This window comes from Oncorhynchus nerka, linkage group LG8, assembly GCF_034236695.1.
Source record: "Oncorhynchus nerka isolate Pitt River linkage group LG8, Oner_Uvic_2.0, whole genome shotgun sequence".
NCBI lineage: Eukaryota > Metazoa > Chordata > Actinopteri > Salmoniformes > Salmonidae > Oncorhynchus > Oncorhynchus nerka.
In genome coordinates this window covers 49,436,199-49,506,951 of record NC_088403.1, presented here as the reverse complement: position 1 = coordinate 49,506,951, position 70,753 = coordinate 49,436,199, and the positions used below count along the sequence as shown (strand labels likewise).

General features: G+C 45.2%; 4 protein-coding genes across 4 annotated transcripts in view; 3 read left to right on the top strand and 1 right to left on the bottom strand.

Annotated features, from left to right (window-relative positions):
* The window catches only part of LOC115133517 (uncharacterized), a 5,403-nt gene extending 3,967 nt beyond the window's left edge, over positions 1–1,436 (top strand). Inside the window, exons 15-19 of the mRNA XM_065021882.1 lie at positions 73–242; positions 682–779; positions 892–1,007; positions 1,088–1,269; positions 1,344–1,436. Of these exons, the coding sequence (XP_064877954.1) occupies positions 73–242; positions 682–779; positions 892–1,007; positions 1,088–1,239 (536 nt within the window). The 3' untranslated portion in view covers positions 1,240–1,269; positions 1,344–1,436. The remainder of the gene's footprint in view (positions 1–72; positions 243–681; positions 780–891; positions 1,008–1,087; positions 1,270–1,343) is intronic.
* An 11,426-nt stretch (positions 1,437–12,862) lies between these two features.
* LOC115133515 (uncharacterized) lies at positions 12,863–16,316 on the top strand. Its single transcript, XM_029666789.2, has 5 exons — positions 12,863–13,075; positions 13,334–13,457; positions 13,728–13,816; positions 14,643–14,960; positions 15,138–16,316. The coding sequence occupies exons 1-5, from the start codon at positions 13,040–13,042 to the stop codon at positions 15,675–15,677; spliced, it is 1,107 nt and encodes a 368-aa protein (XP_029522649.1). The 5' UTR covers positions 12,863–13,039; the 3' UTR covers positions 15,678–16,316.
* On the bottom strand, positions 15,905–43,597 carry arhgef15b (Rho guanine nucleotide exchange factor 15b). The gene is given in 18 exon segments (XM_029666788.2): positions 15,905–17,215; positions 17,555–17,659; positions 17,833–17,918; positions 18,296–18,463; positions 18,677–18,831; positions 18,977–19,069; positions 21,351–21,425; positions 21,577–21,706; positions 21,912–22,064; positions 23,782–23,942; positions 24,480–24,757; positions 25,030–25,091; positions 25,695–25,749; positions 25,870–25,935; positions 25,938–26,864; positions 38,575–38,913; positions 38,916–39,137; positions 43,151–43,597. Coding segments are annotated over 17 exon segments (3,138 nt in total). The 5' UTR covers positions 39,034–39,137; positions 43,151–43,597; the 3' UTR covers positions 15,905–17,048.
* Positions 43,598–45,097: 1,500 nt separating this feature from the next.
* Positions 45,098–70,547, top strand: hdlbpb (high density lipoprotein binding protein b). Its single transcript, XM_029666787.2, has 28 exons — positions 45,098–45,207; positions 46,431–46,510; positions 47,012–47,105; positions 47,470–47,624; positions 47,734–47,952; positions 48,161–48,367; positions 48,855–49,070; positions 49,811–50,017; positions 50,179–50,286; positions 50,721–50,825; positions 51,117–51,195; positions 51,279–51,418; positions 51,532–51,636; positions 51,738–51,851; positions 51,939–52,025; positions 52,162–52,293; positions 52,565–52,783; positions 52,968–53,189; positions 53,477–53,695; positions 60,739–60,883; positions 61,343–61,467; positions 61,689–61,793; positions 62,105–62,239; positions 62,316–62,459; positions 69,217–69,396; positions 69,643–69,759; positions 70,165–70,311; positions 70,442–70,547. Exons 3-28 carry the CDS (start codon positions 47,030–47,032, stop codon positions 70,532–70,534), a joined length of 3,801 nt encoding a protein of 1,266 aa, XP_029522647.2. The 5' UTR covers positions 45,098–45,207; positions 46,431–46,510; positions 47,012–47,029; the 3' UTR covers positions 70,535–70,547.
* The last annotated feature ends 206 nt before the right edge of the window (positions 70,548–70,753 follow it).

Sequence of the window (70,753 nt, the reverse complement as noted above, 5' to 3'; positions counted from 1 at the left end):
AATTTATTCCCTGACTGTTTAGTGTTGATCATTCACTTTGTTCTAGCCCAGCTCTAACACTACTTTCTCTAGTGTGTTCCACTGAAGGGGTGGTGACAGTGGTTACTGATGTGACTCTGGCCATCCCTGGAGCTGAACCCAACAGAACCTTTCTCCTGGACTCTACCTGCAGGCCTCAAGAGACAGATGGCACCAGGGTTCTCTTTAGCTTTGGACTCCACACATGTGGTACCAGGGTCCAGGTATAACTGTCCAACTCATACAATTTGAATCATTCAAGTGACTGGCCCTACCAGTGACTACTTCAAATAAGTTTGTCAGCATCTAACCTGGTAACCCAGAACTCATCTTGCTTAATTTGTTCAGCTGCATGACTTAGTTATGGTTACTTATGTCTTAGAATTTGCCCAATCCTGATGCGTCCAAATAAACGCAGGAACTACTGCTGTTATCAATGCATCCCGTCATTGGTTCAGGCGCAGAATCGGTCCACGAGATCAGCAAGCCTCCATCTCATACAGGCTGAATATTTAAATTAATATTCACTTTGACTGACGGGTGTCTATATTTCTCATGAGGCCTGACAAGGGAACAACCATTTCGTTTATAGACATGGCTTGCAGTAGTTTGATAATTTTCATTGAATTATGTTCAGGCTTGTGATGTCCTCTTGTCATCTAGGTTGACCATCAGCATGTTACCTATGAAAATGAGATCAATGTTGAGCACAAGAGCCAATCTGTGAATGCACCAGTCAAAACCAGGGATACTGCCTCTGTGTACGTGACTTCACTAATAATCTACTGCCTCATTGGTTAAAATAAATATTCACGTCAGTCATTAACTCTCACTGCAGGCACTTGTGGCTTTAATGTTCAGCTCTCTTTTTAGGATTATAGTTCGGTGTGTCTATCCACTGAGTGACTTATACAAGCTGTTTGCATATTGGCGGTTTGATGCAGACTCTCCAGGAGTTGGCACCATCTTGACTAGAGTTCCTGTAACAAGTAAGTGTTCAGTAGTTGTGCAGCTAAAGATGGTGGTAACTGCTACAGTGTTTTACACCTGACTCTCTGTCCAATCATAGCATTTCCACCCACCACCAGAAGACCGTTGACCTCCACAACTACTTCCAACACAGGCTTTAGTCCTGGGAGGGAAATGCCTGGCATCAACCCTAGGGCTAAATACATCAAAGTCTTCAGCTGGCAAATGAACCAACCTAAAGGAACCACGTAGGCCCAGACCCCAGTCACTCTCCATACAATGGTATGAGATGGAGAAATCTGTTCTACATGTCATATTCCTAGATGAGATCTAGCTTCATTTTATTCTCTCCACAGGAACAAATGAAACCACTGACTGAATCGGGAGTGATTGCGGTGTTTGTGAATATAATTAAGTCTGGTTCTTAATAAATATTTTCTTACACTCTGTACCTTGTCCTGATTGATATGGGATGTGGCTGCATCCAGTTTGGGGATTATATTACATTACATTTAAGTCATTTAGCAGACGCTCTTATCCAGAGCGACTTACAAATTGGTGCATTCACCTTATGACCTCCAGTGGAACAGTAGTGCATCTAAATCTTTTCAGGGGGAGGGGGGGTGAGAGGGATTACTTTATCCTATCCTAGGTATTCCTTAAAGAGGTGGGGTTTCAGGTGTCTCCGGAAGGTGGTGATTGACTCCGCTGTCCTGGCGTCGTGAGGGAGTTTGTTCCACCATTGGGGGGCCAGAGCAGCGAACAGTTTTGACTGGGCTGAGCGGGAACTGTACTTCCTCAATGGTAGGGAGGCGAGCAGGCCAGAGGTGGATGAACGCAGTGCCCTTGTTTGGGTGTAGGGCCTGATCAGAGCCTGGAGGTACTGAGGTGCCGTTCCCCTCACAGCTCCGTAGGCAAGCACCATGGTCTTGTAGCGGATGCGAGCTTCAACTGGAAGCCAGTGGAGAGAGCGGAGGAGCGGGGTGACGTGAGAGAACTTGGGAAGGTTGAACACCAGACGGGCTGCGGCGTTCTGGATGAGTTGTAGGGTTTAATGGCACAGGCAGGGAGCCCAGCCAACAGCGAGTTGCAGTAATCCAGACGGGAGATGACAAGTGCCTGGATTAGGACCTGCGCCGCTTCCTGTGTGAGGCAGGGTCGTACTCTGCGGATGTTGTAGAGCATGAACCTACAGGAACGGGCCACCGCCTTGATGTTAGTTGAGAACGACAGGGTGTTGTCCAGGATCACGCCAAGGTTCTTAGCGCTCTGGGAGGAGGACACAGTGGAGTTGTCAACCGTGATGGCGAGATCATGGAGCGGGCAGTCCTTCCCGGGAGGAAGAGCAGCTCCGTCTTGCCGAGGTTCAGCTTGAGGTGGTGATCCGTCATCCACACTGATATGTCTGCCAGACATGCAGAGATGCGATTCGCCACCTGGTCATCAGAAGGGGGAAAGGAGAAGATTAATTGTGTGTCTGCATAGCAATGATAGGAGAGACCATGTTAGGTTATGACAGAGCCAAGTGACTTGGTGTATAGCGAGAATAGGAGAGGGCCTAGAACAGAGCACTGGGGGACACCAGTGGTGAGAGCACGTGGTGTGGAGACGGATTCTCGCCACGCCACCTGGTAGGAGCGACCTGTCAGGTAGGACGCAATCCAAGCGTGGGCCGCGCCGGAGATGCCCAACTCGGAGAGGGTGGAGAGGAGGATCTGATGGTTCACAGTATCGAAGGCAGCCGATAGGTCTAGAAGGATGAGAGCAGAGGAGAGAGAGTTAGCTTTAGCAGTGCGGAGCGCCTCCGTGATACAGAGAAGAGCAGTCTCAGTTGAATGACTAGTCTTGAAACCTGACTGATTTGGATCAAGAAGGTCATTCTGAGAGAGATAGCGGGAGAGCTGGCCAAGGACGGCACGTTCAAGAGTTTTGGAGAGAAAAGAAAGAAGGGATACTGGTCTGTAGTTGTTGACATCGGAGGGATCGAGTGTAGGTTTTTTCAGAAGGGGTGCAACTCTCGCTCTCTTGAAGACGGAAGGGACGTAGCCAGCGGTCAGGGATGAGTTGATGAGCGAGGTGAGGTAAGGGAGGAGGTCTCGGAAATGGTCTGGAGAAGAGAGGAGGGGATAGGGTCAAGCGGGCAGGTTGTAGGGCGGCCGGCCGTCACAAGACGCGAGATTTCATCTGGAGAGAGAGGGGAGAAAGAGGTCAGAGCACAGGGTAGGGCAGTGTGAGCAGAACCAGCGGTGTCGTTTGACTTAGCAAACGAGGATCGGATGTCGTCGACCTTCTTTTCAAAATGGTTGACGAAGTCATCTGCAGAGAGGGAGGAGGAGGGGGAGGGGGAGGAGGATTCAGGAGGGAGGAGAAGGTTGCAAAGAGCTTCCTAGGGTTAGAGGCAGATGCTTGGAATTTAGAGTGGTAGAAAGTGGCTTTAGCAGCAGAGAGAGAAGAGGAAAATGTAGAGAGGAGGGAGTGAAAGGATGTCAGGTCCGCAGGGAGGCGAGTTTTCCTCCATTTCCGCCGGCTGCCCGGAGCCCTGTTCTGTGAGCTCGCAATGAGTCGTCGAGCCACGGAGCGGGAGGGGAGGACCGAGCCGGCCTGGAGGATAGGGGACATAGAGAGTCAAAGGATGCAGAAAGGGAGGAGAGGAGGGTTGAGGAGGCAGAATCAGGAGATAGGTTGGAGAAGGTTTGAGCAGAGGGAAGAGATGATAGGATGGAAGAGGAGAGAGTAGCGGGGGAGAGAGCGAAGGTTGGGACGGCGCGATACCATCCAGTAGGGGCAGTGTGGGAAGTGTTGGATGAGAGCGAGAGGGAAAAGGATACAAGGTAGTGGTCGGAGACTTGGAGGAGTTGCAACGAGGTTAGTGGAAGAACAGCATCTAGTAAAGATGAGGTCGGCGTATTTCCTGCCTTGTGAGTAGGGGGAAGGTGAGAGGGTGAGGTCAAAGAGGAGAGGAGTGGAAAGAAGGAGGCAGAGAGGAATGAGTCAAAGGTAGGCGTGGGGAGGTTAAAGTCGCCCAGAACTGTGAGAGGTGAGCCGTCCTCAGGAAAGGAGCTTATCAAGGCATCAAGCTCATTGATGAACTCTCCGAGGGAACCTGGAGGCGATAAATGATAAGGATGTTAAGCTTGAAAGGGCTGGTAACTGTGACAGCATGGAATTCAAAGGAGGCGATAGACAGATGGGTAAGGGGAGAAAAGAGAATGACCACTTGGGAGAGATGAGGATCCGGTGCCACCACCCGCTGACCAGAAGCTCTCGGGTGTGCGAGAACACGTGGGCAGACGAAGAGAGAGCAGTAGGAGTAGCAGTGTTGTCTGTGGTGATCCATGTTTCCGTCAGTGCCAAGAAGTCGAGGGACTGGAGGGAGACATAGGCGGAGATGAACTCTGCCTTGTTGGCCGCAGATCGGCAGTTCCAGAGGCTACCGGAGACCTGGAACTCCACGTGGGTCGTGCGCGCTGGGACCACCAGATTAGGGTGGCCGCGGCCACGCGGTGTGGAGCGTTTGTATGGTCTGTGCAGAGAGGAGAGAACAGGGATAGACAGACACATAGTTGACAGGCTACACAAGAGGCTACGCTAATGCAAAGGAGATTGGAATGACAAGTGGACTACACGTCACGAGTGTTCAGAGAGTTAAGCTTACGTAGCAAGAATCTTATTGACTAAAATGATTAAAATGATACAGTACTGCTGAAGTAGGCTAGCTGGCAGAGGCTGCGTTGTTGACTAAGTAGGCTAGTTGGCATTGGCTGCGTTGTTGACACTACACTAATCAAGTCGTTCCGTTGAGTGTAATAGTTTCTACTGTGCTGCTATTCGGGGCTAGCTGGCTAGCTAGCAGTGTTGATTACGTTACGTTGCGTTAAAAGAACGACAATAGCTGGCTAGCTAACCTAGGAAATCGCTCTAGACTACACAATTATCTTTGATACAAAGACGGCTATGTAGCTAGCTATGTAGCTAGCTACGATCAAACAAATCAAGCCGTTGTACTGTAATGAAATGAAATGAAAAATGTGATACTACCTGTGGAGCGAGCGAAATGCGACGGATTGTTGAGTGCAGAAGTTCTGTTCGGTAGACGTTGGCTAGCTGTTGGCTAGCTAGCAGAGTCTCCTATGTTAAGGACGACATAAAACTACACACTCTAAACTACACAATTATCTTGGGTACGAAGACAGCAAAGACAACTATGTAGCTAGCTAACACTACACTAATCAAGTCGTTCAGTTGAGTGTAATAGTTGTGCTGCTAATCGGTAGACGGTGGACTAGCTAACGGTGGACGTTAGCTAGCTGGCTAGCTGCAGGGCAGTGTAGACTGCGTTAGGACGACGAAATACGATAATTACGCAATTATCTATGATACAAAGACGGCTGTGTAGCTAGCTAAGAAGAAATTGCTAAGATTAGACAAATCAAACCGTTGTACTATAATGAAATGTAATGAAATGTAATACTACCTGCGGACCGAGTGCAGATGCGACCGCTCGCTCCAACCCGGAAGTCACAAGTGAGGACTTTGTTTGGTAACTAAGTTGGCTAGGTAAATGCTTTGTGTGCGACGCTTTCATGTCACTTAAGACGCATGTTGGCCTTTAAGGGGTGATCAGCAGTTCTAACCGTGGCCACTTTCAGTTAACTGCTGCAGGATGTGGCTTGACTAATTTAAGCACTCTGCTTCATAGACTGCTTTTTGGTAGCAAGGCGTGACCATGAGATCAAAAATAATTAACCATGTTGAGGCTAGTGTTACTAGATATTGCGTCAAGCAATCTCGAGGCAAGTTGTATTCAAAAATTAATGGCTCAACTACAGATTCCCCCTTTATCGTTCCATAACTTATAAAGCCTCTGTAGACAAGCTTTCTGTAGTACTTCACTTGAAATGGCACACGGCCGGCATAGCTGAGCACATATGCTATAGAAATAGTCTTCTGTGACTGCAAAGGGTTTTGCAAGATTAAAGTGTAAAAGTCATGAGTATGACTACTTGGTTATGCCTAGAATTTAAAGCTCATACACTAGTTATACACATTTTACCTGGATGCTTAAAGGCTGTTAACAGGTACCCCAATTCTGACCTTACACAACACACTGCATCAGCCAGTGTCAAGTTGCATGTTATTGAAATGCTATATTCTAACTGGTCCCATCAGAATGTGGCATAGGTCTAGATTGCACTACAACAGTTGGCACAAGTCATATCCTGGTAGTGATTCAGCCAATTAAAATCTTTAAAGTTGGCAGTGGTCCAGCTTGATCATTGATGGAAGTGTCATTAACAGGTTTTAGTGTCAGCTTAGTTGATTTGATAATCAGTCACATTTGACTGGTCAAATTGCTCCAGACACTTAGCCTTCAGCTAGATGCCAATGATCATCCAACAATGGTAGGCCTATAGTTGGCTTTTGGTTAGAAGCATTTGATTATGCAATGGCATAGGCTTCATTATTTATTTTGTGTGCACAACTATTCTCAAAGCGAGACCAATGTGAACGTAGGCATTTAAGTGCATTTTCAGAGATCCAGGAATCGTAAGTTCAATTTTCTAATTCAATCAAACGCTTTATTACAAATGTAAGGAGTGTTCTGTCGCATGATTGAAGTCCAAGCATTCAACTTATGGACAGCTCATGAGCTAGGGTGTCGTATCATATTTCATGTAGGTGACCTGTTTTGCATGTGTTTGTGTGGAATTGCCTCTGCTGAGAGGGTAGGCAGTTTACCCACTTTTTCAGACATACATTGTGGGTATAGGAACTGAAACTGAATTAAAATATGTGTGTAATTTGCATGATTGCAGGAACATCCACCAGAGCTGTTGCAAGACAATTACATTTTCATGTCTCTACCATAAGCCGCGTTCAATGTCGTTTTACAGAATTTGGCAGTTCGTCCAACCGGCCTCACAACCGCAGACCACGTGTCACCACGCCAGCCCGTGACCTCCGGCTTCTTCATCTCCGGGATCATCTTAGACCAGCTACCCGGACAGCTGATGAAGCTGTGGGTTTAGACAATTGATGAATTTCTGCACGATCTCATGGAAGATCATCTGTATGCTTGTAGTCCTCACCAGGGTCTTGATCTGGCTGCAGTTTGGCATTGTAACCAACTTCAGTGGGCAAATGCTCACTTTCAATGGCCCCTGGCATGCTGGAGATGTGTGCTTTACAAGGATTATTCCAGGTTTCAAATGAACCGGGCAGATGGTAGACATCTTGTGGGTGAGCGGTTTGCTGATGTCAACAGAGTGGCCGTGGGGTTATGGTATGGGCAGGCATAAACTATGGACAATGAACACAATTGTATTATATCAATGGTAATTTGAATGTGCAGAGATACTGTGACGAGCTCCCGAGGCCCATTGTCGTGCCATTCATCAGCCGCCACCCCCCCGTGTTTCAGCATGGTCATGCACGGCCCAATGTCGCAAGGATCTGTAGACAACTCATGGAAGGTGAAAATGTCCTATTTCTTCCTTGGCCTGCATACTCACCAGACATGTCACCCATTGAGCATGTTTGGGATGCTCTGGATCGACGTGTACGACAGCGTGTTTCAGTTCCCTCCCATATCCAGCAACTTCGCACAGCCATTGTAGAGGAGTGGGACAACATTCCACAGGCCACAATCAACAGCCAGATCAACTCTATGAGATGTGTCGCACCGCATGAGGCATATGGTGGTCACAGCAGAAACTGATGGATATCTGATTCAAGCTCCTACTTTTTTTTTTAAAGGCATCTGTGAACAACAGATGCATATCTGCATTCCCATTCATGTGAAATCCATAGATTAGGGCCTAATGAATTTATTTCAATGGACTGATTTCCTTATATGAACTGTAACTCAGTAAATTCGTTGAAATTGTTGCATGTTGCGTTTATATTTTGGTTCAGTATAGAACCATAGATCGGTACCTCTGTGATGTGCTCACAGCTAACTTCTCTGGAGACTAGGGCAGAGGAGACCAGGTTTTAGATATGGTGTAGCTTTTCTCCACTGTCGTTAGTTTTATTTATTTATCCATTATTTTACCAGGTAAGTTGACTGAGAACAAGTTCTCATTTGCAGCAACGACCTGGGGAATAGTTACAGGGGAGAGGAGGGGGATTAATGAGCCAATTGTAAACTGGGGGTTGTTAGGTGACCGTGATGGTTTGAGGGCCAGATTGGGAATTTAGCCAGGACACCGAGGTTAACACCCCTACTCTTACGATAAGTGCCAAGGAATCTTTAATGACCTCAGAGAGTCAGGACACCCGTTTAATGTCCCATCCGAAAGATGGCACCCGATCACTGCCCTGGGGCATTGGGATATGTTTTTTAGACCAGAGGAAAGAGTGCCTCCTACTGGCCCTCCAACACCACTTCCAGCAGCATCTAGTCTCCCATCCAGGAACTGACCAGGACCAGTCATGAACAAGTTGAAGTTAAAGGTGAACACCGTGTCCTCCTAAGAGGGTAGAAAAGCAGTGAGTAAATTGCACCAAAGGAAATAAACAGCAATGAAGATTAAAATATATATATATATTTTTTTTTAAATGGTATGGTTGGAAGCCACACCACACCACAAAAAAACTATACACAATATATACACACTACCGTTCAAAAATGTAGGGTCACATAGAAATGTCCTTGTTTTTGAAATAAAAGCACTTTTTTGTGCATTAAATTAACATTGAATTGATCAGAAATACAGTGTAGACGTTGTAAATGACTACTGTGTCTGGAAATGGCTGATTTTTAAAGGAATATGTACATAGGTGTACAGAGGCCCATTATCAGCAACCATCACTCCTGTGTTCCAATGGCACGTTGTGTTAGCTAATCCAAGTTTATAATTTTAAAAGACTAATTGATCATTTGAAAACCATTTTGCAATTATGTTAGCACAGCTGAAAACTGTTGTGCTGATTAAAGAAGCAATAAAACTGCTCTTCTTTGGACTAGTTGAGTATCTGGAGCATCAGCATTTGTGGGTTCGATTACAGGCTCAAAATCGCCAGAAACAAAGAACTTTCTTCTGAAACTCATCAGTCTATTCTTGTTCTGCGAAATGAAGGCTATTCCATGTGAGAAATTGCCAAGAAACTGAAGATCTGGTGCAACGCTGTACACTACTCCCTTCACAAAACAGCGCAAACTGGCTATAACCAGATTAGAAACAGGAGTGGGAGGCCCCGGGGCACAACTGAGCAAGAGGACAAGTACATACAGTACATTAGAGTGTCTAGTTTGAGAAACAGACGCCTCACAAGTCCTCAACTGGCAGCTTCATTAAATAGTACCTGCAAAACACCAGTCTCAACGTCAACAGTCAAGAGGCGACTCCGGGATGCTGGCTTTCTAGGCAGAGTTCTTCTGTCCAGTGTCTGTGTTCTTTTGCCCATCTTAATCTTTTCTTTTTATTGGTCAGTCTGAGATATGGCTTTTTCTTTGAAACTCTGCCTAGAAGGCCAGCATCCCGGAGTCGCCTCTTCACTATTGACGTTGAGACTGGTGTTTTGCGTGTACTATTTAATGAAGCTGCCAGTTGAGGACTTGTGAGGCGTCTGATAATGGGCCTCTGTATGCCTGTGTAGATATTCCATAAAAAAATCTGCCGTTTCCAGCTACAATAGTCATTTACAACATTAACAATGTCTACACTGTATTTATGATCAATGTTACATTATTTTTATGGACAAAAAATGTGCTTTTCTCTCAAAAACAAGGACATTTCTAAGTGACCCCAAACTTTTGAACGGTAGTGTAAGTACAAAAATAAAATGAATGTTTGTTTAAACAGATAACAAAACCCACTAATCATAACTGTACAGATGAACCAATCACAACAAAAAAAACGGTTTATGTTTTATTTAAAATATGTGTGTGCAGGTGTGGATGTGCATGTGTGAATTAGGCTATATGGAGGAGATTACTGAGTAGTTTGGTTAATCAGGCTGACCCCCAGTCTTCAGTTGAAGTTATTGACAGACTGTGAGGTTTTGGAAAGATGAAGATTAGAATTTCAGAGTATGGTAGAGAATTGATTATGTGAGGTGCGGCAGTGGGAAGGGTGAAGGTTATTGCAGTGTCTTGTGTTATATAGATGGATTTCAGAACTAACCTGGAAGAATCCATTGAAGGGTTTAGGTAAACTGTCTGTAAGGTATGAGTACTTGTAGATGAAAATGCATCATTCGAGTACATTAATGTCGTAAATAGACAAGATATTGAGTTTCTTAAACAAAGGTGCAGATGAAGCCATGGAATTAAAGGAGGTGGTTAGCAAATGTATTTTGTATGATGAGTAATTTGTGTACGTAGGAGACAAATGTACTGGCCCAGACAATATTAGAGTAAATGAGATATGAGTAAATTAAGCTATGTTAAAGAGTTAGGAAGCAAGCCTGATGAACCAAACCACTAATCTTTATGATGATACCAACAGACTATTACTTTGCTGCAGACAAATTGAATGTGATCTTTCCAGGATAACTTTTCATCAATTATAATTCAGAGGAATCTAGTGTATGAGACTTGTTCAATTCCATTCCCACCAATTGAGATTCTGGCCTTTTTATTATTATTTTTTAAACACTATTGCTTATTCTTACTAGTGAGCACAATAAAGATAATTTGTTTATCTGGAAAATTTGGCCATGCCTGGGTTGGCTTCATTAATTAGTGAATCAAAATTCTTATGTGATAAAATCTAATTGTTATCGTCAGCAAAGAGAATGGAAAGTACGGTAGAAGACACAGCAGTAAGGTCTTTGATATAGATTAGGAATAACAATTATAAAATTGTTCTCCATCATAAATAGAACTATATAACCAATTATATGTATAAATCATGAAAACAATAATAATGCAATTTAGAAAGTCATATTTCATGATCAACCGTGTCAAACGCTTTGGATAAATGTAAAAAGATGCCAAGAGCATGTTCATTGTTGTCAAGGGTTGTAAATATTTTATCCACCAATTGCATAAGAGCCATATCTGTGGTGAAGTTTTTATGAAAACCATATTGGTGCTCATATAGAATAAAATGTTGATTTAAATGTGTCAACATTCTCTTATACACCAATTAACTAACTGGTCACTCGCGTGGGTTTATAGATGAGGTAATACAGATCGCTAGAGTATAAGTTATTCAAAAAGTCTGATGGCAGTGAGTGGTTATCACTTTTAAATAAATGTATGTTGTAATCACCCAATAGAAAACACATTTTACCTTCATTATTAATCAAATCCAAGGTTGATGCCAGGATATCAATGAAACTACCAATGTCAGAATCGGGTGGCCGATAGATGCATTCAATTAGCACTTCTTTACCACCAAAAAATGAACAGGTCATTTTTATGAAAAGAGATTCAACATCAATGTTATCGGATGTTGAGGTTCTACAGTGGTGAACAAACAGCATTATAATGAGACATATCATAAAGCGTGGTTGTCTCTTCAGTCAACCATCTTTCTGAAAGGGCAACAATGGAACATTCATGACTAAGAAAAGACAGGTAATGACCAAGGTGATCATGTTTTTTTAGGAAGCCTGCGAACGTTCAAACGCAAGGTCGAAAATAAACGTGTTTTGGGATTAGTTACACTGCTATACAGGTTGTTAAATTACTTAACATTGCAGTAATCACAAGTGACACTTATTTCTGGTAAATTTCAGGAAATTTGAATCTGGATCAACACAATCGTTATATTTATTGTTTGCTTCATTAATATCGAAATAGGTTAAAGATCATGTTATCAGGGTTGATATCCTGCCCAACAAGGAAGAGATACAGTCGGAATCATCCAGAGAGTGGAACGGAAACATAGAAGTGCTTGGGTCATACTCTGCAGTCAATGTAACTAGACGAGTAGTATAGCATGTCCCTTTTCCTTTATACTGCTTGCAGTGTTTGTGGGTTTACAGTGGTTAAGACTTCTTCTAGCCTATGATACGTTTTATAATAACGTTTTTAAAACAATGGAAGCCTGATTGGTATTACCTTTAATTCGTCTTTCGGGAACTGTTCAGGTTGAATGTCGGGATAGATGTCTTGTGGTGTCTGCGCTCTTGGCATTTTCTGATATTGAACCTCGATTCGAAGCTATTGGTAAGGTAATGATGCATTTATTGACATGGTTTTGTTTCAAAACATTTTAAGTGTAAACCTTTGACCTAAAATGGTTTAAAATCAGACTTGACCGTACGCATTGAATCCTTTCCCTCCTCTAGATGCGGATGGTGTTCATCCCATCACTAAGCAGTATGAGTCAATGTGGCTACATGTTCAGTATCCTCCCTCTGCCTGGCCATGTTGAGCTCAGAGCCTCCAACTTCTCCTGTCACACTGACAGAAGGAAACTCAAGAGGGGTGAGAATGAATCAATTGGTAACCAATCACTGCCCTGCAATAGAATTTAAGACAAATTGAATCACTATTATAGCAGTTAGCAATATTTTATAAAACTATTTAAATGAATGAGCTTTACCTGAAGTAAAATCCAGTTGCCATTTATTTAATAAAGCTGCATATCTTTGATCAACGTCTTCACAGTGTTCTTCCCATTATGGAAAGTCAGACAGCATCGGTGCCTTGTTTTTTTATTTTTTATACTCGCCTATCCTAAGAACATAATTGACCACGGATTTAAAACAGTTGCAATATGCAATTTCACTGATCAACAATGCATCTCGATAGTACGTATACGTCATTCAACGTAGGTTTAATGAATTCAGATGTAGCCAAGACATATATTATTCAGTCAGAGACAAATCATTACTCCCTGATATGGCCAGCAGGTAGCGCCATGCTCATTTACCAAATGTCAATGCGCATCAATTGTCTATGACGCCTGTGGTTTAATCAACAACAAAACTTGTGCGAACATGTTTTCGTACCTTAAGAGCTTGTTGCTAATTCATTAGAAATAGTTGAAGCTTCCAAAACAGTTTTAGTAGCTTATTTTCTTTGTGCATTGATCGTTGCTGGTCCTTTCAGATTATATTTGTTGTAGTGAAATAGAAAAGTTGTTGCAGCGATATGAGCGACAGACATGGAGGTTCTGAAAAGTTCAATGTGAGTTTTCCTGAATTATAGCCTACTAATACAGAAGTAACAGTTCAGTAGATTTGGAACAACACACTACAATTTAATTGCGAGGTAGTAGCCTACAATAATACGCACGAACTGAGTAAATGGAGACGACACAAAAACATGACCATCGTCTAGACTGGTGTTTGACAACTGTTTGACAATTATACTTGAAATTAGATCATCAGCAGCCAATACATTTGCCTTATTCCAATATCTGTGTTGTCTTTCCTCTAACAACAGAGCCCAAGGCAGGTGGTCCTTCCTCCATTCTCCAACAGGACCCTTCACCATCCCTCCTTCCTGCCCCTGTACATGGCAGCCATGGGTTCGGCCCAGTACCCCTGGAGACCCCACCAACAGCCAGGTGAGGACAGGACAGGTGGACCACCACCCCTCTCAGGTGCCTATGTAGCTCTTGGACCCTCTGCTACCTTTTTTGACCTTTTGGGATTTGGTACATATTAGCCAGGTTTCAAATGACACATTTACTTTTGGGGCTGTATGTTTTTTACACTCTCATCGTTTGTTTAATGTTCATCAACACTTTTGACCCCCGAATCCTGATTTTTAAGACCCGCCTCCCAAATGAATCAAGGCCAATATTTGTTTATTGGACAATTTCCCCCCCCATCAGTACCAGTTATGACTCCCTCAGAGTTCTTCTACACGGACCCCACCATGCGCCGGGGACAACGGGTACCGAACATCGTGACCGAGTTGCAGGTGAGAGCATCATTGGTCATAATCCATCTCATCAATTATGCAGTCATCTGCCCTTTTGCAATGCCTTAATTGCAGATAACTGTAATGTGCTAGATGCCAACAGAAAGAGAGAGTACACCCCCAAAACCATCCCCCGTGTATTGATTAAAATCATAAAGCACAACCTATTAAATGCCCCCTTTCAGTGGGGTTATCCATCTTACTAGAGATTAGTAGAGAATACTAGGGGTCATGATGGGGTGGGAGTGGGCTGTCTCTATGGCCTTGGGAGGCGACTGGGATCCTGTTGGGGGGTTGTTCAGAGATTAAAGGGGGATCAGACAGACTGGGGGAGTGGAATTAGATTGCCTCCCTCTAGTCAGACAGGGCGAGTGGGGGTGGAAATAAATTGGAAACGGTAGAACACAGTGTAGAGAGGTCATTTAGTTTGTTTTGGTGTGGAAGTGAGATGGGGTTAGAACCGTAGGAAGATCCTCTGTTTTCACTGCTGCTGGTGGTGTAGAAACGCTTACATTCGTTGAAGGTAGTTATGAGCAGAACTTATCACTAATGAAACTTGAAATGAAGCAGTTTCTCATTTTACATTTGAGTAATTTAGCATACGCTCTTATCCAGACTTACAGTAGTGAGTGCATACATTTAGACTTTTTTTGTACTGGTCCCAAGTGGGAATCGAACCCATAACCCTGGCGCTACCAACTGAGCTACATAGGACTCCACTATTTACATTATGCACTGGATATACAACAGACCGCTTGTGTATTTTGCACACAAAAGCAGTAACTGCAAATGAACCATACTCCTCCCTTCTTACCCTCCACGGCAGGTTTTTGAGTGCTTCCAACTCAACACCCCTCGCCCCATCATGTCCTTTTGCCCCGCACCCCCCGTCAGACCTGACCCCTTCAGAACACAAGCCCACCCTACCAGAGACCTGGGTGGCCACACCTGGAGGAGGGACCCTCCCCATCTGCCCATCACCCCCAGGCTGAGGCCCCTTGCACCCAGGCCCAGAGAGAGGGGACGGAGTCAGGCTGTGATCCAGCTAAGCCTGGAGGAGGATCAGGCTATAACCAACCTACTGAAGCTCCATCACCAAAAGCCTGCCCATCCAGAGGTCACCACTGCCGTCATCTCCACCCAGGTAAATACGGAAGTAGGTTGAAATGTACCTCTAGTAGCTGATCTAAGGTCAGTGTTAGGTTTCCCTCCTGAAGGACTGGGGTAGTAATCAGATCCTAGATCTGTGTTTATGGGCAACTTTTTGTGAGTCTGTAAAGATACAGAAGAAATTCCTAATAATATATAATCTTACTAACAGGTGGCTTGTCCTGAAGGGACATCGCCAATTGATCACACCTCAACCCTTAGCCAGCCATCAGTGGGTCAGTACATTCCCACCACCAAACCATCTCCAGCTGAAGAGATGGGGCTCTTTCATAGAGAGGACCAGCTCTTTGTGTTGGACATCTTGGAGCACCAACATCAGAACCAGCCCAGACTGAGGTCTGTTGTGGAGCTGGAGGCAGCGAACGCATTGCTCACTATGGATGAGGAGTCGGTCAGTCTTATGGATGATGAAGGGCCCTGGAACCAGACTCAGACCCTGGACAGGCCCTCTAACAGAAGCCCTGAGAATCTACATCTCCAGTACTTCTCACCCGAAGAGTGTGATGGTGATACACTGCCATTAGAAGACGATGAAAGCTGCCTATCCCCAGAAGCTTTGCCTCCAATGACCAGTATTTGTGATGCGGTGGCTCTGAGAAATGGGACTGTCACAGAGTCTGAGGGGATGGCTGTGGATGCCCTGTTAATACTGGGTGACCTCACAACCCCATGTTGTCCTCATTTCAGTTAATCGCCCTCAAATGTGCACAACATATGACAGTTAATCTCAGGTTCAATTCGAGAAAACAAAACTGTAATTGAAAACCTTTTTACAAGTGTGCACCACACAGTTTAATTAACAACTTCATTTTCCTTTATGCCTTTTTGTATTTTGTTACTTGCCAAATAGTTCAAATATTATATTAATATTTCAGACTAAAGTCAATCTTATTTGATCTGTTGAAAAAAACACTCCCATTGAAAAACATGATCGAGTTTTAATAAGAACACTGGTCTTGAACCAGAGTAAACCCACTCACTCAAACAAACGGAATGGAATGTGGTTTTAACCTATAAGCATTCAGTATTAGACCCACCCGTTGTATATAGAGGTAATAGAGACCTGTTGATATCATAACAGTATGGCTTCACTAGAGCTCCATGTTACCAATATTACTACTGTACATCACAAACAACCAGGTTTTGTGGTCTTGACATTATGTTTGCGACTTGGCTATGACTTTTTTTGTGTCCAGAAATGGCAGTCAAATGTATTCAACCCTGTAGTGACGACGATAACACAGCTGTAGGACTTGTGCTTCGAGTACAATCCATTGGAAGGCACTTCAGAGTTTGATCTATACTTGATATACCACCTGATACGTGCAAACTGGTATGGTATACCTGACTGACATTGATGCAGGGGAACTTTTCAACTGGAGCTTTCCTCTGGCAGTGTGTGGGGTTAGGTGCAGGTTCGCACACACACAAACATACACTCTCACTCATACTATACACACTCACTCAAATACATACTCAACATTAAAGAGAGGAGTCCATTTTTGTTTGCCTGTAATAAATTAGTACATCATCCTCCTACCATATTTTTCATTTCCTGGTTCTTTAAAGTTCCCTAAAAAAAAAAACATTCCCCCATAACTTCCAACAAATGAGTAATTTGTACAAAATGAAAACATGCTAATTGCATGATATGATAACGTAGGGTTTTCACAAACAATGAATTCCGCAAGTTCTGCCCCATTCATTTTCAACGAGGGCACAGAAATGTGTGGGGAACTGTGGGAAGGTGAACGGCGAGAACCCTGCTAGTGGGCAGGTAGAGAAAAAAACGGTCTCTGCTCTACTTTATGCAAATGTCAAGCCGCCTCTAGTCAAAACCCACAGTGAGATAGCGCTTCTCAGAAATCTCATATCTACAGCTAAGAGTTATTCAGGGGAGCATGCAGAGCAGGCACTGGTTCACTCTCCCCTATCCAGTTAAATGTTCTGTAACATTTTGTCAACGTTCGAATGACGTTCTCCTGATGTTCTGTCACCATTAAGCTGACCTCAAGGCATGGTCTTTACTATTCTGGAATGTTCCCTTGACGTTCCGTCAACATTATGGAAGGGTCTTGACCTTGTTGGTGACGATGCTGGCGGCCTGAAAGACCCGGTAGCGCTCCCGAAGGTTCCGTCGCCGCACATGCTCGTTGGTGATCTCTAAAACATTCTCCACGGGGAACCAACCCTTCTGTCCGTCGGAGAGACGGATCCCCTCGTACAAACCTGGAGAGATGGAGGGAGCGAGGGAGGGGAAGGAGGTGGAGAATGAAGGAGAAGAAGAGGGATGGGTGAGTGCAGGGGGGAGTTAGGAGGTTTACATATAAATCATGCAAAATAACATTCACAAATCAAACTGCTACAGTATAGAGGATAAGGTAGGTTAAAGGGTTGAATTAGAATTTTCGGGATAACAGAGAGTTGGGGAAAAGAAGTGGGTTAATTGGATTGGTTATTACTGTGTCAGTAGTAATGACCGGTTCATTTCTGGATTTGTTAAATAAAGTGCTACCCAGTTTCCTAACTAACCACATGACAGGTCATTAGTGTCCTGCCAGGTCTTACCCTCGTTGGTCTTGCGCACCACGTTGATGATCTCCGTGGGTTCCAGGGTGAGCTCATCAGCCTGCTGAGCAATGTACTGCTCCACACACTGCACCTGAGGACAGTCTGAGGACACAACAGTAAATATCAAGAAACCACACAAATACAAACCACAAAGTGTGTCCATGTACTTACAATAAGGCAAACGGAGACTAAATGGGTGTGTGGATGGTTGAATTTGGCAACTAGCACAGTCACTAATGGCTTCCTAACTGCGGCTAGCTATCCCAGTCACTCACCCCAGTCATCATAGATGACTTCCTCCTGATCTCCATCATGGTTACCAGGGTTAGGGAACGCTGCTATCCACCTGTGCAGGTCAGACCTGTGCAGGTCAGGTAGAAAGAAAAGCAAAAAGGAGAAAGAGAGAACTGACTTGTGAAACAGACCATAGAGTGCGAATAAACTTGTGTATTTGTAAAGGATGTCACGCTGCTCGTTTAGCGAGTACCACTTCCTCCTGATTCGGCTCACACAGAGGCTCGAACCTAGTACCTCTGCTTTGTTAGCACACGTGACCACCCTCCCGAAGCGTTTTACCAGTAGGCGTCACCGAAAAGTGAACTATTCGGTGGTGCAAGTGGGGTCACTTCAGGCTGAGGAGTAAGTTTCACACATCCCCATGTGCTCCATATCACACATCCCCATGTGCTCCATATCACACATCCCCATGTGCTCCATATCACACAGTGTTCTACTCACTGTGAGGAGGCCTTCATCAGCCTCTCCATCATGCGTCCCTGGTGGTTCTCCAGTAGAGTCAGACAGAAACAGTGTTCATAGCTAGGGCTCAGGGCCTGGTCCTCTCTTATTGGCTGAACCTGGACCAGCGAACGGTGGGCGTGGTCCATCACCACGAAACGCTCCGAACTAATGGAGATAAGAGGAGGAACCAATCACATTGATGGGCTGGGACAGTAAGATGAGTCATAGACTGTATGAGTGTAGAACATGTGAATGTAGAGCCACCCTCTATATTCTAGCCTGACGTGGTATACATTACTTGTAAAGCATTAATAAAGGCCTTATGAAGGTTTTGTGAAGGCTTCATAAAGCCTTAGGAACACCATAAGGGGGACTCACCCCTTCTTGGTGGCGATGATGAGCAGGTCGTTGAAGAGGAAGAGGTAGACAGGGGTGAACTTGGGACGCAGGTTGAAGAGGTTGCCCCCTTTAGCCATCTCCTGTACCTCCCCACGCTTCTCCAGGAAACGGGTTTGGGAGATGATGGGGATGGCCTGATAGAGAGGCGGGGAAGGTTAGAGGGAGAGGAAGAGAGAGAGGGGAGGAGAAATGTATAAGAATCAATTAGAAAGGGATAGGCTCATATTGTATTTGGGTGGTGTAATAACTGAATGACTGACTGACTGATTAATTGATTACCTTGAGCTTGTCAAACTCCAGCGTCTTGGAGAGGTGGATCAGCTCCTCCACCTGTTTCATCTTCCCCACTTGGGTGTTGCACTCCTCTATGATCTGAGGAAAAGTGAAAGAAAAAGAGAAATTGTATGAGACAAAGAACAAGAGACTGAATGAAAACAGTAGATCAGAGACACCTTGGCTGCCCCTTCACTTTTTCTCTCAAACAGACAAGATAAATAATCCTCATAGCCCTTCTCTAATTTCATGAAAATCCCCATTCCTCGCTATCACAAGTGTATCAAGTTCTTCTCTTTTTCAAGGGGATCCCTCCCTTCTTGAATAACACTAGCTAGCACAGCAGCAACCGCCAGCCCAGGTAACACATACTGTAATGTCCCCTTGAACCATGTGTTTCTTGGAGCTTGGTAAGAGCATGGTTATTTTGCAAACAACATTCACACCATGTTCTGGGAATGGTGCAGGATACCCAGCTAGCACATAACGTTCTGAGAACCATATGTTTCATAGGTGGGAATTTCAGTACTTCAAGCATAATGTTTTCCACAAGTCTCATGGTTCTAAATAAAGTAATGTCCTCAGAAAATTCTGAGAACATTAAGAAACAAAGTTATTCTGTGGGAATTTCAGTACTTCAGCATAACGTTTCCCTCATGGTTCTATTTAACGTCATGTTCTCAGAACATTAGGAACATTTTCCATAAAAACTATAAGAAAATATTAGCATCGTTCAAAGAACATTCTATGAATGTGCGCTAAGAACCTTGGCGTGATCCTGGACAACACCCTGTCGTTCTCAACTAACATCAAGGCGGTGGCCCGTTCCTGTAGGTTCATGCTCTACAACATCCGCAGAGTACGACCCTGCCTCACACAGGAAGCGGCGCAGGTCCTTATCCAGGCACTCGTCATCTCCCGTCTGGATTACTGCAACTCGCTGTTGGCTGGGCTCCCTGCCTGTGCCATTAAACCCCTACAACTCATCCAGAACGCCGCAGCCCGTCTGGTGTTCAACCTTCCCAAGTTCTCTCACGTCACCCCGCTCCTCCGCTCTCTCCACTGGCTTCCAGTTGAAGCTCGCATCCGCTACAAGACCATGGTGCTTGCCTACGGAGCTGTGAGGGGAACGGCACCTCAGTACCTCCAGGCTCTGATCAGGCCCTACACCCAAACAAGGGCACTGCGTTCATCCACCTCTGGCCTGCTCGCCTCCCTACCACTGAGGAAGTACAGTTCCCGCTCAGCCCAGTCAAAACTGTTCGCTGCTCTGGCCCCCCAATGGTGGAACAAACTCCCTCACGACGCCAGGACAGCGGAGTCAATCACCACCTTCCGGAGACACCTGAAACCCCACCTCTTTAAGGAATACCTAGGATAGGATAAAGTAATCCCTCTCACCCCCCTTAAAAGATTTAGATGCACTACTGTTCCACTGGATGTCATAAGGTGAATGCACCAATTTGTAAGTCGCTCTGGATAAGAGCGTCTGCTAAATGACTTAAATGTAAATGTAAATGTAAAATGAATGTTATTTAAAATCATGTACATTCTGTTCTCAGCATCAACAAAACTCTCTCTATCCTTGATCTTGTTAACTGTGTTAATGAGTGCTTGTTCCCTTTTAAATGGGGTTTGTTTGAATAGACTTAAATGAACAGCTTTGTATGAATAAAAAAAAGGCATGCTTCCTCCATCCTGGTGGCACAGCGTACCAATTCCATGGATTGTGGACAGAAGATCATAGGTTTGAATCTCACTGACGCCGTGCCAGAGTAAAGCAAAAAATAAACGTATTAGCATGATTAATTCCAAAGCAAATTAATTTCCATGTGTCCTATCTGTGCTTGGATTTCAAAACAGTTAACCCAAACTAAGCAAGCAATGTTATTAAAAGTCTTATTCTCAGAACGGTATTAAAACCTTCCAGGAAAACTTTCAGGGAACCGTAAAATGTTCTCAGAACCTCCCTGCAAACTAAAAATGTACATTCCCAGAACAGTCTAAATTTTCACTTCCGTTCTCAGAACGTTTAAAAAACATTCTGTTTTACCAGTCAGGAAATGTATGACTTTGTTCCCAGAACCAATGGGAAACCAAAATTGTACGTTCACACAACTTCCAAGTAACCAAATATGCTAGCTGGGAGTCCTCATCTCTTATCTCTACACTTTGTCAGATTGTCATTGTCTTCAGTGACACACTGAGTCACTCTCTCTGTCCTCTCGCAATAGGATATCCTCTATCCCACACAATAGACCAGGGGACTGACGACGTTGCTCCATATTCCAGAACGGTGTGGAACAGTGCTTTAGAATGGAACAATCGGAATGTCTGTGGGCAGGCAGACGGCTGGATGGAAACAGGAGAGGTGTGTTACCTTGGAAACAGAGTCCAGGGCCTTGGAGGCGGTCTGTTCCTCTGCAGTCCCCTCCTTTGTTCTTTTCAGGATGTTCTGATGAACAAAAGCAACAATAAGCCATGTTACACAATACAAACAAATGATGATCTGGATTCAAGGCAAACAAATCTAATAGTCATATGGTTTCATGCATTTCATTGTGATAGAAAACACTTTGTAGTCCACTTCACATGATACCGCTAACCTCGATGAGCATCTTAATGCGTGTGATTCGTTGGAAGGGCAGCAGCAGGAAGGACATGAATGGCAGCCGCTGGCACTGAGGAGACTCCTGCAGACGGGTGATGACCGTGGCAAACGCCACATTGGTTTTCCTGTGGGGACACACATTATTCAGTGTCCCATCTTTTTCTAGTTTGCTGGGTAAATGATCCGACCAAGATGCCTCCGTCAACATTCCCAAAATCAGGAAATCCGGGAATTTTCCGATCTGGATTTCTGGAAAATCTGGGAATTTGGGGGAAATGACCAGGATTTTGCAACCCTACCTCTGAGATCTAGTAATAGACCCATACTTACATGAGGGATGTGTAGGTCTTCTCCTGGTAGATCTGGTTGCGGACGTAGTCGATGTAGGCCGGGAAGTTGTGCTGTGCGTGGTAGTGGATGATGTCACAGATGTCGGAGAACACCAGACCTTCGTCCATACGGTCCTCCAGGTCCTTCAGAAACCTAATGGGGGGGTTCGAAAGGGCAAAGGTTATGGTTTATTCTATTGATGAGGGGTTTATTAAAGAGGTCCAATGCAGCCATTTCTTTTCATATCAATATTACATCATTCCTGGGTAACAACTATGTACCTTACTGTATTGGATTTCCATTACAATTGGCAAAATGAGCTTTTTAGCCAAAAACTATTCATCAACAAAGAATTTTGCTAGGGAGTTGTCTTAGTGGTGAGGGGAAAACTAAAAACTAGCTGTTACTGGCAGAGAGGTTTGGAACTATGTTGTTATTGGTCTATTAACCAATTTACCATGTGGTGATATCACTATGGAAAGCCGAAACTCATGCCCATGCAAACTTGCCGATTAGAAGGTCTTGTGTAGATTGCATTTTTAACCAGCAACTATCAGGAAATAACTCGAACACAGTTTCCATCCAATTGGCGACAGATTTTCATGTGAATATTCTGAAATCCGCATAAAAACTATATGCCACCAGATATGCATTTCCATCAAATTCACATTTAAAAAAAAAAGTTAATTGGGCCTTCATTGCATATTCAACTCTAATGATGGTTTTGTCACAAAAATGTTGCGTTATATAGCTAATGTGCCCATGCTGGTATTGGCACGTGTGTCTTAGCCAAAAGCTTGCAGATGCAGTGCTGGTATAGCCTAGATGAGGAGGTTATTATGGATAAAAGAGCGAGATTATTTGTATTTGTCAAACGGCAGCCAAGCATCGATCATCATGTCACCAGAATATGCACTTGTTGTAGGCATAGCAGCCATTTATTTGTAGGCTGGTCTTCTAAAATGTATATTTGCCAAAAGGATGTAAAAATGTATTCTAAAGATAAGGGCCACCTGTTAGTGAGTGGCTGCAATTGCCAAATGTAGTTTTCAATCAATAAAATTGACGCAGTGAAAGTCAGAATAAAGGAGGTTGAGTAATATATTCACAAAATGTCTCCATAGATAGAAATGTTTAATGTGATTAGAATGGCAATTTGTCTTTCAAGGTCATGCAAGATCATACAACAAAATGGAACACACAAACATTTGATTCCCCCTTCCTTCTCTTTGACACCAACTAAGCTACATAGGAATAGATTTCTACAAAAGCAACACCCAGGGCTGGCAACGCCCATGGTTCCTACTGAACACCAGACTGCTTGTATTCAGTATGAACATTGTGCATGGACTGCATAGGAACCACTTTGCTACTATGCAAAAGACCAAAAAGGGGGCGTTACACTCTCTACAGGTGTAAACGTGGGGCAAAAACACAGCCTCCTTGTTTCATGTCACGTCAAGGATAAAGCAGTGGCCTGTGGCTGTGGTGGTCACTGTTGTGCTGGGTCTCCACTCTGCACACATTATAGCTTTCCTACAACCAGGATTGTTCTGATCTAACATGATACATTTTCCTGATCTAATGGGATCAACTCGATCATTGGATTCATTCTGACATTATTGATTTCTTGTTTCTGATTATTTGTGTACTTGTTTGACATTCTACTGCACTGTTAGGAGCTTAGTGCGGCACCGGCTATAACATCTGCTAAACTGTGTATGATAAACCAGTAAACTTTGATTTGATTTGTCATGATCTAACGGTGTAAATCTATCAATCTGCGTCAGATGCTATTCCTTATTTCCTTCCTTCCTCTGACTCCCAACTGTTAGCTGAGAATCCCTTTACTCCTCTCTCTCCCTCTTACCTCTCGCTGACCTCCCGGACTCGCAGGACATTGGAGAAGAGGGTCTTCCTGTCCCGGATGATCAGCGCTTCGTCCAGATCCCGGGAATCCAGGAAGTGTTCTGTGAGAACTCTTAGGGAACGCAGGTACGACGCTTCCGATGTCAACACCTCAAACATACTCTGAGGGAAGAGAGAATGGTACGGTGAATTCATACATTTCAAATCAAATCAAATTTTATTTGTCACATACACATGGTTAGCAGATATTAATGCGAGTGTAGCGAAATGCTTGTGCTTCTAGTTCCCGACAATGCAGTAATAACCAACGAGTAATCTAACCTAACAATTCCACAACTACCACCTTATATGGGGCGGCAGGGTAGCCTAGTGGTTAGAGCGTTGGAATAAGAATATGTACATAAAGATATATGAATGAGTGATGGTACAGAACGGCATAGGCAAGATGCAGTAGATGGTATCGAGTACAGTATATACATATGAGATTCAAACCCGTAATTGAATATCACCATCAAATTTGAGTTTTTCCTACTGATGATTCTATAAAAAAACTGAATCTTCGAAAACCTGGACACTTGCTCTTCACTCACTGGGGGATTCCATCTTAATACATGACAACGTCCATTCAACTCTTCCTTTCTCTTTTATTGCTGAATTGCCTCTCCCTACCCCCTTCTCCTCTTTCCCCCTCTTCCTCACCTCCTGGTACTTGCACTGTTCAGGGCTGAGAGTCTCCAGCACCCCACTGTCCCGTACTCCTGGTATGTCCTGCCACAGGGTGCTCTGGCCCGGGGTGGGCAATGGAATAGTACCACTGCCCACCGCCCCCACGCCACCCGACCCCATGCCCATGCCACCACGGCGGGCAGTCCAGTCCATGTGGTAGTCGGCACTAGTCTTGCTGATGTTGCGGCACACCGTCTGGCGCCGGATCTCCTTGGTGATGACAGTGGCGCGGTACGTCTGGTACAGAGGCTCTAAGGAGGTCACAGAGGGGTCAAAGGGCAAACAATCTCTTAATACAAATAGATTAGGTATTAATATGTGGGGTATTAAGCTATTGGTGACCCTCAAACAATGATGACATACCAAACATTTTCTGTTTCTTTTACACCTACATTTGCATGTCATTTGTCACCTGATTCAGCAGTGTCTGATATTGTGGGTGTGTTATGCTTGTGTCAGGTAACCTTATCATCCTGCAGTCTGGACTTCCAGTCAATATAGGATCCTCTCCTGGTAATCTTACCGTCCTGCAGTCTGGACTCCCAGTCAATATAGGATCCTCTCCTGGGTGGGGCTACAGGTGTACTGGGACAGGAAAGAAAGGCAGGATGTTAGATAACTGACTAAGCTGGGAAAGTGTTAATTAGTGAAACATAGGCCCGGTTCTAACTCTTTGGAGGCGAAAGAAACGCACACCTTTTTAGGCGAGGTGCTGGCTATCGGAGTAGAGCACGTGAAAAAGAAAAGGAGAGTCGCACACTCTAGGAGGTCAGATGCAATAATTGAATAACGTTTCTCATCAACGTATAATGACAAACTCTGCGGGTCACCCGTTTATATAGTTTGAAAAGACACACAGGTGTCTGTAATCATGGCCGGCTGTGGCTTGATTTAATTGGTTGATTTACAGATATCAATAGAACATCTAAAAAAGCATGAATGGAGAATATATGATCATAGATACAACATGGCTAAATGCATCCTTCTTCCTTTCCTTCCATGAGGTAATCACTGATATGTGATTGGATAAGTGATACCCTATCACCTTCATTGATCCAACCCACACTGATCTGTGGTAACTTACAGGAAGGGAGGAAGTAAGATTTTCAACAGGGCCAAAACAAAGACATATGAGATGAGAGTAGAAGAGGAAAGATGGACGTCAACAGAAGAGAGACAAGAACTTACCAGTCTTCCTCTGTGTCCTCCTTTTCTCCTTTAGTGCGTCCATCCTCCTCTTGTTCTAGAGGGAAACACAAAAGAATGAACAATATACCCTTCTTTTTATATTGTATATATCTGACCTCTCATGAGAAAAGATGATAGAAAACAGGTTTATAGCAATGTTTACTTTTATACCAACCTTTTATAGCTTGGTTGATGGAATGGCCGGAGATGTTACTGAGTCTCCTGTCGTCCCTGCCCGTTTTGGGGGCTGAGGTGGGGGGACTCTGTGGGGCAGCAGGGGGCTGGTGGGGGGTGGAGGGGCCACCCGGTGGGGTACTATGGGGCTAGAGGAATGGTTGGGGGATGAGGGGTGCAGGGAGCGCCACTCCTCCGCGGTGGGCTGAGGTAAGGCGATAACCCCCCTGTGAACGGGCGTAAGGTTGTGGCCAGGTGTTTTGGACTTGTCCTGGGAAAGGGGTACCCGAGGTGGGATGGCCGGAGGGGCGTCCTCGGTAGTCTGGGTTTGGGATGGGTCCGAATCGGACTGGATCGAAGTGTGTTCCTCCGAGTTGCTGGAGGACAGTTTTGACCAACGGACCGGTTTCTTAATGTCCAGTTCTTGACAGATCTTTCTGGGTGTTGGCTCCACCATTAGTAGAGTAGCTTCATATATAGAGTCCTCCTCCTCTATGAAGGCATTCAAATGGCATGGGGGAGATTGGGTTCTTTTAGGAGGGATGGGGGGTGACTGGGAGCGTTTTAAGGCCAAGGAGGCCAGAATGACCTGGGATCCTGGGTCTGACCTTCTACGGTTCCCTTTAGCTATCATCACATCCAGAACCTGGTTAAACTTTGCCTTCTTGAATCTCTGCCCCGCCCGTTCCTCACTCAACAAACCGCTCCCCCCCCCCTCCTCCTCCTCATCCCCTGCCTCGCTCTCCCCCTCCCTTCCTCTCTCCTCCTCCTCTGTTTCCTCTTCCAGAACAATCTCCTCCTCCTCCTCCTCCTCCTCCTCCTCTTCTTCTTCCTTGTTGATGGGAACCCATATCAGCTTCATGCCGGGCCGGTGGAGGTGACACACACAACTGCAGTCCTGGTCGCAGCATGGGCTAAGGGGCGTGCCTGAACCGTGCTCCGGCTCAACTTCCACTCCTCCAATCAGCTGAAACTCTACCTCTTTTCCGTCAGGTGCTGGGGGAGAGGGAGGGACACAGAGTTAGATGGTTTGGGAGGCCATAACATGTCACTCACATAACCCATCCCTTTTAACATCCACTGCCCCATTTTTGCTTATATGTTTGCAGTAACAGGAAATTAATAAAGCATCAGAAAGACACATTTTTTCTTCTGTTTTGTTTGGCTTTTATGTTACCAAGAACTCCAAGACTGTGGGATTACTTACTCCATTCCAGGCCTGTATTGACCTGTGAACCTTAGCAGATGGAGTTCACTGATCATTGTGGTTGCTTCCTGTCTAGTCCTGTGGTAACAGGACATATCACTTTCACTGTGTGTGTGTGTGTGTGTGTGTGTGTGTGTGTGTGTGTGTGTGTGTGTGTGTGTGTGTGTGTGTGTGTGTGTGTGTGTGTGTGTGTGTGTGTGTGTGTGTGTGTGTGTGTGTGTTTCTGTGTCCTGATTGAACTCAGTTTTAGGAAACACAAACTGGACTGGCCAGTCAGCACAAGTGCAATGCAAATAGAGGAAGTCTCCAGTGCCTTGACAGTAAAGACTTGACAAGGTAAAAGCTGTCTGATGAGCATGCCATAAAATATTTATGGAAATGGAATGCACATCAGTCAAATCGTGTGTGTGTATGAGAGAGAGAGAGAAACTTCACTGTTTAGGAAAATTAACATGCAACCTTCCTATTTTTATAATACTTTCAATTGTTGCTCCTACTTTCATGATTTGTTTTTTGCTTTGTCACATAAACTTGGGTAAGAATTCTTAAGTTGTTTAGCCTGATGAGTGTTTAATACTACATCTATTTTGATATTTGTTTGTTCTTTTCTGCAGTCAGAAATGCTACTAGTTCCTGTTCCTTATTTTTCTTGCAGTTTTGGACAGCAACCCTCTCGCTTTCTCTCAGTCAGCTCTCCCCCTCTTTCTTTCTCTACCACTCTTCTAGATTTCTACTCAGCCTCTTCCTCTCTTTGCCATTCACTCACACACATACATGCACACACAACCACACAAACGGACGGACAGACACCCGTGTGGGATATGTTTATTTAGTTTTTCCTTTACTTAACCAGGTTAGTATCATTGATGAGGTAGAAGCTGTCTGATGAGCATGCCATAAAATGCTCATCAATCGTGATCTGGCAGAGTTACTCCACCTCAAGAATTCCATTTGGTAAATCACTCGGCACACGCATACTCAGGCTGACTGGCTCTCGTTCAGGCAAGTAGTATTGATGTCTCTGAGGGGTCTTTGGCCTGGTTTACTAACTATCTCCCTCAAAGAGTGCAGGGTATAAAGTCAGAACATCTGCTATCTCAGCCACTGCCTGTCACCAAGGGAGTACCCCAAGGCTCGATCGTAGGTCCCACATTCTTCTCAATTTACATCAACAACATAGCTCAAGCAGTAGGAAGCTCTCTCATCCATTTATATTTGTTGTTGTTTTATTGTTTAAAAAAAAAAACGTTTTACCCATTTTTCCTCCCCAATTTTGTGGTATCCAATCGGTAGTTACAGTCTTGTCTCATCGCTGCAACTCCCAAACGGACTTGGGAGAGGCGAAGGTCGAGAGCCATGCATCCTCCAAAATAGGACCCAACCAAGCTGAACTGCTTCTTGACACAATGCCAAGATGGCGTAGCAGTCGGACGTGTGTTTTGTCTTGTCCCGTCCTGTATAGTGTAAATATAGTTTTTCCTCGTTTTTTTTCTGTATATATTTCATACATATTTTAATCTCACTTTCCAACTACAGGCTGAATATACTCTCCTGCAACCCGCATCACCCAATGTGGTACGGATCTGCTTTTTCTATACTTTAGAATCGGAACCCTCATCAGAAGCTAGCCGCTAACTAGCTACTAGCTAGCCACTGCTAGCGGTCTTCAACGCTAACTAGGACACCAGCGCGACATCTACCCAAAGCATATCAGACTGCTTTTTCTCTACCACATCTCCGGATTCCTACCGCAAGCTCTGAACCTTTATACCGGATCATCGTAAATAGCTAGCTGCAATCCGAGTGGCTACTCCTGGCTAACGTCTCTGTCCCAGAGCAAGCACCAGTTAGCCTGGAGCTAGCCTCGAGCTAAGCCCATCTCCCGACTAGCCGAAGAGGTCCAAAGATACCTAATTTGCCAATTGGCCTGGACCCTCTACTGACCCTCTACTGCCGACACGGAGCCCCGCCGATCCATCACGACTGGTCCGCCCGACATAATCGTCCGAGGGGTTTCAACAGGCTTTTCCGCTGCGACATCGCCAAAGATCCATCTGCTGGCCAAGGCCCTTGAGCTTTCTGAATCGCTGTATCTCCAGCTCACCGCATGAAGAGGATTAAACAGACTCACCCCATCGCGACGTCCCCCAAAGGTTAACTCTCTAGCCCTCGCTATCTCCCTGCTTGCTAATTCGGCCTGCTAACGGCTTGTCAAGCTCCGGTCCGCTAACTGCTACCTTGTCTAGCTCGGGCCTACGAACTGTTAGCTTGTTAGCACAGGCCTGCTAACCGTCTGAACCACCGCGTCCCAATCACTCTCTGACCCCATTTACTTTCTATCTCTTTTTGATTTTTAATTTGTTTATACCTTCCGGAAACCTGCCTCACCCAATGTGATACGGAATCGCTATTACTTTTACTCTTATTTTTATGACACACTCAAGAACCTCCAGACGCTAACCAGCTAACTAGCTACAAGCTAGTTAGTCATTGTTAGTTTTAAAAAAAAAACCTGGATAACACTCGCCAGCCCAGCCCCCCTGCCCATCCACCGCTGCCCCCTGGACACTGATCTCTTGGCTACATAGCTGACGCACGCTGGACTGTCCATTAATCACGGTACTCCTTTCTGCTTGTTTATCTTACCTGTCGGCCCCGTTGCCTAGTCAACGCCATTTTACCTGCTGTTTGTTGTGCTAGCGGATTAGCCCCGCCTACTGTTTTTAGCTAGCTTTCCAAATTCAACACCTGTGATTACTGTATGCCTCGCTGTATGTCTCTCTCAGATGTCAATATGCCTTGTATACTGTTGTTCAGGTTAGTTATAATTGTTTTAGTTCACAATGGAGCCCCTAGACCCACTCTGCATACCCCTGTTACCTCCTTTGTCCCACCTCCCACACATGCGGTGACCTCACCCATTACAACCAGCATGTCCAGAGATACAACCTGTCTCATCATCACCCAGTGCCTGGGCTTACCTCCGCTGTACCCGCACCCCACCATACCCCTGTCTGCGCATTATGCCCTGAATATATTCTACCATGCCCAGAAACCTGCTCCTCTTATCCTCTGCCCCCAACGCTCTAGGCGACCAGTTTTGATAGCCTTCAGCCGCACCCTCATACTACTCCTTCTCTGTTCCGCGGGTGATGTGGAGGTAAACCCAGGCCCTGCATGTCCCCAGGTACCCTCATTTGTTGACTTCTGTGATCGAAAAAGCCTTGGTTTTATGCATGTCAACATCAGAAGCCTCCTCCCTAAGTTTGTTTTACTCACTGCTTTAGCACACTCTGCTAACCCTGATGTCCTTGCCGTGTCTGAATCCTGGCTCAGGAAGGCCACCAAAAATTCAGAGATTTCCATACCCAACTATAACATCTTCCGTCAAGATAGAACTACCAAAGGGGGCGGAGTTGCAGTCTACTGCAGAGATAGCCTGCAAAGTAATGTCATACTTTCCAGGTCCATACCCAAACAGTTCGAACTACTAATTTTGAAAATTACCCTCTCCAGAAATAAGTCTCTCACTGTTGCCGCCTGCTACCGGCCACCCTCAGCTCCCAGCTGTGCCCTGGACACCATTTGTGAATTGATCGCCCCCCATCTAGCTTCAGAGTTTGTTCTGTTAGGTGACCTAAACTGGGATATGCTTAACACCCCGGCAGTCCTACAATGTAAGCTAGATGCCCTCAATCTCACTCAAATCATTAAGGAACCCACCAGGTACAACCCTAACTCTGTAAACAAGGGCACCCTCATAGACGTCATCCTGACCAACTGGCCCTCCAAATACACCTCCGCTGTCTTTAACCAGGATCTCAGCGATCACTGCCTCATTGCCTGTATCCGCCACGGAGCCGCAGTCAAACGACCACCCTCATCACTGTCAAACGCTCCCTAAAACACTTCTGTGAGCAGGCCTTTCTAATCGACCTGGCCCGGGTATCCTGGAAGGACATTGACCTCATCCCGTCAGTTGAGGATGCCTGGTCATTCTTTAAAAGTAACTTCCTCACCATTTTAGATAAGCATGCTCCGTTCAAAAAATGCAGAACCAAGAACAGATACAGCCCTTGGTTCACTCCAGACCTGACTGCCCTCGACCAGCACAAAAACATCCTGTGGCGGACTGCAATAGCATCGAACAGCCCCGTGATATGCAACTGTTCAGGAAGTCAGGAACCAATACACGCAGTCAGTCAGGAAAGCTAAGGCCAGCTTCTTCAGGCAGAAGTTTGCATCCTGTAGCTCCAACTCCAAAAGTTCTGGGACACTGTGAAGTCCATGGAGAATAAGAGCACCTCCTCCCAGCTGCCCACTGCACTGAGGCTAGGTAACACGGTCTCCACCGATAAATCCACGATTATCGAAAGCTTCAATAAGCACTTCTCAACGGCTGGCCATGCCTTCCGCCTGGCTACTCCAACCTCGGCCAACAGCTCCGCCCCCCCCGCAGCTCCTCGCCCAAGCCTCTCCAGGTTCTCCTTTACCCAAATCCAGATAGCAGATGTTCTGAAAGAGCTGCAAAACCTAGACCCGTACAAATCAGCTGGGCTTGACAATCTGGACCCTCTATTTCTGAAACTATCTGCCGCCATTGTCGCAACCCCTATTACCAGCCTGTTCAACCTCTCTTTCATATCGTCTGAGATCCCCAAGGATTGAAAGCTGCCGCAGTCATCCCCTCTTCAAAGGGGGAGACACCCTGGACCCAAACTGCTATAGACCTATATCCATCCTGCCCTGCCTATCTAAGGTCTTGAAAGCCAAGTCAACAAACAGGTCACTGACCATCTCGAATCCCACCGTACCTTCTCCGCTGTGCAATCTGGTTTCCGAGCCGGTCACGGGTGCACCTCAGCCACGCTCAAGGTACTAAACAATATCATTACCGCCATCGATAAAAGACAGTACTGTGCAGCCGTCTTCATCGACCTCGCCAAGGCTTTCGACTCTGTCAATCACCATATTCTTATCGGCAGACTCAATAGCCTCGGTTTCTCGGATGACTGCCTTGCCTGGTTCACCAATTACTTTGCAGACAGAGTTCAGTGTGTCAAATCGGAGGGCATGCTGTCCGGTCCTCTGGCAGTCTCTATGGGGTGCCACAGGGTTCAATTCTCGGGCCGACTCTTTTCTCTGTATATATCAATGATGTTGCTCTTGCTGCGGGCGATTCCCTGATCCACCTCTACGCAGACGACACCATTCTATATACTTTCGGCCCGTCATTGGACACTGTGCTATCTAACCTCCAAACGAGCTTCAATGCCATACAGCACTCCTTCCGTGGCCTCCAACTGCTCTTAAACGTGAGTAAAACCAAATGCATGCTTTTCAACCGATCGCTGCCTGCACCCGCATGCCCGACTAGCATCACCACCCTGGATGGTTCCGACCTTGAATATGTGGACATCTATAAGTACCTAGGTGTCTGGCTAGACTGCAAACTCTCCTTCCAGACTCACATCAAACATCTCCAATCGAAAATCAAATCCAGAGTCGGCTTTCTATTCCGCAACAAAGCCTCCTTCACTCACGCCGCCAAGCTTACCCTAGTAAAACTGACTATCCTACCGATCCTCGATTTCGGCGATGTCATCTACAAAATGGCTTCCAACACTCTACTCAGCAAACTGGATGCAGTCTATCATAGTGCCATCCGTTTTGTCACCAAAGCACCTTATACCACCCACCACTGCGACTTGTATGCTCTAGTCGGCTGGCCCTCGCTACATATTCGTCGCCAGACCCACTGGCTCCAGGTCATCTACAAGTCCATGCTAGGTAAAGCTCCGCCTTATCTCAGTTCACTGGTCACGATGGCAACACCCATCCGTAGCACACGCTCCAGCAGGTGTATCTCACTGATCATCCCTAAAGCCAACACCTCATTTGGCCGCCTTTCGTTCCAGTACTCTGCTGCCTGTGACTGGAACGAACTGAAAATCGCTGAAGTTGGAGACTTTATCTCCCTCACCAACTTCAAACATCAGCTATCCGAGCAGCTAACCGATCGCTGCAGCTGTACATAGTCTATTGGTAAATAGCCCACCCATTTTCACCTACCTCATTCCCATACTGTTTTTATACTGTTTTTTTATTTATTTATTTACTTTTCTGCTCTTTTGCACACCAATATCTCTACCTGTACATGACCATCTGATCATTTATCACCCCAGTGTTAATCTGCAAAATTGTATTATTCGCCTACCTCCTCATGCCTTTTGCACACATTGTATATAGACTGCCCATTTTTTTTTCTACTGTGTTATTGACTTGTTAATTGTTTATTCCATGTGTAACTCTGTGTTGTCTGTTCACACTGCTATGCTTTATCTTGGCCAGGTCGCAGTTGCAAATGAGAACTTGTTCTCAACTAGCCTACCTGGTTAAATAAAGGTGAAATAAAAAAAAAAAATTAAAAACCCGGAAGCCATCCCCACCAATGTGTCGGAAGAAGGAGGCCCCTATCATCCATTTATATGCAGATGATACAGTCTTATACTCAGCTGGCCCCTCCTCGGATTTAATGTTAAACGCTCTACAACAAAGCTTTCATAGTGTCCAACAAACTTTCTCTGCCTTGAACGTTGTTCTGAACGCCTCCAAAACAAAGGTTATGTGGTTTGGTAAGAAGAATGTGTGATTACTACCTCTGAGGGTTTAGAGCATGAGGTAGTCACCTCATACAAGTACTTGGGAGTATTTGTTTGTTTGTTTAACCTTTATTTAACTAGGCAAGTCAGTTAAGAACAAATTCTTATTTTCATTGACGGCCTAGGAACGGTGGGTTAACTGCCTGTTCAGAGGCAGAACGACAGGTTTGAACTTGCAACCTTCCGATTACTAGACCAATGTGCTAACCACTAGGCTACCCTGCCGCCCCGGCAGGCTAGATGGTGCACTGTCCTTCTCTCAGCACATATCAAAGCTGCGGGCTAAGGTTAAATCTAGACTTGGTTTCATCTATCGTAATCGCTCCTCTTTCACCCCAGCTGCCAAACTAATCCTGATTCAGATGACCATCCTACCCTTGCTAGATTACGGAGACGTAATTTATAGATCGGCAGGCAAGGGTGCTCTCGAGCGGCTAGATGTTCTTTACCATTCGGCCATCAGATTTGCCACCAATGAGGCTTCCTGTGTGGCGCAGTGGGCTGTGTCACCAGAGACTCTGGGTTCGCGCCCAGGCTCTGTCGCAGCCGGCCGCGACCGGGAGGTCCATGCACAATTGGCCTAGCGTCGTCCGGGTTAGGGAGGGTTTGGCCCGGTAGGGATATCCTTGTCTCCTCGCGCACTAGCGACTCCTGTGGCGGGCCGGGCGCAGTTCACGCTAACCAGGTCGCCAGGTGCACAGTGTTTCCTCCGACACATTGGATGTGGCTGGCTTCTGAGTTGGATGCGCGCTGGTTTAAGAAGCAGTTCGGCTTGGTTGGGTTGTGTTTCGGAGGACGCATGGCTTTCGACCTTCGTCTCTCCCGAGCCTGTACGGGAGTTGTAGCGGTGAGACAAGATAGTAACTACCACGAAATTGGGGAGATAAGGGGGTAAAAACATTTTTTTAAACAACAACAAAAAAAAGATTTGCCAACAATGCTTCTTATAGGACACAACTGCACTCTATACTACTGTACAAAACTGGTCATCTCTGTACACTACACCCGTCGCAATTTTGAAAATGGCGCAGACAGAGAAGATTGCCGTGCTTCTAGCTCTCAGGCTTCGGCATCCCTAGCCGCATACTCAGAGAAGACCAGATGGCTGGAGTGTTTACGGACATATTCAATCCCTCCCTATCCCAGTCTACTGTCCCCACATGCTTCAAGATGTCCACCATTGTCCCTGGACCCAAGAAAGCAAAGGTAACTGAACTAAATGACTATCACCCCGTAGCACTCACTTCTGTCATCATGAAGTGCTTTGAGAGACTAGTCAAGGATCATATCACCTCTACCTTATCTGACACCCTAGACCCACTTCAATTTGCTTTCCGCCCCAATATATCCACAGACAATGCAATCGCCATCGCACTGCACCATTGCATCTGGACAAGAGGAATACCTATGTAAGAATGCTGTTCATTGACAATAGCTCAGCATTCAACACCATAGTACCCTCCAAGCTCATCATTAAGCTTGTGTTCTTGGGTCTAAGCCCTTCCCTGTGCAACTTGGTCCTGTACATCCTGACGGGCCGCCCCCCAGGTGGCGTAGGTAGGGAAAATCACCGCTGATACTCAACACTGGGGCCCCACAAGGATGCGTGCTGTCATGGAAGGATCAGAATTTGTTGGTAACATTTGTAAGATGTTTAATATTCATCAAATGTGTGTAAGTTATTTCTCATAAGAATGTATTTTGTTGTACTATAGTGGTGGCCATTGGCAGTTATCTGTTCTATGTCAGGACTAAGTTGCATGGGCCACAGAGAGGGGAGAGGTCAAAGTGTCATCATGTGTAAACATATCTTTTACTCCCTACCTTTCCCATTTTGGGAAAAGGAGGGTTGCAGTGTCTGGAATCATTCTATGCTCCCTCTAATGTTGTTTCTATCTTAACCTATAGCCTCACCCTCCTCTCCGTGAGTTTGTCCAGGAGTTTGTATTTAGAGTGGGTTGTATCCAAATTACAATTTGATATATGCCTGTTGATATGGAGGAATTGGTTTATGGTTCTGGGGTTTGGGAAAGGAGACAAAGCTGAACTATGAATTATGTCTATGCGGTCTGACTATGTGTGTCTTTGCTATTAAAAGGAACTCAGTTGCATTGTAAGGGGGCTCTCAGAGAATTCACTGGGAGACACTGAATTTATCTGAGAGTCACAGGATTGTGATAGAGATCATATAATTAAAGATGGACTTTTATAACTAACTCTGACGTGTGTGTGTGTGGTTTGCTCCCATGATTTGGTAAATAGAGGAAATTTCCACGACAGTGCTCAGCCCCTTCCTGTACTCCTTGTTCCCCCATGACTGCGTGGCCTCGCCTCCAACTCAATCATCAAGTTTGCAGATGACAACAGTAGTAGGCCTGATTACCAAAAATGACAAGACAGCCTACAGGGAGGACGTGAGAGCCCTGGAAGTGTGGTGCCAGGAACATAACCTCTCACCCAATGTCAACAATACAAAGGAGTTGATCATGGACTTCAGGAATTAGCAGAGGGAGCACCACCCTATCCACATCGACGGGACCGCAGTGGAGAAGGTAGAACGCTTCAAGTTCCTCGACGTACACATCCCTGACAAACTTAAATGGTCCACACACACAGACAGTGTGGTGAAGAAGGAGCAACAGCACCTCTTTAACCTCAGGAGGGTGAAGAAATTTGGTTTGGCACCTAAAACCCTCCAACTTTTACAGATGCAAAATTGAGAGCATCCTGTCTCGCTGTATCACCGTCTGGTACGGCAACTGCACCGCCCATAACCGCAGGGCTCTCCAGAGGGTGGTGCGGTCTGCCCAACGCATTACCGGGGGCAAACCTCCCGCCCTCCAGGACAGATACAGAACCCAATGTCACAGGAAGGCCAAAAAGATAATTGAGGACAACAACCACCCGAGCCACCGCCTGTTCACCCCGCTATCACCCAGAAAGCGAGGCCAGTACAGGTGCATCAAATCTGGGACAGAGAGACTGATATGTATCTACTGTATTCTATCCTATTCAACTGTAACTAAGTCTATGTCGCTCTGACATTGCTCACCCAATATTTATATATTGTTCATTCCTTTACTTTAAATGTGTGTGTATTGTTGTGAAATTGTTAGATATTACTGCACTGTTGGAGCAAGAAACACAAGCATTTCGCTATACCCGCAATAACATCTGCTAAACACGTGTATGTGACAAATCAAATTTGATTTGAAGACCCACTGGATGATGCTTATTTATAAAACCTTCTTAGGCCTCACTCCCCCCTATCTGAGATACCTACTGCAGCCCTCATTCTGCCAATCACATTCTGTTAAAGGTCCCCAAAGCACACATACATCCCTGGGTCGCTCCTCTTTTTAGTTTGCTGCAGCTAGCGACTGGAACGAGCTGCAAAAAACACTCAAACTGGACCGTTTTATCTCCATCTCTTCATTCAAAGACTCAATAATGGACACGCTTACTGACAGTTGTGGCCGCTTCGCGTGATGCATTATTGTCTCTACCTTATGGCCCTTTGTGCTGTTGTCTGTGCCCATTAATGCTTGTACCATGTTTTGTGTTGCTACCATGTTGTGTTGCTACCATGCTGTGTTGTCATGTGTTGCTGCCATGCTATGTTGTCGTCTTAGGTCTCTCTTTATGTAGTGTTGTGGTGTCTCTCTTGTCGTGATGTGTGTTTTGTCCTATGTTTTTATTTTATTTTTAATCCCAGCCCCCGACCCCGCAGGAGGCCTTTTGCCTCTTGGTAGGCCGTCATTGTAAATAATAATGTGTTCTTAACTGACTTTCCTAGTTCAATAAATATAAAAATAAAATAAATTGAGATAAAACACCATTCAAGGCAAACCGGTTTACCTATACAGGTGCACTGACAAAACCGGTTTCCGGCTGTTTAGGGTAGTCGTTTTGTCTCTGGGTAAAGGGGAAACGTGTCACCCTCTAGGCCTCAGGAATGAGGCAACACACCTGAGCACAGATTCCGGGCTCAAAGGAACATACCGCACATACTGCACTCGCATGTGGCATGCTGCATAATGGTATCAAACTGGCAAAGAAACGTGTCAATGTTTGTAACACTCAGATACCGGACAGATTTTTTTCCTAACTTGCCACCCTAGGGCTTGTTGGGTTGGGACGACTGTTTGCGCTTCCTGATGATTAGGTCATGTGTTACCGTTGGCAACACTTGATTAACGGGCATCCGTGGGAAAGCTAACCTGTAGAAATACAATTCATTTTGTTGCCCTGTCTGCATTGCTTGCCTTAGTAGATAGGTAGGCTACATTGCTAATCATAACAAATGATCAGTCCCTATCATAACATAGGTTTTTCGAGAGGATATTAATACTGATTCATGAATTGATCAATCGATATACTGACTGGCTGGGTCCAAAATCTGTTTTGCCTACAACTTACTAAAACAACATACTGTGTACTAATCGTACTACATACTATTTAGAATGTACTGTTTAGTAAAAACTAATACAGTAAGCAACAAATATCAGCCTGCTAGTCTCATCCTACTGAGAATGTGTCATCTAATACACAGTTGTGTTGATTCCCTCCATTCCTTCATTTGGTACAGAGCATCCCCTCAGCTGATTATCAGCTGTTGTCATGACGACTCTCTTCCTCAATATTGTGCAGTGAATTCTACTTAGATAAAAAGCAGAAATTAGTATGACATCCTGGCATTTAAAGTATACTACATTTTTTAAAATGTCATATACTATAAAACATATTTTTTGCATACCTAAAATGCCTACTATTTAGAACGCAAGTACAGATATTTCAGACACGGCCACTATCTGATTGCATTAAAAACAAACTCTACCTGATCGACTGGCTGGGATGCCCTCCTCTCCTCCAGGGGTGTCCCTCTTGGCCTGGTCGCTCTGCTGCCGCAGGATCCGGCTCCTCTTCATGGGCAGTGGAGGGGCCTGGTCTGGACTCGCAGACTGCTGGATGGAGGCACGGGACGGTTTGGGCTTGACCGTGGGGGCCCTCCTGGGCCCTCGGGTCCGGAGAGGAGGTTTGACGGTGGTGCCATTGGCAGTTGGTGTAGCATATCCTCTGGTGGTAGGTGTAGTCTCTGGGTGACTGAACTTGCTCACTATGCTCTTGACTTTACCTCTGGAATTGCTGCCTGTGCTGCCCCTCTCCCCGAGTTGGGAGGGGTGGAGGGGGATCCGTTGGAGGGAGGGGGTTTCCTAGAGATGGGGGGCCGGGGTTTGGCCTCCGGTCTGGGGGGTAAGGGGGACGTGGGGCGTATGGAAGGTTCCGGGAGGGACATATTGGAGGGTGGTCTGTATTTCCGGGAGTATTCCAAACTGAGCTCTGACCTGTCAGGAGGTCAGGCTTTCAGGTCAAAGGTCAGTTTGGGTGTGACATTTTCACCTGGAGAGGACAAAGGGAGAGAGAGAGGGAGAGAGAGAGAGACTGAATACAGCAAGTCTGAATGAGGACAGTCTGACAGAGACTAGTTTCACACTACTAGTGTCATTATACTGTTTTATGTTCTCAGGTCTAATATGCGGTAATACAACCATTATAAGTATTTAATATGACAGTAATAAAACTTCACACACATCATAAAACACAGCGCATCCATTAGCAATCAAATCCAAATAATTGAATAGAGTTCTCTTAGCTATGTCGCTGCATTAAAGATCCCGAAGACAGGAAAGGTAACTTTGTCCTGGTGAGAGAGAGGACTGGAACTTTGGACTGGAAGGAGGAGACACACCTTCGAAGACCTACAGCTAACCACAGATGAGGAACCATGAATCCAGTCAATTCAGTGAGTGCCATGTCCCCCAGGCATGGCGTAATTTTGAACGTATTGCAAGCATGCCACCTAGAATAATAAATATACGGTTTCCATCTCGGGAAAACAGGTTACGTAATGCGTTTCACAACAGGAAGCTCAACAACAACAGAGCAAATCTCCTTAATGCTTTATGCCAGAGTCCATTCAGACATTTCAAGTTTGTTAATGAACGACAGCAAAGTAACGGAGAGAGAGAGAGAGACAGAGAGGCAGAGAGACAGAGAGAGGCAGAGAGAGAATTATATTTGGAGGGGAATGGGGAGGGAGATAAGGAAAACGATTGGAAACAGGGAAATTACTGTACCGTTTTGGAATGGCTCATGTGGTCAAATCAAAATGCATTCATCACATGCTTTGTAAACAACAGGTGTAGACTAACAATGAAATGTTGACTTACTTACGGGCCCTTCCCAACAATACAGAGAGAAAGAAAATAGAGAAATATTTGAAAAGTAAAACACGTAATAATAAATACGCAATGAGTAACGATAACTTGGCTATATACACGGGGTACCCGTACTGAGTCGATGTGCAGGGGTACAAGGCAATGGAGGTAGATATGTACATACTGTATAACTAGGAATAAAGTCACATATCGTAAACAATTTTTAAAAAAAACAGCATATGTGATAAGTCAAAAAAGTTTGTGCAAAAAGGGTTGATGCAGATAGTTAAATAGTCCAGGTAGCAATTTGGTTAACTATTTTGTAGTCTTATGCCTTGGGAGTAGAAACTGTTCAGGGTCTTGTTGGTTCCAGACTTGATGCATCGGTACCGCTTGCTGTGCGGTAGCAGGGAGAACAGTCTATGACTTAGGTGGCTGGAGTCTTTGATTCCGCCTAGTATAGAGGTCCTGGGTGGCAGGGAGCTCAGCCCCAGTGATGTCCTGGGCCGTATGCACTACCCTCTGTAGCGCCTTGTGGTCGGATGCCAAGCAGTCGCCGTACCAAGCGGTGATGCAGCCAGTCAAGATGTTCTCGATGGTGCAGCTGTAGAACCTTTTGAGGATCCGAGGGTCCATACCAAATCTTTTCAGCCTCCTGAGGGAGAAAAGGCGTTGTCGTGCCCTCTTCATGACTGTGTTGGTGTGTTTGAACCATGATAGATCCTTAATGATGGGGACACCGAGGAACTTGAAACTCTCGACCCGCTCCACTACAGCCCTGTCGATGTGAATGGGGGCGTGCTCGGCCTAAAATTTCCCGTAGTCCACGATAAGCTCATTTGTCTTGCTGACAGGGAGAGGTTGTTGTCCTGGCGCCACACTGCCAGGTCTCTTGCCCATAGGCTGTTTCATTGTCGTCGTGATCAGGCCTACCACCGTTGTGTCGTTGGCAAACTTGTTGATGTTGGAGTTGTGCGCGCCCACGCAGTACTGGGTGAACAGGGAGTACATGAGGGAACGAAGTACGCACCCCTGAGGGGCCACCCGTGTTGAGGGTCAGCGTGGCAGATGTGTTGTTAACTACCTTCGCCCCCTGGGGGCGTCCCATCAGTAAGTACAGGATCTGCAGCGGGAGGTGTTCATTCCCAGGGTCCTTGGCTAAGTGATGAGCTTGGAGGGCACTGTGGTGTTGAACGCTGAGCTGTCGCCAATGAAAAGCATTCGCACATAGGTGTTCCTTTTGAACAAGTGGGAAAGAGCGGGTGTGGAGTGCAATAGAGATTGTATCACCTGTGGATCTGTTGGAGCGGTATGTGAATTGGGAGTCATGCGCTTTGGCCAATAAAAAGCTAACACACTGAAGACATTACAGTTCCATGCAGTCAATGCACTCTGACGCGATCTTTACCAGCACGTGGTAAGTTACAGTAAGAGCCCTTTTATCTCGGCGAGACATGATCAAATGTAACGCTGTAAGAATGTAAGTCATATGTGCACAATGTGAATGCTTGCTAAGGGTGTGTGCAGCACAGACATTCTGAACAGATGATCTGGCATCCCATCTGATACTCTGTACGAGCTCGGAACATGACATTCAATACCCTTCATTCGTTGCATTCACTCCATTCATACAAAACAGCCGAGGGAAGTGGACCTCCTTTTCTAGTTCCCTTCCTTCTATAAAAAAAGGGGAAAAAATTGATGTCATGAACAAACTATTAATTTCATTGCGAGGTCATTCAAAAATAGACACTAAAACGGCAGGTCGATAGCCACAGCTCTTGCTGTATTAAACCAAAAGAGAGATTAGGTTAGTCACCGTACCAATACTCATCCCCCTATACAGCAAGGCTTCTCTATAGGGAGGTTATTGCATCGCTCTCTGTAACTGCAGAAGTGAGACCATACATCTGTACAGATTCCAATGGCACACCTGTATCCATATTTCTGCATGAACGATTGACTATGGCACACCTGTATCCATATTTCTGCATGAACGATTGACTATGGCACACCTGTATCCATATTTCTGCATGAACGATTGACTATGGCACACCTGTATCCATATTTCTGCATGAACAATTGACTATGGCACACCTGTATCCATATTTCTGCATGAACAATTGACTATGGCACACTTTCCCACTTGACTCAAAAAACCCAGAGACTCCTTCACCACATAACACCAACTTAGACTTGTTAACGACTTTCAGCTTGATGCGTCAGTGTGGGTCAATTCTGGTTCCAGTTTTAGCCTCAGGTTTTGATTAACAATGTAAGTAGGGGTGGCTGCTTGTTGGTTGTGAACATACACAAAGAACTCATAGACAATGCGGTATGCATTATGTCTCCTTAAGTGTACAACCCCCTCTGCCTGTCTATGACCAACCATCAGTATGGATAACTAATTGTCCACCCTTGCTTTCTGACCTGTTTCAGTCAATAGCAGCGTTCTTCTGTGTTTCAGGCAGGCAGGCAGGCAGACAGGCTACATGCTATCATGTCTAGGTCACTAGGCCAGTCTTTCACTCTGTCAAAACGTTCAGCCATTGTATCTCTCAATCAATCCTGGAGAGCCCCAGTGTGCACCGACCCACTCGGTTTTTTAAAGATTGATTTTCATTGTGTTATCCATCCAGTTTGGCAGTCCAGCTGACGATCCTAAGTGCTTTAGTGGACCTTCATCCATTAACTACAGGCATGTGTGTGTGTGTGTGTGTGTGTGTGTGTGTGTGTGTGTGTCTATTTGGCCATCTGCTCTTAAGTGTCACAGGACTTGGGCTTTAGGAAGAGAAATCTAGAGCACTGGACACAGCGTCTAGGGAAGAACTGACAATAGCCATTATAAACAATATCGTCTCTCTATGTCTGTTTGTCGGGAAGAGCGGAAAAAGGTGTGTTTTGACAGGAAACACACACACACACAAACACTGCCTCGTAGTTGCATTTTTACACCCCCCAAAAATATTCATATTAATGTTTCAGACCTTTAAGTTTATGAAAATGGTTAATTAATGAAAAACTGTAAAAGAAAAACATATATATCCTGTGTTGGACCATGTATACAATAAAATCTTGCAATCTGAACTGAAGTTCCACTAATGTAACTACAACATTTGATATGTCAATTGATTTTGTCAAACTACTGTCAAAATCGTAGGCAGCCAGACAGTGAATCAAGTGCATGCTACTCACCAGTAGATTCGCATCCACGTCCGTAAACAATCATCCAACGAAAATCCAGTTCATGTAAAATTGTTGCCTTGACAAAACCCCTGTCAACGATTATAAATCGTCCTCCTCCGATTAAAAAAACAAGTATATTTAATCAGTCGCGGCTACACTAGTCAGGTTATGCATCAACTTCACTAGTTCAACAAAAATGGGAAATCCATAAAATACAATGTAGTCTAAACATACACGATAATAATAACACAACGAACGATAGTGTTCTCTGAGTATTCTTTATTGTTTCGCTGTAGATCCTAGTATGCGGTTCGGGAGCGATTTCATCATTGCCAGTTCTTTGTTTCCTGCTTGCGTTCGCGTGCGTGGGCCTGCCGGTGTGGGGTTGTGCCCCCCCCGAGATTTCTCCACCCTCTCTTTCCTCTGTCTCCCTCTCATCTCACAGAACACAAACTGAACACAACTCGCTCGCTTTCAATAGAGTAAACGCCCTTTCAAAACAACACACTGACACACTGGTGGAGAGATATTATAATAGAAGTGCTTGAGAAGCATTGTCAGGAATTACTAAATAGCCTAACTCCTTTTAAATGGCCCTACTTTTTATAATATTGATCTTCTCTTTCTTTTTGTATGACTATAGGTCTCTTATTGCCATAATTCATAATTACATAGACGCAGATGATTTACTGTGTAATGCTTATTCATTTCCTTCCATACAGGTGCACAAATTGACAGGTGCTCAAGAGGGAGTTCCTAGTGACAGTGTCTGTCTCATGTCCCGCCCCTCGACATTGCCTTTAGCCACCATTCATTTTTTGTTTTGTTTACTACTCTCTTCTAGCGACAATTTTTTGAAACAATTCAATAATCTGGAGTCTGTAGAAACGTTTACACTGTACACTGTTTACACTTTTGACTGTCAAATCATACTCATAATAATCTATTGGGTTATAGTCCAGTCTTGGTTATTCTATGATTTTTTTTTATTGAATAGCCATTACACTTGTTATTGTCACACTTTACACATTGAAACCATGTTTTCCAAATATTACAGTGCTATTAATTTATGCATTTTGTGTTTAAAATAAAATACCGTTTGCCATGAATGAGAAGTAGATCCGGTCACTTACAAAGCAATCTGAAAAATGGCCTAATTTTCAGAATGTGGAGGCAAAGCATCTCTTCATAAAGTCACTGTGGGATTTGTGCATTTTCCTAATCATAAATCATTTGATCACATACATTGTATATGCAATGGATAATTTATGAATGGAGAGTGAAAATGCAATACGTAGCCTAGTACATATGTAATGCATTTTTTCCATTGCATAGAATAAAATACGTAGTTAGGCAGAGAAGGGTCTATTTAACTAGCGTAGCTACTCCTGCCGCGAGAAGATACTGCGGCTTTTCAGTGGTGAGGGAGTGGTGTTTACTTTGGTTTGACGTTGTGTGCGTGAAAGGAAAAGTCTAAACGGCATTCTTGGGACGTCCCAACTCTGACGTCACTCCTCTGAAGTTGACGTTTAAAACGGTTACGTTAGGGTTACGGTTCAAGGTGTTATTTAAGCAATAAAGCCCGAGGAGGTGTGGTATATGGCCAATATACCACGGCTAAAAGCTGTTCTTATGCACGATGCAATACAGAGCGCATGGATACAGACCTTAGCCGTGGTAAATTGGTCACATACCACCTTATTGCTGTTATGAACTGGTTACCAACGTAATTAGAGCAGTACACATAACATTTGTGTCATACCCGTGGTATACGGTCTAATATACCACGTCTGTCAGCCAATCGGCATTCTGGGCTCGAACCACCCTGCTTATAATGTTAGGATAAGGTTTAGGGCAAGGGTAACGATAAGGGTTAGGGCAAGGATAAGGGCAAGGGTAGGGTTAGGGTAAGGACGTCCCAATGATTCCATATAGCACTAACCGTACGTGGAAACCCCTCCGCCGCTAGGGAAACGCTTTCAGACCAATCAGTGGTTGAATATGTGAGGGAGCGTGTGTTTACATCACCCGTCAAATTGAAGAGCATTTAAATTTCGTCTTACAAGGTACGATTACTTACACGTTAGAATATGTGTGTTGTTATACAATATGTAATTTCAATGTAAGAGATTGCAAGTATTGTGGAGAACATGATCACAACAGTAGTACAGTACAGTACAGTAGCTATAAAATGTGTAATAACACCAGCTATAGTTAGCTAGCCAGCTAAAGTAACAGTACAGCTAGCGATGCAAAATACTGTTACCGTTATCTGTCTGGCTAGCTAGCTAATGGTAGCTAGCTAATCCATATACATTATAGCAGGCTTGTTAGCCGATTATCAGTCAACGTTAGCCTGTCAGCCTGACTGTTATTTCGCTGAATGCCTAACGTTAGTTACTGTAGCTAGCTTATGTTCATTATGTGGCTAGCTATCATGGATGAAACAATAAATGCTTAGTTATGCGCATTATTCAGCAATGTACTAGTTCACTATCCACTGCGTGCGTGCGTGCGTGCGCGCGTGCGCGCGTGTGTGTGTGTGTTACACGTACTGAACAATGTGTTTTGTGTTGTTGGTTGGGTTTATCATGACCCCAATCCTGTTTGTTAACTCTGTTTGCATGTCCACAATTCTGTTGATCAGGTTTAAGTTTAAAGATCAGGTTTAAGTTTAAAGCTCAGAGCTGTGTGTGTGTGTGTGTGTGTGCGTGCACTGTGAGTCTCATCCCAGCGGAAGGTAGTTGGTGCTCCTTTCTGCTCCCAGGCAGAGGGGCCAATTAGGCTGTCAGGTCTTCAGGGCACACACACACACACACACACACACACACGCACAGGTGTCCAGGGAAGGAGCCAGAACAGGGGGAGAAGAGAGCGGGAGTCTATCCATAGTACCATCTATTTACTGCTGCTCCTGCCGGCCCCTGGACATGAACCACCACAGCAGGGGCCTGGTTCCTACTCTTGAGGGCTAACAAAATCACTGGGGTTGTGGGGTGAGGGAGCTTGTTGTTTTGGTGTGTGTGTCTGAGAGAGAGAGCGAGAGAGAGAGAGCGAGAGAGAGCGAGAGAGAGAGAGAGCGAGAGAGAGAGAGAGCGAGAGAGAGCGAGAGAGAGAGAGCGAGAGAGAGAGAGAGAGAGGTAAGCCAAAGAGGAAGATGAAAGGTGTATTTGATAAATCTTTGCTTGTCAGTGTTTTCCCCTCTGTGTTTGTTAGTACTGTTTTGACCAGCCCCCACACTGGGCTTTTGATTGTTCTTTCCTCTGTATGTCTCTGTCTTTCCCTCCAGGACCAAACCCGCAGAGTCGCACTGAAACGATTACGGTAGCCACCAACAGGACGGATTCTCTGGTAACTGACCTTTTGCAGGTGAGTGCCGGTCTCTCTGGCCAGGAAAGGTGGATAGCTATTGGCACAAAGTTTAAACGCATGTCTTCCCATTATACGTTATCTCTGTTTTTCCTTCACGAGATCGAAATCGTAAATCTGTTGTAACTCAAAGGTTTAGCCTATGGATGTGTTGTAGTCGATGTATTTTCCATCAAGGTGTGTGTGGTTTTAATTGGTGCTGAATCTCAGGTGCTAAACCACTACCCTAGTGGGAGTCGCTCTCTCTTCTGGGACTAGAAACCCACTGAGGATATAATACTGGAGAAGGAACCGTAGGCCTAAATTATAAAGAGAGTGCAGTATATGAGGAGAGGGGTGGTCTAGAGAGAACTCTTATCAGGCTATTAATGATCAAATAATTGTCTCCAGTCGGTATTTATGGTGGGCTGTCACACTTGAGGAAGCAGTTTGGGACCACAAACGTATGGCTCAGCGTTTAATACTATCCTCTTTCCGTGTCTTCTTCACCTTCTCTTCCAGTGGAATAACTCTTGAACCATGAGCTCTGTGGCTGTGTTGACCCCGGAGAGCTTTGCCGAGCACCGCAGCGGAATCAAAGACCAGGAGATGACAGGTATTCTACTGGTCTGGGACCAGTGGATAGAGTTTTATTTACTCACCCTTATTGGAGTTGCCTACAAGCAAATGCATCCGGTTTTCAGGGATACATAATTCTTCAGCCAAGCTTCCTTGTCCGCTTAAAACAGAATGTGGGAACTTCCTTTTACGCTTTCTACGTCAGGAATGTAACCTCTGGTCAAGAAAACGCTTTAAGGCTATTGCTAAGTCTGTATGGATTTTGGATTGTGTTTTGAGTGTCGGTTTGGCATTTTCTGCCTTTGAGGTTGCATTAATCTCTCTTTCTGCCTTTGTTTCTACCCCTCTATTTCCATGTCTCTGTCGCTCTCTCTGTCCATCCATCCCTCCAATGCTTCAAGGCGGTGTACCCGAGGATGAGGCCTATATCCCCACCTACCTGGAGGCCTTCCCTCCGCTCCCGGAGAATAAGGGAGCTCCGGGGGACAAGTCTGGAGAGCCTGCCGGGGCGTGGGGCTCCAAGATCAGACCCATCAAAGCCTCTGTCATCACCCAGGTAACGGGCCCATATGTCGAAGCACACGTACAACACAGTCTGTTGTGGTCTCAGCATCACACCACCTTCTCCCCCCTCCTCCTCCTCCTCCTCCCTCTCCTTCTCCCAGGTGTTCAACGTGCCCCTGGAGGAGCGGCGCTACAAGGACAACAGCCAGTTTGGTGACGGGGGCGAGGAGGCCAAGGTGTGCCTGGACATCATGCAGAGGACGGGGGCTCACATCGAGCTTTCGCTGGCCAAGGACCAGGGCCTCTCCATCATGGTCACTGGGAAACTGGACTCTGTCATGAAGGCCCGTAAGGAGATCGTGTCTCGGCTGCAGACACAGGTTCAGATTTTAGTTTTTCAATTTTAGTTTTTCAATCCAATCTCCATTCCCAGGTGCATAACGTTATAAAGGCTCTCCATGTTCAGCGTAGGGTTGGACGATATATCAAATGTCATACCGATCATATTTATTGTTATTGCGATATACATTTGTGTTTCTCCCTCCATCCCTCCCTCCCTCCACCCATCCTCCCCTCCCTTGTTCACAGGCTTCGGCCACGGTGGCCATCCCCAAGGAGCACCACCGGTTTGTGATCGGTAAGAACGGTGAGAAACTCCAGGAGCTGGAGCTGAAAACGGCCACGAAGATCGCCATCCCCCGACCTGACGACCCCAGCCTCAACATCAGAATCACAGGCACCAAGGAGGGCATCGAGAAGGCTCGTCACGAGATACTGCTGATATCAGCCGAACAGGTCAGGGGGGGCCAGGGGTCAAAGGGAAAAATGATGATGACAGAGACGCTTCAGCTTTGAGCGATATGTTAATTCTTTTTTTGACATACTAATTATTAGGGCCGGGACGATGCCAGTATCGCAATACTTGTTAGTATCGTGGAAAGGAAACAGAACACGAAGCGGCTTTAACTTTTTTATGAAACCAGCCCTAATGTTGGAAACAAACATCATTATGTTGTCATCTAGAGTCACGTTTATTTACACATTAGCACACAATATTTTACATACAGCAGATTTTTAAAGGACAAGAAAGAGAATGGTCCACGTCGTGTTTTCATTTTTTGCCATGGAATAAAATTGCGTTATCGTCACAGCCCTACTAATGATATGGTATGAAACCCAGACAAAAAGACCCATGTTGATATGGTTACGTATGGTGTAGATATGTGTGTGTGTCATACAATACTTGATCGTTTGACATTTTTCTCCATCTCCTCTCCTCCAGGACAAGCGAGCAGTGGAGCGTCTCTCCCTGGAGAAGGTGTTCCACCCGTTCATCGCTGGGGCCTACAACCGTCTGGTCCAGGAACTGTGTCAAGAGACTGGGGCCCGCGTCAGCATCCCCCCGCCCAGCCTGCACAAGGACGAGATCGTCATCACCGGGGAGAAGGAGGCTGTCGCCCTCGCCATCAGCCGCATACGGGCCATCTACGACGAGAAGGTGTGTGTGTGTGAGAGCGAGAGCTGACCCGAACCCGACATCTTCACATAATATCCAAGCAAATGTATCGCTGAATGACATTGACTTACCTTTTGTCAGTGTTTGATGTCAAGGTTGGGTTTGAGAGGGAGCGGGTTGCTTAGGAACCACTATACAATAAACTACACAGGCGTGCTCGCTGAACACTGTTAGGAACCTACAAAACAGCAGTCAATCACAGAACATCAACGCTAACGGATTCCCCCCCCTCTGTGTGTGCCTGTGTGCGCACAGCCTGGGGGCGTTGTGGTTGACGCTGGACTGTATGGATTTGTGCGTCTTAGACACGATTTCACAGAAGCAGACGGTGTTAGACAATAGAGGTTCATGGTGAGGGAAAGTGAGTGTGTAAAGGATGGATGGAGGACCGTGCAGAGAACCATAGAGAGGACGAAGAGAAGGAGACATTGTGCTACAGTGGAGCCGTTTGTGGGTTGGTGATACAGAGCAGGCAGAGATAATGGGTATGGATTCTAGTGGAAGGGAAAGACAATAGGATGGGAATGCTAATGGTACTTTACTGCATAATACTATACTGTACCTGAGACTCTCTACTCTCCACTCTCTCTCACTCTCTCTTTCTCCCATGCACACTTTGTCTCTTTTTTTTTGTCTGCCTCTTTCCTTTCCCCTCTGTCACCCCTCCCCTTTCCTCTCCCTTCCTCTTCCTCCCCCTTCCTCGCCTCCCCCACGTCCTCCAGAAGAGAAAGACCACCACCATCTCAGTGGAGGTGAAGAAGTCGCAGCACAAGTACATTGTGGGGCCTAAAGGCAACAGCCTGCATGAGATCATGGAGACCACCGGGGTTTCTGTGGAGATGCCCCCGCTGGACTCCTGCTCGGAGACCATCATCCTGAGGGGCGAGCCGGACAAGCTGGGCCCTGCACTTACACAGGTCTACGCCAAGGTGATTGGAGGAAGTGGGGAGAGGAGAGGAGCGATTGTCTTTTTTGCTGATTTGTTTTCTGCTTTTAATCAACAAGTCAAGTAGTTTATTAATCACGTTGTGTGTGTGTGAGAGAGATATACAGCGTGTGTGTCTGATCCTGATTGCCTCTCTGTCTGCAGGCCAAGAGTGTGATGGTGGTGGAGGTGACGGCCCCGGCCTGGCTCCATCGCTTCATCATCGGAAAGAAGGGACAGAACATCGGACGCATCACACAGCAGCTACCCAAGGTGTGTGAGAGTGAGAGGTCGACATGAGAGTGTGAGAGACGGGATAGGGTGGGAGAGGGGAGAGAGAGAGAGAATTGGGGAGAGAGGCGGGATAGGGGGAGAGATGGAGCGAGGGATATGGCAAAATATTTGGTTGCAGACAGAAACATGAGTTTATATGTTTAGGTGGTTAACAACAACACTCACCCGCCTGGGAAGTGCTTGGCTCAGACACATGTCTGTCAGTAGCGCCAACCAATCCCTGTATAGTGCACTACTTATGGATTACTCTTAAAAAGCCTGATATACCTGCTGCACTCCAGGGATTCAAGCTCTTTACCTCCCTAGCTACATTGAGACACACTTAGCTCACTGAGCTGACATGTGGAGGGAGCCAGAACCAGATGACCCCTTTAAGTGGCTTGACCCCTGACCTTTAACCCCTGTGTGTTTAGGTTCACATTGAGTTCACAGACGGCGAGGAGCGGATATCCCTGGAGGGCCCCACGGAGGAGGTGGAGCAGGCCCAGCTTCAGATACAAGACATCATCAGAGACCTGGTGAGTTCGGGCCCCCACCGCGGAGCTGCGTGACGGCTCCTCGTTCCCACCGCAGAGCTGCATGTCGCCGTCTCACTCTCTCACACACACACACACACAAACACACACACACAACTGATCTATATCGATGTATCGCTCAATACGTTTTGTTCAAATGACACCTTTTCCAAATGCATTAACAGCAGCCCAGTCCTAACCCACCAACGTACAGAAACTCCCTAGATATGAGGACATCTTGCAAGGAACCAGGCCGTCTACTCTAACATGTAAACCCTGTTTCCTGGTGTTAAGCTGGTGAGGATGGACTACACTGACGTCAACATAGACCAGCGCTTTCACAGACACCTCATCGGCAAGAATGGAGCCAACAGTGAGTACACACACACACACACACGCACACACACACACTCTTTCTAATATATAGCCATGTAAATCCCATGCTGTGTTTTTCAGTTAACCGGATTAAAGAGCAGTACAAGGTGTCGGTGTGGATCCCCCAGGAGCCGGATCGAAGCGGCCTGGTCCGGATCGAGGGTGACCCCAAGGGGGTGCAGCTGGCACGCAGGGAGCTGATGGAAATGGCACAGAGGATGGTGAGGATGGCGGGGGGGGTGCCATCCTCTCCCATTCATTTGGGATAGTGGCCCGGCAACTTGGACGGAGTCCATATTCAATGGTGACAACTGTTCTTTACCCCCCTGGGCAGGAGAACGAGCGTACCAAAGACTTGATTGTCGAGCAGAAGTTCCACCGCGCCATCATCGGCCAGAAAGGGGAGAAGATCAAAGAGGTCCGGGATAAGTTCCCAGAGGTAACAAGGTTCAACTTTTTTTTTTATCCCTTTATGATATTAGGAGTATAACTTCCCATTCTAGTGTGAAATCGGGACTTATTTTGGACGCTCTCTTTCAGGTCATGATCAATTTCCCCGACCCGGCTCAGAAGAGTGACATTGTGCAGCTGAGAGGGCCCAAGAACGAGGTGGAGAAGTGTGCCAAGTTTCTGGCAAAACTCATCGCAGACCTGGTACGACCTCACTGATTCATGCATTACTTCCTGTTTACAATGGACCACTTCCTGGTTACTCACCGCTCCTTTTTGTTTTTCTCTCAGATGGAGAACAGCTTCTCCCTCTCCATCCCCATCTTCAAACAGTTCCACAAAAACATCATCGGCAAAGGAGGCGCCAACATCAAAAAGGTGAGAGACGAAATGTGTGAAGAGTAGGACAAAATATTGGTCTAACTTTAAAGTGTTGACACATGCTTGTAACTAATAACCTCCATTTAAAATGTATGCCATTCTTATGATGTGTGTTTGTGCGTGTGTCCCACAGATCCGTGAGGAGACCACCACTAAGATTGACCTGCCCACAGAGAACAGTAACAGTGAGATGATAGTGATCACTGGGAGAAAGAACCACTGTGAAGCAGCCAGAGACAGGATCCTAGCCATCCAGAGAGAACTGGTGAGAGAACACTGTGTGTGTGTGTGTGTGTGTGTGTGTGTGTGTGTGTGTGTGTGTGTGTGTCTCTCTCTCAAGTGTCTCTCTCTCTCTCTCTGTCTCTCTCTCTCTCAAGTGTCTCTCTGTCTCTCTCTCTCTCTCCAGTGTCTCTCTCTCTCTGTCGCTCTCTCTTTCTCTCTCCAGTGTCTCTCTCTGTCGCTCTCTCTCCCTCTCTCTCGATGATTCAACCATTCCCCCTCCCTCCCTTCCTTCCTTCCTTTCTCTCTCTCTCCAGGCCAACATCAAGGAGTCAGATGTGACCATCCCGGCCAAGCTCCACAACTCTCTGATAGGCTCTAAGGGCTGCCTGGTGCGGGCCGTCATGGAGGACTGTGGCGGGGTGCACATCCACTTCCCCTCCGAGGGCTCCGGGTCAGACAGGGTGACCGTCAGAGGGCCCGCCGGGGAGGTGGAGAGGGCCAAGAGACAGCTACTACAACTGGCTGAAGAGAAGGTGAGGGAGGAGGAGGTAGAGGAGAAATGGCAAGGAGGTCTGTCCCCCACCACCACCACCCCCTCCCCGCCTTCATGAATTAGGCAGAATGTGGAAGAATCGGTTTCACATTTTTGGGTTTAATTGAATAGCACCAGTCTCTTACACCTCCTCTCTTTCTCTCCTCTTTCTTCTCGTTTTTCAGCAAGTGAACAACTTCACGGCGGAGCTGCAGGCCAAGCCGGAGTACCACAAGTTCCTGATTGGAAAGGGAGGGGTAAACATCCGTGGTGTGCGGGACAGGACGGGCGCTCGCATCATCTTCCCGTCTCCCGACGAGCCGGAGCAGGAGCTCATCACCATCATAGGCAGGGAGGAGGCTGTCAGACTGGCCCAGAAAGAACTGGAGACACTCGTCAAAAACCTGGTACTAGTCCGGATGATTTCTGTTGGAACAGATTCCTGTTCAGTAGGTAGAAAGAGAAGCAAAAGCTTTTAAACAGAGGCGCTCGTCCAGTAACTTAACATGTTCAAGATTTGAAACTGTGGATATTAACAGCATAGAGAAAGGCATATATTTTTCGTTTTTTTGTTGGTCTGTAATTTACGAAGCTCAGAGGGGTCACATTTTTTTTCTACCTCTGTTTTACTGATCCCCCATCTTCCTACTCCCCCACCCCCTCCTCTCTGTCCCTTCTCCCCCCTCTCTCTCAGGACGACGTGGTGGAGGACAGCATGGTTGTGGAGACGCGGCACCACCGGTACTTTGTCTGCCGGCGAGGCCAGGTGTTGAGGGAGCTGGCGGAGGAATACGGCGGCGTGGCGGTCAGCTTCCCCCGCACCGGGACTCACAGCGACCGCATCACACTGAAGGGGGCCAAGGACTGTGTGGAGGCAGCCAAACGAAGAATCCAGGAGATCATAGAGGATCTGGTAGGTTGGTGTGTGTGTGGGGGTCTGGGGTGGTGTGTTCCATTCTGTTTATGTGTTCTGAAGTGTGTAGTCTTATATTGACTCAAGCCAATGCGTGATATGTAAAATAGTTTGTAATAACTTATGAATAACAACTCAACTCTGTGCAGTAATGACAACAACTCTATGCAGTAATGACAACAACTCTATGCAGTAATGACAACAACTCTATGCAGTAATGACAACAACTCTATGCAGTAATGACAACTACTCTATGCAGTAATGACCACTCTATGCAGTACTGACAACTACTCTATGCAGTAATGACCACTCTATGCAGTAATGACAACTACTCTATAGAGTAATGACAACTCTATGCAGTAATGATGACAACTCTATGCAGTAATGACAACAACTCTATACAGTAATGACAACAACTCTATGCAGTAATGACAACTCTATACAGTAATGACAACAACTCTATACAGTAATGACAACAACTCTATGCAGTAATGACAACAACTCTATGCAGTAATGACAACAACTCTATACAGTAATGACAACAACTCTATACAGTAATGACAACAACTCTATGCAGGAATGACAACTACTCTATACAGTAATGACAACTACTCTATACAGTAATGGCAACTACTCTATACAGTAATGACAACAACTCTATACAGTAATGACAACAACTCTATGCAGTAATGACAACAACTCTATACAGTAATGACAACTCTATGCAGTAATGACAACTCTATACAGTAATGACAACAACTCTATGCAGTAATGACAACTCTATACAGTAATGACAACAACTCTATACAGTAATGACAACTCTATACAGTAATGACAACAACTCTATGCAGTAATGACAACTCTATACAGTAATGACAACAACTCTATGCAGTAATGACAACAACTCTATACAGTAATGACAACTCTATACAGTAATGACAACAACTCTATGCAGTAATGACAACAACTCTATGCAGTAATGACAACAACTCTATGCAGTAATGACAACAACTCTATACAGTAATGACAACTCTATACAGTAATGACAACAACTCTATGCAGTAATGACAACAACTCTATGCAGTAATGACAACTACTCTATGCAGTAATGACCACTCTATGCAGTAATGACAACTACTCTATGCAGTAATGACAACTCTATGCAGTAATGACGACAACTCTATGCAGTAATGACAACAACTCTATACAGTAATGACAACTCTATACAGTAATGACAACTCTATGCAGTAATGACAACAACTCTATGCAGTAATGACAACTACTCTATGCAGTAATGACCACTCTATGCAGTAATGACAACTACTCTATGCAGTAATGACAACTCTATGCAGTAATGACGACAACTCTATGCAGTAATGACAACAACTTTATACAGTAATGACGACAACTCTATACAGTAATGACCACTCTATGCAGTAATGACAACTCTATACAGTAATGACAACAACTCTATGCAGTAATGACAACTCTATACAGTAATGACAACTCTATACAGTAATGACAACTCTATACAGTAATGACAACAACTCTATACAGTAATGACAACTCTATGCAGTAATGACAACAACTCTATACAGTAATGACAACAACTCTATGCAGTAATGACAACAACTCTATACAGTAATGACAACAACTCTATGCAGTAATGACAACAACTCTATACAGTAATGACAACTCTATACAGTAATGACAACAACTCTATACAGTAATGACAACAACTCTATACAGTAATGACAACAACTCTATACAGTAATGACAACAATTCTATGCAGTAATGACAACTACTCTATACAGTAATGACAACTACTCTATACAGTGATGGCAACTACTCTATACAGTAATGACAACAACTCTATACAGTAATGACAACAACTCTATGCAGTAATGACAACAACTCTATACAGTAATGACAACTCTATGCAGTAATGACAACTCTATACAGTAATGACAACTCTATGCAGTAATGACAACTCTATACAGTAATGACAACAACTCTATGCAGTAATGACAACAACTCTATACAGTAATGACAACAACTCTATACAGTAATGACAACAACTCTATACAGTAATGACAACAACTCTATGCAGTAATGACAACTACTCTATGCAGTAATGACAACAACTCTATGCAGTAATGACAACAACTCTATACAGTAATGACAACAACTCTATACAGTAATGACAACAACTCTATGCAGTAATGACAACAACTCTATACAGTAATGACAACAACTCTATACAGTAATGACAACAACTCTATACAGTAATGACAACAACTCTATACAGTAATGACAACAACTCTATGCAGTAATGACAACAACTCTATGCAGTAATGACAACAACTCTATACAGTAATGACAACTCTATGCAGTAATGACAACTCTATACAGTAATGACAACAACTCTATGCAGTAATGACAACTCTATACAGTAATGACAACAACTCTATACAGTAATGACAACTCTATACAGTAATGACAACAACTCTATGCAGTAATGACAACTCTATACAGTAATGACAACAACTCTATGCAGTAATGACAACAACTCTATACAGTAATGACAACTCTATACAGTAATGACAACAACTCTATGCAGTAATGACAACAACTCTATGCAGTAATGACAACAACTCTATGCAGTAATGACAACAACTCTATACAGTAATGACAACTCTATACAGTAATGACAACAACTCTATGCAGTAATGACAACAACTCTATGCAGTAATGACAACTACTCTATGCAGTAATGACCACTCTATGCAGTAATGACAACTACTCTATGCAGTAATGACAACTCTATGCAGTAATGACGACAACTCTATGCAGTAATGACAACAACTCTATACAGTAATGACAACTCTATACAGTAATGACAACTCTATGCAGTAATGACAACAACTCTATGCAGTAATGACAACTACTCTATGCAGTAATGACCACTCTATGCAGTAATGACAACTACTCTATGCAGTAATGACAACTCTATGCAGTAATGACGACAACTCTATGCAGTAATGACAACAACTTTATACAGTAATGACGACAACTCTATACAGTAATGACCACTCTATGCAGTAATGACAACTCTATACAGTAATGACAACAACTCTATGCAGTAATGACAACTCTATACAGTAATGACAACTCTATACAGTAATGACAACTCTATACAGTAATGACAACAACTCTATACAGTAATGACAACTCTATGCAGTAATGACAACAACTCTATACAGTAATGACAACAACTCTATGCAGTAATGACAACAACTCTATACAGTAATGACAACAACTCTATGCAGTAATGACAACAACTCTATACAGTAATGACAACTCTATACAGTAATGACAACAACTCTATACAGTAATGACAACAACTCTATACAGTAATGACAACAACTCTATACAGTAATGACAACAATTCTATGCAGTAATGACAACTACTCTATACAGTAATGACAACTACTCTATACAGTGATGGCAACTACTCTATACAGTAATGACAACAACTCTATACAGTAATGACAACAACTCTATGCAGTAATGACAACAACTCTATACAGTAATGACAACTCTATGCAGTAATGACAACTCTATACAGTAATGACAACTCTATGCAGTAATGACAACTCTATACAGTAATGACAACAACTCTATGCAGTAATGACAACAACTCTATACAGTAATGACAACAACTCTATACAGTAATGACAACAACTCTATACAGTAATGACAACAACTCTATGCAGTAATGACAACTACTCTATGCAGTAATGACAACAACTCTATGCAGTAATGACAACAACTCTATACAGTAATGACAACAACTCTATACAGTAATGACAACAACTCTATGCAGTAATGACAACAACTCTATACAGTAATGACAACTACTCTATACAGTAATGACAACAACTCTATACAGTAATGACAACAACTCTATACAGTAATGACAACAACTCTATGCAGTAATGACAACAACTCTATACAGTAATGACAACTACTCTATACAGTAATGACAACAACTCTATGCAGTAATGACAACAACTCTATGCAGTAATGACAACAACTCTATGCAGTAATGACAACTACTCTATACAGTAATGACAACAACTCTATACAGTAATGACAACTCTATACAGTAATGACAACAACTCTATGCAGTAATGACAACTCTATACAGTAATGACAACAACTCTATGCAGTAATGACAACAACTCTATACAGTAATGACAACTCTATACAGTAATGACAACAACTCTATACAGTAATGACAACAACTCTATGCAGTAATGACAACAACTCTATACAGTAATGACAACAACTCTATGCAGTAATGACAACAACTCTATGCAGTAATGACAACAACTCTATGCAGTAATGACAACAACTCTATACAGTAATGACAACTCTATACAGTAATGACAACAACTCTATGCTGTAATGACAACTACTCTATGCAGTAATGACCACTCTATGCAGTAATGACAACTACTCTATGCAGTAATGACAACTCTATGCAGTAATGACGACAACTCTATGCAGTAATGACAACAACTCTATACAGTAATGACAACTCTATACAGTAATGACAACAACTTTATACAGTAATGACGACAACTCTATACAGTAATGACCACTCTATGCTGTAATGACAACTACTCTATGCAGTAATGACCACTCTATGCAGTAATGACAACAACTCTATGCAGTAATGACAACTCTATACAGTAATGATAACAACTCTATGCAGTAATGACAACAACTCTATGCAGTAATGACAGCAACTCTATGCTGCAGACATTTTTTTGGTACCCTTCCCCAGATCTGTGCCTCAACATAATCCTGTCTCAGAGCTCTACGGACAATTCCTTCAACCTCGTGGTTTGGTTTTTACTCTGACATGCACTGTCAACTGTGGGCCTTAAATTGAAATCCTGTTTTTGCTTTGTCATTATTAGAGGTCGACCGATTATGATTTTTCAACACCGATACCGATTATTGGAGGACCAAAAAAGCCGATACCGATTAATCGGCCAATTTCTTTTATTTTTATGTATTTGTAACAATGACAATTACAACAATACTGAATGAACACTTATTTTAACTTAATATAATACATCAATAAAATCAATTTAGCCTCAAGTAAATAATGAAACATGTTCAATTTGGTTTAAATAATGCAAAAACAAAGTGTTGGAGAAGAAAGTAAAAGTGCAATATGTGCTATGTAAAAAAGCTAACGTTTAAGTTCCTTGCTCAGAACATGAGAACATATGAAAGCTGGTGGTTCCTTTTAACATGAGTCTTCAATATTCCCAGGTAAGAAGTTTTAGGTTGTAGTTATTATAGGAATTATAGGACTATTTCCCTCTATTCCATTCGTATTTAATTAACCGTTGACTATTGGATGTTCTTATAGTCACTTTAGTATTGGCAGTGTAACAGTATAGCTTCCGTCCCTCTCCTCGCTCCTCCCTGGGCTCGAACCAGCAACACAACGACAACAGCCACCACATCGAAGCAGCGTTACCCATGCAGAGCAAGGGAAACAACCACCCCAAGGCTCAGAGCGAGTAGCGCGTGCTAACTAGCCAGCCATTTCACTTCGGTTACACCAGCCTCATCTCTGGAGTTGATAGGCTTGAAGTCATAAACAGCGCAATGCTTGACGCGCAAACGAAGAGCTGCTGGCAAAACGCACAAGAGTGCTGTTTGAATGAATGTTTACGCACCTGCTTCTGCCTACCACCGCTCAGTCAGATACTTAGATACTTGTATGCTCAGTCAGATTATATGCAACGCAGGACACGCTAGATAATATCTAGAAATATCATTAACCATGTGTAGTTAACTAGTGATTATGATTGTTTTTTATAAGATAAGTTTAATTCTAGCTAGCAACTTACCTTGGCTTACTGCATTTGCGTAACAGGCAGTCTCCTTGTGGAGTGCAACGAGAGAGAGGCAGGTCGTTATTGTGTTGGACTAGTTAACTGTAAGGTTGCAAGATTGGATCCCCCGAGCTGACAAGGTGAAAATCTGTCGTTCTGCCCCTGAACGAGGCAGTTAATCCACCGTTTCTAGGCCGTCATTGAAAATAAGAATGTGTTCTTATAACTGACTTGCCGAGTTAAATAAAGATTAAATAAAGGTGTAAAAAAATTCATAATAATCGGCAAATCGGTGCCCAAAAATACCGATTTCCGATTGATATGAAAACTTGAAATCGGCCCCAATTAATCGGCCATTCCGATTAATCGGTCGACCTCTAGTCATTATGGTGTATTGTGTAGGTTGATGAGGAAAAACATGAATTTAATCCATTTTAGAATAAGGCTGTAACGTAACAAAATGGGGAAAAATTCAAGGGGCCTGAATACTTTCCGAAATCACTATAAATATACTGTGTGTACAAAACATTAAGGACACCTCCCTAATATTGAGTTGTACCCCCTTTTCCCTCAAAACATCCCCAATTCATAGGGGCATGGACTCTACCAGGTGTCGAAAGCGTTCCACAGCGATGCTGGCCCATATTGACTCCAATTCTTCCCACAGTTGTGTCAAGTTGGCTGGATGTCCTTTTGGCGGTGGACCATTCTTGATACACACGGGAAATTGTTGAGTGTGAAAAACCCAGCAGCGTTGCAGTTCTTGACACAAACCAGTGCGCCTGGCACCTACTACCATACCCCGTTCAAAGGCACTTACATTTTGCTGTCTTGCCCACTCACAATCCACGTCTCAAGGCTTAACATGTCTCCTCCCCTTCATCTACATGGATCGAAGTGGATTTAACAAGTGACATCAATAAGGGGTCACAGCTTTAACTACAACTAAAGACACTCATTGACACATTTGAAATGATAGTGTGATGCCTGACGGCACCATTGGTGACGTGGCACGCATCCCTTGGTTGATGTAATGCAACGCCTGCGCTTCTAGTCGGGGCAGGAAGTCGACCATTGTGTAGTCTGTTTTGATGACCGTCACCCTCCCTCCCTCCCTCCAGGAGGCCCAGGTGAGTGTTGAGGTGGCGGTCCCCCAGCGGTACCACAGGGCTGTGATGGGGCCTAAAGGCGTCAGGATCCAGCAGATCACCAGAGATTACGAGGTGCAGGTCAAGTTCCCGGAGAGAGACGACAACAACACAGCAGGTCAGCCAAGGCGGTCTGGAAATGAATGGAAGTACTGTGTATATGGAGGCTGGGGGGGGTGTCTGTTGTTCCATGTAGTGACTCTGTTATTCAATGTGTTTGCATGGGCTAATAGCAGTAAGGTCAACAACATAAAATGTAATCCAATATGTATAGATTTTTTTTTTTTTATACATCCAGGGGCCTTAAAATTCCAAATCAAATAGCTAAATGATCCTTGGTATGACCTTAAAAAAAAATCCATATAGTTTAGTAGAACCCCCCTCTCCCCTGGTTTAGACAGGGCTTAGACTGTAATGGGTTAACCTACACCTATCCGGCACCTTCATTTCTACCTAAAAAAAACATGACCCCATTTTTGTTGTTTGGTTCAAAACACGTCATCTTGAAATTGAACATCCGGAGTTTCACCAGAAACTCCCAAAAAAACGTGTTCTTGTTGCCATGGTGACGCTGCAGGACAGGAGCCCCCTCAGGAGAATGGTGACGCCAGCCCGGAGGTGGAGTTTGTCCTTCGCAAGTGTGACGTCATCACCATCTCAGGGCGGACGGAGAAGTGTGAGCTGGCAAAGATCGCCCTACTGGTATAAACTGTTAAGATGTTAACTTTTCACACTCTGTTGGGAGAGTGTTGTGTCCTTTATTTTTTTCCTCACACTCTTTCTCTCTCTCTCTCTCTCTCTCTCTCTCTCTCTCTCTCTTTCTTTCTCACTCACTCACTCACTCACTCACTCACTCACTCACTCACTCACTCACTCACTCACTCACTCACTCACTCACACACACACACACACACACCCTCCAGGCTCTGGTCCCCGTCACGGAGGATGTTGAGGTGTCCTTTGAGCTACACCGTTACATCATTGGTCAGAAGGGCAGTGGCATCAGGAAGATGATGGAGGAGTATGAGGTATGGAGCTCCATCGCCCTCCTCTGGTGGACGTGTAAAACTGCAGCTCTGACGTTCAATCTTGATGTAATGCACACTGCATTTGCTCATCATAGCCTTTTTGACACGCAAACTACTGTCGTCCCTGATATTCAATTCTGCAAATCATTTATATTTTAGTGCGTTACCTCATGTTAAGTTGGTCTTGATCAGATTGCCGTCAAACTGATAGTTGTTCTACTGTGCCTTCTCTAAGAAACCGTGGGAAAATCGGACTAAATTTGACTCTGTACTGTAACTCCCTGTGTGTGTCTCGGTGTGTTTGTGTGTAGGTGAACATCTGGGTACCCCAGCCGGAGCAGCAGTCGGATGTGATCAAGGTGACAGGTCAGGTGGCCAACGTAGAGCGAGCCAAGTCAGGCCTGCTGGAGAGAGTCAAAGAACTACAGGCTGAACAGGAGGACAGGGTAGGAACACACACTAAATAGGGAGACACACACACACACACACAGTACTGACTAGTTTATCTCCCTGTCCCTCCAGGCCTTGAGGAGCTTCAAGGTCTCCATCTCAGTAGATCCTAAGTTCCACCCCAAGATCATTGGCCGGAAGGGAGCGGTCATCTCTCAGATCCGCAAAGACCACGACGTCAACGTCCAGTTCCCAGATAAAGGGGACGAACTGCAGGTCAGGAGTGTGTGTGTCTTGCTATTTTCTGTTGTTCTCTCTCTCTCTCTCTCTCTCTCGCTCTCTTCCACCATTCCCTCTCATCTTTCCTTTGTCATTTTTGTGTTTACAGTTCTCTCTGTTCTTTCTTGTGTTCTCATCCCTCCCCGTCTCATCCTCTCCCCTCTTGTTTCTAAACTCCACACCTCCCTCCTGCACCTAATTCTCCTCTCCATCTCCCGTGCTGTCTTTCTCATTTACACATCCACTCTCTTATTCTCTTTTTCCCCCTCCTCTCCCAGGTGATCTCTCTCTGTTATCCCTCTGTTCTCTCTCTCTCCCAGGTGATCTCTCTCTGTTATCCCTCTGTTCTCTCTCTCTCCCAGGATGTGGTGGTGATCTCTCTCTGTTCTCTCTGTTCTCTCTCTCTCTCTCCCAGGATGTGATAGTGATCTCTCTCTGTTCTCTCTGTTCTCTCTGTTCTCTCTCTCTCTCTCTCTCTCTCCCAGGATGTGATAGTGATCTCTCTCTGTTCTCTCTCTGTTCTCTCTCTGTTCTCTCTCTGTTCTCTCTGTTCTCTCTCTCTCTCCCAGGATGTGATTAGTGATCTCTCTCTGTTCTCTCTCTCTCTCTCCCAGGATGTGATAGTGTTCTCTCTCTGTTCTCTCTCTCTCTCCCAGGATGTGATAGTGTTCTCTCTCTGTTCTCTTTCTCTCTCCCAGGATGTGATAGTGTTCTCTCTCTGTTCGCTCTCTCTCTCCCAGGATGTGATAGTGTTCTCTCTCTGTTCTCTCTCTCAACCCAGGATGTGATAGTGTTCTCTCTCTGTTCTCTCTTTGTTCTCTCTCTCTCTCTCCCAGGATGTGATAGTGTTCTCTCTCTCTCTCTCTCTCTCCCAGGATGTGATAGTGTTCTCTCTCTGTTCTCTCTCTGTTCTCTCTCTCTCCCAGGATGTGATAGTGTTCTCTCTCTGTTCTCTCTCTGTTCTCTCTCTTTCTCCCAGGATGTGATAGTGTTCTCTCTCTGTTCTCTCTCTCTCTCTCTCCCAGGATGTGATAGTGTTCTCTCTCTGTTCTCTCTCTTTCTCCCAGGATGTGATAGTGTTCTCTCTCTGTTCTCTCTCTGTTCTCTCTCTTTCTCCCAGGATGTGATAGTGTTCTCTCTCTGTTCTCTCTCTCAACCCAGGATGTGATAGTGTTCTCTCTCTGTTCTCTCTCTCAACCCAGGATGTGATAGTGATCTCTCTCTGTTCTCTCTCTCTCTCTTCCAGGATGTGATAGTGTTCTCTCTCTGTTCTCTCTCTCTCTCTCCCAAGATGTGATAGTGTTCTCTCTCTGTTCTCTCTCTGTTCTCTCTCTTCTCTCTCTCTCTCCCAGGATGTGATTAGTGATCTCTCTCTGTTCTCTCTCTCTCTCTCCCAGGATGTGATAGTGTTCTCTCTCTGTTCTCTCTCTCTCTCCCAGGATGTGATAGTGTTCTCTCTCTGTTCTCTTTCTCTCTCCCAGGATGTGATAGTGTTCTCTCTCTGTTCGCTCTCTCTCTCCCAGGATGTGATAGTGTTCTCTCTCTGTTCTCTCTCTCAACCCAGGATGTGATAGTGTTCTCTCTCTGTTCTCTCTTTGTTCTCTCTCTCTCTCTCTCTCCCAGGATGTGATAGTGTTCTCTCTCTCTCTCTCTCTCTCCCAGGATGTGATAGTGTTCTCTCTCTGTTCTCTCTCTGTTCTCTCTCTCTCCCAGGATGTGATAGTGTTCTCTCTCTGTTCTCTCTCTGTTCTCTCTCTTTCTCCCAGGATGTGATAGTGTTCTCTCTCTGTTCTCTCTCTCTCTCTCTCCCAGGATGTGATAGTGTTCTCTCTCTGTTCTCTCTCTTTCTCCCAGGATGTGATAGTGTTCTCTCTCTGTTCTCTCTCTGTTCTCTCTCTTTCTCCCAGGATGTGATAGTGTTCTCTCTCTGTTCTCTCTCTCAACCCAGGATGTGATAGTGATCTCTCTCTGTTCTCTCTCTCTCTCTTCCAGGATGTGATAGTGTTCTCTCTCTGTTCTCTCTCTCTCTCTCCCAAGATGTGACAGTGTTCTCTCTCTGTTCTCTCTCTCCCAGGATGTGATAGTGTTCTCTCTCTGTTCTCTCTTTGTTCTCTCTCTTTCTCCCATGATGTGATAGTGTTCTCTCTCTGTTCTCTCTCTGCCAGGATGTGATAGTGATCTCTCTGTTCTCTCTTTCTCTCTGCCAGGATGTGATAGTGTTCTCTCTCTCTCTCTCCCAGGATGTGATAGTGTTCTCTCTCTGTTCTCTCTCTCTCCCAGGATGTGATAGTGTTCTCTCTCTGTTCTCTCTCTCTCTGCCAGGATGTGATAGTGTTCTCTCTCTGTTCTCTCTCTCTGCCAGGATGTGATAGTGTTCTCTCTATGTTCTCTCTCTCTCTGCCAGGATGTGATAGTCTTCTCTCTCTGTTCTCTCTCTCTCTGCCAGGATGTGATAGTGTTCTCTCTCTGTTCTCTCTCTCTCTGCCAGGATGTGATAGTGTTCTCTCTCTGTTCTCTCTCTCTCTCCCAGGATGTGATAGTGATCTCTCTCTGTTCTCTCTCTGTTCTCTCTCTGTTCTCTCTCTCTCTTCCAGGATGTGATAGTGTTCTCTCTCTGTTCTCTCTCTCTCTCTCTCCCAGGATGTGATAGTGTTCTCTCTCTGTTCTCTCTCTCTCTCCCAGGATGTGATAGTGTTCTCTCTCTGTTCTCTCTCTCTCTCTCTCCCAGGATGTGATAGTGATCTCTCTCTGTTCTCTCTCTCTCTTCCAGGATGTGATAGTGTTCTCTCTCTGTTCTCTCTCTCTCTCTCCCAGGATGTGATAGTGATCTCTCTCTGTTCTCTCTCTCTCTTCCAGGATGTGATAGTGATCTCTCTCTGTTCTCTCTCTCTCTCCCAGGATGTGATAGTGATCTCTCTCTGTTCTCTCTCTCTCTCCCATGATGTGATAGTGATCTCTCTGTTCTCTCTTTCTCTCTGCCAGGATGTGATAGTGTTCTCTCTCTCTCTCTCCCAGGATGTGATAGTGTTCTCTCTCTGTTCTCTCTCTCTCTCTCTCTCCCAGGATGTGATAGTGTTCTCTCTCTGTTCTCTCTCTCTCTGCCAGGATGTGATAGTGTTCTCTCTCTGTTCTCTCTCTCTGCCAGGATGTGATAGTGTTCTCTCTATGTTCTCTCTCTCTCTGCCAGGATGTGATAGTCTTCTCTCTCTGTTCTCTCTCTCTCTGCCAGGATGTGATAAGTGTTCTCTCTCTGTTCTCTCTCTCTCTGCCAGGATGTGATAGTGTTCTCTCTCTGTTCTCTCTCTCTCTCCCAGGATGTGATAGTGATCTCTCTCTGTTCTCTCTCTGTTCTCTCTCTGTTCTCTCTCTGTTCTCTCTCTCTCTTCCAGGATGTGATAGTGTTCTCTCTCTGTTCTCTCTCTCTCTCTCCCAGGATGTGATAGTGTTCTCTCTCTGTTCTCTCTCTCTCTCCCAGGATGTGATAGTGTTCTCTCTCTGTTCTCTCTCTCTCTCTCCCAGGATGTGATAGTGATCTCTCTCTGTTCTCTCTCTCTCTTCCAGGATGTGATAGTGATCTCTCTCTGTTCTCTCTCTCTCTCCCAGGATGTGATAGTGATCTCTCTCTGTTCTCTCTCTCTCTCCCAGGATGTGATAGTGTTCTCTCTCTGTTCTCTCTCTGTTCTCTCTCTTTCTCCCAGGATGTGATAGTGTTCTCTCTCTGTTCTCTCTCTCTCTCTCTCCCAGGATGTGATAGTGTTCTCTCTCTGTTCTCTCTCTTTCTCCCAGGATGTGATAGTGTTCTCTCTCTGTTCTCTCTCTGTTCTCTCTCTTTCTCCCAGGATGTGATAGTGTTCTCTCTCTGTTCTCTCTCTCAACCCAGGATGTGATAGTGTTCTCTCTCTGTTCTCTCTCTCAACCCAGGATGTGATAGTGATCTCTCTCTGTTCTCTCTCTCTCTCTTCCAGGATGTGATAGTGTTCTCTCTCTGTTCTCTCTCTCTCTCTCCCAAGATGTGATAGTGTTCTCTCTCTGTTCTCTCTCTGTTCTCTCTGTTCTCTCTCTCTCTCCCAGGATGTGATTAGTGATCTCTCTCTGTTCTCTCTCTCTCTCTCCCAGGATGTGATAGTGTTCTCTCTCTGTTCTCTCTCTCTCTCCCAGGATGTGATAGTGTTCTCTCTCTGTTCTCTTTCTCTCTCCCAGGATGTGATAGTGTTCTCTCTCTGTTCGCTCTCTCTCTCCCAGGATGTGATAGTGTTCTCTCTCTGTTCTCTCTCTCAACCCAGGATGTGATAGTGTTCTCTCTCTGTTCTCTCTTTGTTCTCTCTCTCTCTCTCTCTCCCAGGATGTGATAGTGTTCTCTCTCTCTCTCTCTCTCCCAGGATGTGATAGTGTTCTCTCTCTGTTCTCTCTCTGTTCTCTCTCTCTCCCAGGATGTGATAGTGTTCTCTCTCTGTTCTCTCTCTGTTCTCTCTCTTTCTCCCAGGATGTGATAGTGTTCTCTCTCTGTTCTCTCTCTCTCTCTCTCCCAGGATGTGATAGTGTTCTCTCTCTGTTCTCTCTCTTTCTCCCAGGATGTGATAGTGTTCTCTCTCTGTTCTCTCTCTGTTCTCTCTCTTTCTCCCAGGATGTGATAGTGTTCTCTCTCAACCCTGTTTCTCTCTCTCTCTCAACCCAGGATGTGATAGTGATCTCTCTCTGTTCTCTCTCTCTCTCTTCCAGGATGTGATAGTGTTCTCTCTCTGTCTCTCTCTCTCTCTCCCAAGATGTGACAGTGTTCTCTCTCTGTTCTCTCTCTCCCAGGATGTGATAGTGTTCTCTCTCTGTTCTCTCTTTGTTCTCTCTCTTTCTCCCATGATGTGATAGTGTTCTCTCTCTGTTCTCTCTCTGCCAGGATGTGATAGTGATCTCTCTGTTCTCTCTTTCTCTCTGCCAGGATGTGATAGTGTTCTCTCTCTCTCTCTCCCAGGATGTGATAGTGTTCTCTCTCTGTTCTCTCTCTCTCCCAGGATGTGATAGTGTTCTCTCTCTGTTCTCTCTCTCTCTGCCAGGATGTGATAGTGTTCTCTCTCTGTTCTCTCTCTCTGCCAGGATGTGATAGTGTTCTCTCTATGTTCTCTCTCTCTCTGCCAGGATGTGATAGTCTTCTCTCTCTGTTCTCTCTCTCTCTGCCAGGATGTGATAGTGTTCTCTCTCTGTTCTCTCTCTCTCTGCCAGGATGTGATAGTGTTCTCTCTCTGTTCTCTCTCTCTCTCCCAGGATGTGATAGTGATCTCTCTCTGTTCTCTCTCTGTTCTCTCTCTGTTCTCTCTCTCTCTCTCTTCCAGGATGTGATAGTGTTCTCTCTCTGTTCTCTCTCTCTCTCTCTCCCAGGATGTGATAGTGTTCTCTCTCTGTTCTCTCTCTCTCTCCCAGGATGTGATAGTGTTCTCTCTCTGTTCTCTCTCTCTCTCTCCCAGGATGTGATAGTGATCTCTCTCTGTTCTCTCTCTCTCTTCCAGGATGTGATAGTGTTCTCTCTCTGTTCTCTCTCTCTCTCCCAGGATGTGATAGTGATCTCTCTCTGTTCTCTCTCTCTCTTCCAGGATGTGATAGTGATCTCTCTCTGTTCTCTCTCTCTCTCCCAGGATGTGATAGTGATCTCTCTCTGTTCTCTCTCTCTCTCCCATGATGTGATAGTGATCTCTCTGTTCTCTCTTTCTCTCTGCCAGGATGTGATAGTGTTCTCTCTCTCTCTCTCCCAGGATGTGATAGTGTTCTCTCTCTGTTCTCTCTCTCTCTCTCCCAGGATGTGATAGTGTTCTCTCTCTGTTCTCTCTCTCTCTGCCAGGATGTGATAGTGTTCTCTCTCTGTTCTCTCTCTCTGCCAGGATGTGATAGTGTTCTCTCTATGTTCTCTCTCTCTCTGCCAGGATGTGATAGTCTTCTCTCTCTGTTCTCTCTCTCTCTGCCAGGATGTGATAAGTGTTCTCTCTCTCTCCCAGGATGTGATAGTGATCTCTCTCTGTTCTCTCTCTGTTCTCTCTCTGTTCTCTCTCTGTTCTCTCTCTCTCTTCCAGGATGTGATAGTGTTCTCTCTCTGTTCTCTCTCTCTCTCTCTCCCAGGATGTGATAGTGTTCTCTCTCTGTTCTCTCTCTCTCTCCCAGGATGTGATAGTGTTCTCTCTCTGTTCTCTCTCTCTCTCTCCCAGGATGTGATAGTGATCTCTCTCTGTTCTCTCTCTCTCTTCCAGGATGTGATAGTGATCTCTCTCTGTTCTCTCTCTCTCTCCCAGGATGTGATAGTGATCTCTCTCTGTTCTCTCTCTCTCTCCCAGGATGTGATAGTGTTCTCTCTCTGTTCTCTCTCTCTCTCTCTTCCAGGATGTGATAGTGATCTCTCTGTTCTCTCTTTCTCTCTGCCAGGATGGGATAGTGTTCTCTCTCTGTTCTCTCTCTCTCTCCCAGGATGTGATAGTGATCTCTCTCTGTTCTCTCTCTCTCTCTCTCCCAGGATGTGATAGTGTTCTCTCTCTGTTCTCTCTCTCTCTCTCTCCCAGGATGTGATAGTGATCTCTCTCTGTTCTCTCTCTCTCTCCCAGGATGTGATAGTGTTCTCTCTCTGTTCTCTCTCTCTCTCTCCCAGGATGTGATAGTGTTCTCTCTCTGTTCTCTCTCTCTCTCTCCCATGATGTGATAGTGTTCTCTCTCTGTTCTCTCTCTCTCTCTCTCCCAGGATGTGATAGTGTTCTCTCTCTGTTCTCTCTCTCTCTTCCAGGATGTGATAGTGATCTCTGGGTATGAGCGTAACACAGAAGAGGCGCGGTCAGCCATCGAGCTGCTGGTGTCAACACTGCAGGAGATGGTCAGCCAAGACGTGCACCTGGACCCCCGCACACACGCACGCATCATCGGGGCCCGCGGCAAGGCCGTCCGCAAGACCATGGAAGAGTTCAAGGTACGGGCGTGGGGGGGGTGATTGAACCCCAGGGTTCACAGCGACGCACGACATCGCAGCACCAGTTTGTTTTGTTTTTAGAGGGAGACTTTTTTCTTTTTCTGTGGCAGTACCTCCGGGAGTCCATTTGTTAGGCCCTTTATTTTGAAATGTTAACAACTACAGTATGTTGTGGATGCAAATGAAGCCGTGTTTGTGCCACACTCTGACGTGGCATGGTTTCTCTCCTCTGTCGTGTGTGTTTAGGTGGACATCCGGTTTCCCCAGCCGGGTTCAGAGGACCCAGGCAGGGTGACAGTGACTGGACTACCAGAGAGTGTGGACAACGCCGTCGACCACCTCCTCAATCTGGAGGAGGAATATGTGAGTAATGGACGAGAGACAATTATCAGCATATGGAGTAAACTTGACAAACTGTGCCTCGGCCTATGCCGTCATGCAAAGTGTCTCTCTCTCTCTCTCTCTCTCTCTCTGTCTGTCTGTCTGTCTGTCTGTCTGTCTGTCTGTCTGTCTGTCTGTCTGTCTCTGTCTCTCTCTCTCTCTCTGTCTGTCTTTCTCTGTCTGTCTCTGTCTCGCTGTCTCTGTCTGTCTGTCTCTCTATGTCTGTCTCTGTCTGTCTTTCTGTCTGTCTCTCTCTCTTTGTCTCTCTGTCTGTCTCTCTCTGTCTCTATGTCTGTCTCTCTCTGTCTGTCTTTCTCTGTCTCTCCTGCTACTATCTTACTTTCTCCCTTCTTATTTGACTACTGTCTCTCCAATATTCCATGCTAGATGTTGAGTGTGACAGAGACCGAGACGATGGCTGCCTACATGAAGCCCCCGTCCCGCTATGGAGTGGGGGGGGGGGTTGGGGGTGGCGACATCAGCGGGGCGGCGGCCAAGGGCTTTGTGGTGCGGGACGCCCCCTGGAACGACAAGGTGTGTGTCTTGATTCTCGTCCTAATTCTTTTTGTCATCTTTATCAGTATCCTCCTCGTCATCAATAGTCATTATCATGTAGGCCTATATCTTCGTCATCGTGAGGTTGTTCTGACGTTGTGTGTCTCAGGCTCCTGATATGAGTAATGCTGAGGACTTCCCCGCCTTCGGCGCAGGCCTGGCCCCAAAACAGACCTCCGCCTGGGGCCCCAAGAAGTTTTGAGACATCTGGAAAAACAAGAGAGAGGAGAGGGAAAGAACAAACACTGGACAAATCGCTACTCGCCTTCGCCTCCTCCCCCCTTTTCATTTTTTTGCTCTTTCGCAGCTGTTACCCTCAACCAGCAACCCAGGAAGGCCAGAGGAAAAAAGAGCACGTCCTCATCTCTTCTCCATCTCTCCTCTATCCCCTTCTCTCCTCTATCCCCTTCTCTCCTCTATC

What these genes read in the sequence shown, in the direction of transcription:
- LOC115133515 (XM_029666789.2), top strand. Translation starts at nt 13,040, where the DNA reads ATGAGCGACAGACATGGAGGTTCTGAAAAGTTCAAT. An exon ending in GAGGTTCTGAAAAGTTCAAT is followed by an intron (nt 13,076 to 13,333) that starts GTGAGTTTTCCT and finishes CTCTAACAACAG; the next exon opens with AGCCCAAGGCAGGTGGTCCT. An exon ending in ACATCGTGACCGAGTTGCAG is followed by an intron (nt 13,817 to 14,642) that starts GTGAGAGCATCA and finishes CCTCCACGGCAG; the next exon opens with GTTTTTGAGTGCTTCCAACT.
- hdlbpb (XM_029666787.2), top strand. Translation starts at nt 47,030, where the DNA reads ATGAGCTCTGTGGCTGTGTTGACCCCGGAGAGCTTTGCCGAGCACCGC. An exon ending in CAAAACTCATCGCAGACCTG is followed by an intron (nt 51,852 to 51,938) that starts GTACGACCTCAC and finishes TTTTTCTCTCAG; the next exon opens with ATGGAGAACAGCTTCTCCCT. An exon ending in GAGGCGCCAACATCAAAAAG is followed by an intron (nt 52,026 to 52,161) that starts GTGAGAGACGAA and finishes TGTGTCCCACAG; the next exon opens with ATCCGTGAGGAGACCACCAC.